General features: G+C 42.1%; 1 protein-coding gene across 4 annotated transcripts; it reads right to left on the reverse strand.

The window, feature by feature from the left end:
* Positions 1 to 19,860: 19,860 nt before the first annotated feature.
* PJA2 (praja ring finger ubiquitin ligase 2) lies at positions 19,861 to 46,807 on the reverse strand. 4 transcript variants are annotated; one of them, XM_069964683.1, is made up of 9 exons: positions 46,683 to 46,804; positions 41,931 to 42,131; positions 36,204 to 37,242; positions 34,064 to 34,240; positions 27,776 to 27,961; positions 26,612 to 26,723; positions 23,657 to 23,771; positions 21,463 to 21,584; positions 19,861 to 20,547 (listed from the first exon to the last, which is right to left on the reverse strand). In XM_069964683.1, the coding sequence occupies exons 2-9, from the start codon at positions 42,127 to 42,129 to the stop codon at positions 20,422 to 20,424; spliced, it is 2,076 nt and encodes a 691-aa protein (XP_069820784.1). In that variant the 5' UTR covers positions 42,130 to 42,131; positions 46,683 to 46,804; the 3' UTR covers positions 19,861 to 20,421. The 4 variants fall into 4 exon arrangements, with proteins under 4 accessions (XP_069820784.1, XP_069820785.1, XP_069820787.1 ...); XM_069964684.1 differs by having other exon boundaries at positions 46,621 to 46,804; XM_069964686.1 differs by lacking the exon at positions 41,931 to 42,131 and having other exon boundaries at positions 46,683 to 46,803.
* Positions 46,808 to 72,089: the final 25,282 nt, after the last annotated feature.

The following is a 72,089-nucleotide window of genomic DNA, read 5'->3' on the forward strand; positions in this document are numbered from 1 at the left end:
TGCCTCCTTAGGCCATATTCGCACGCTGTCTTTTTTAGTAAAATAACGGCCATTATTTTCAGCCTTCATGATTTTAATTCAAGTCTATGGAAACAGCGTCCGTTAGTTCACATAGAATAATGGCCGATGTTCACAGTCATTCTTTAGCTATGTTCACATGTCAATCTGCGAATCTGATGAAGAGGCTGTGCCTTGAAACGTGTAATTCCTGCAATAAAACTTGTAATTTTACATCAAGCTTTGATTTTACATAAAGTACTACTACTCCCATCATTGAAGGAGTGATGTTTATCTGATGCCACCAGTGCCACTAAAAGTCCCGGATCTTCCTGTACGGTTGTACCTCCAGCTGGCATAACCTTCCATTGATTCTCCACCGGGATCTCCTGGCCCGCGGACTGGCTGCAAGAGGCTCGTTATTTGATTATGCGATCGGCGGTGTCAGGCTCGTAGCACGACCACCCCAGGTGAGCAGCTCCAAAGCCACCATTTCTATTTGAATGTCCAGTTTGCAGTAACACACTATGTGTGCCCCCGGTGTTTTTTAATCTCTCCAGTATCCTGTAACATCTGCACATCCTCTATAGACTGTACTGTACTACAAAGCTTGGTGTCATCTGCAAAAATAAAAACATTGCTGTTACCTTCATCCTTAACCCTTAGGCGACCCTGGAAGTACCCGTACGTCCAGGGCCACCTCCACGCGTTCAGAGTGGTGCTGCGCGGCGGCCAGGCTCTGAACCGCCGCGGTCCCGGGTGCCGCTCGTAGCCCAGGACCGCGGCTATTAGCGGGCACGGTCCGATCGCCATGCCCGCTAATATAGTAATAGGATGCAGCTGTAAAAGTTGACAGCTGCATCTGATTACTGAATGCAGCCGTTCCCTGGTGTCTAGTGGGGAGGACGTTGTCCCAGAGGAGCGATCCACACATCTTACCCCTTCGGCACTCGATTGCTTCCGGCTGCAATCGATGTGCCTATCTCATGGATCTGTGCTGCATATCTATGCAGCACAGATCTCAATGAGAGATCAGTGCACTTATACTAGAAGTCCCCCAGGGGGGCTTCTAGTATAAGTGTAAAAGTTAAAATAAAAGTGTTATTATAAGTAAAAAGCCCCCTCCCCTAATAAAAGTCAGAATCACCCCCCTTTTCCCATGTTATAAATAAAAATAAACAAATAAATAAATAAACAAACATGTTTGGTATCGCCGTGTGCGTAATTGCCTGAACTATTAATTTATCCCATTCCCGAACTCGCACGGTAAATGGCGTAAGCGCCCAAAAATCCCAAAGTGCAAAATTGCGCATTTTTGGTCGCATCAAATCCAGAAAAATTTTAATAAAAAGCGTTCAAAAAGTCACATATGCGCAATCAAGGTACCGATAGAAAGAACATATCATCGCACAAAAAATGACACCTGACACAGCCCCATAGACCAAAGGATAAAAGCGCTATAAGCCAGGGAATGGAGCGGTTTTAAGAAACATATTTATGTTAACAATGGTTTGAATTTTTTAACGGTCATCAGATACAATGAAAGTTATATATGTTACATATCGTCGTAATCGTAACAACTTGAGGAACATATATAACAAGTCAGTTTTACCCTAGGGTGAATTGCGTAAAAACGAAAAAACCCCAAATAAAAGAAATGCAGGGTTTTTTTTCAATTTCACCACACTTTGAATTTTTTTCTGGTTTCGCAGTGTACTTTATGAGAAAATTCAGCCTGTCATTGCAAAGTACAATTAGTACTTAATTAATTAGCGCAAAAAATAAGGGCTCATGTGGGTCTCTAGGTGGAAAAATGCAAGTGCTATGGCCTTTTAAGCACAAGGAGGAAAAAACGAAAACACAAACATTGAAATTGACCGGGTCCTCTAAGGGTTAATATCATTAATAAACAAGTTAAACAGAAGTGGGCCCAGTACTGACCCTTGGGGTACACCACTCTCTGGGTATTAAAGGAAAACTCCACATGAGGAAAAATTATTTTCAATTAAAAGTACATTAAAAGTTATATACATGTGTCTATAAATTGTATTACCATATCTGTGCGGTTCTGCCACACTGGTAGCTGATAGAAATCCAGGAAGTGAAGAATAATGGCCTCTGTGCCAATCCACATTGTCTCCTGCTTCTTCTGCTATCCCTTCTTAGGAAACAAATATTCCATGCCTCTGTCTCACATTGTGTGTGTTTGCTGAGCACAGGCTGATGATGCAGACAGGGGGCAGGGCGTGATGTCACAGGAGGCGCAGCTGGATCCCCCAATCCCCTAAGTGATTCACCATCTCTGAATGGTCAGAAGCAGGTGCAGCAAGGACTGTGGACTGTGATGAACAGATGAGGGAAAGCAGTTCATTCTGGGAACTGCTCAACCATGAAGTACAGAAACACAATATAGAACAAACCCCCCCAAAACAAATGGATTTTTGGTAGTTTCAAAACTGGGATAGATATGTAAGTAATGCTATATGCTTCTGCAGAAGTTTCATTTTTTTAACCTCTACTTGGAGTTCCCCTTTAAGCCAGTTTTCAATCCAGTTACAGACTAAGGCTATGTTCACACTACGTATATTTCTGGCCACATATTTTCACGGCCGGACATATACGTGTTAAACTCCGGCTGGGAATTTATGCAAGTTGCGGCCGGCTACGTACGGACCGCGAACTTACGCCCATAGTCTACTTACGCTTCCCGAGGGCCCTACGTATCGATCTGACAGCGGTCTTTTACTTGGAAATCTTCGCCTAGCCCCGGACACCCCACAGAACCTTTTGGATCGGCACAAAAAGCTTGCAAAATGAAGAAATCACCACTACGTACGGGACCGCATGTTACGCTACGGGCGTAAATTACGGCATTTTCGTCCTCAAACAATGGTCTGGTTAATTTTTTACGGCGCCTCGTACGATCCGGGCATAAGTTCATACGTAGTGTGAATTGTGCAGCCGTACATCGTATACTTTCCATTGTACGCAAACTACGTAAGTCTCCGGCCGCTTATTCACGGAACGAGCTACGTCCGGAGACTTACGTAGTGTGAACATAGCCTAATTAACGTTCCAAACCCACAGACTTTAACTTACCCATCAGACACCCATGAAGGACTGTTCAAACGCTTTTGCAAAATCCAGGTACACTATATCCACAGCCGCCCCCCCATCCAGGCTTCTACTCTTTATAAAAACATATTAGGTTGGTTTGACAGCTTCTATCCTTAGTAAAACCATGCTGGTTATCACTTATAATACTATTAGCCACTACATATTCCTGGATGTAGTCCCTTATAAGCCCCTTAAATAGTTTCCCCACAATGGACGTAAATACATGTCCGTTTTACAATTATATACCCCCACACACACACATACAAACACACACTTATAGGCAGATACATTTCCCCTTGTGTGGCAGGGAAAAATGTGTCCTTTACACATTTATTCATTTATGAATATAGATGTATGTTAATTAGTTTGCACCCTATAAATATGGACCATTGACCATCATTCATTGCTTGAAAATGGCTGAAATGTTGTTTCCTTTGGATGGAATAAATCACTTGGGGGAAATTTATCCTCCAGTCTTACAGTAGGAATGTCCTTTGTTGCCCATAGCAACCAATCACATCTGAGCACAAATGTCCTTTGTTGCCCATAGCAACCAATCACAGCTGAGCACTAATGTCCTTTGTTGCCCATAGCAACCAATCACAGCTGAGCACTAAAGTCCTTTGTTGCCCATAGCAACCAATCACAGCTGAGCACTTATCACTGACTGTAAGCTTGGTACATAAACAACAGCGGCAGTTATGATGACATCACAAGCACACGGCTCATGATGTCACACATGGTGCGGAGTATACAGTTGTAGCTGAGGCTTCTGCTGTTAGTTACAGGTTGGCAGCTTGAAGACGACACGTCCAGGTAGGGAGCTCTTCACTTAGGCCTTGTTCACACATGGAGCTAAAATGAGTTTAGTAACATATCTGGGCACATGTGTGAACATGGCCTTAAAGGGGTTTTCCAGGGAAAGATGAGTTATGGTCTATACACAGCATTGGCCATCATTCCTTGGAAAACCCTTTTATAATGTCTGTTCTTCTGTAGACAGCCGCCTCTCTGTTGTATATCTCCTGTGTGGCAGAATGTAGGTTGTATATTAGATTGTAAGCTCCTGCGGGGAGCAGGGCCTCTACACATGTAGCTTGTGTTACCATGAAATGCTTTGTCGTGTTCATGTTAACACTGGAGACATTTGTAACGTACATTGCAGTGCAAGCTCTTAGGAGTGGGGTATTGTAGTGTACATTAGATTGTAAGCTCCTCGGGGCAGACATGTAGTCATGTATTATATATTAGCCTGTAAGCTCTGTATTAGTAGATTGTATGATATATTAGAGTGTAAGCTCTGTGAGTAGGGCATGTATTGTGAATAATAGCTTGTAAACTGTTAAAGGGGTAGTGCGGCGCTAAGAAATTATTCACAAAATAACACACATTACAAAGTTATACGACTTTGTAATGTATGTTATGTATGGGAATGGCCCCCTTCCCGTGTCCCACCATCCCCACCCGTGTACCCGGAAGTGTGGTGCAGTATACATACCTGATCCGTGTCGACCGACCCTGTCTGAAATCTTGTCAGGCCGGAGGCCGGCCGACCCCCCCCCCTCTGCCGCGTCATAACTGTGCTCAGCCGCAATTGGCTGAGCACAGTTATGCACAGCCAATCGCGTCTGAGAAGCTGATGACGCGGCAGAGGGGGGCCGGCATGAGGGACGGCAGGAGAGGGTCGGCCGGCCTCCCGAAGATGACGTCTTTGACAAGATTTCAGACGGGGTCGGTCGACACGGATCAGGTATGTATACTGCACTACACTTCCGGGTACAAGGGCGGGGGTCGGGGAACACGGGAAAGGGGCCATTCACGTACATAACATACACTACAAAGTTGTATAACTTTGTAATGTGTGTTATTTTGTGAATAATTTCTTAGCGCCGCACTACCCCTTTAAGGGCAGGTCTCCTGATAGATTGTAAGCTCTTAGGAGCAGGGAATGTATTGTATATAAGATGGATGTATATATAATAATAATAATAATAATAATAATAATAGTTATTTCTATATGGACAGCATATTGTGCAGCAGTACTGTCTCTCTTTTTTGTTACAGAATGAAGTCTCCTGATCCTATTTGATCTATACAGCTATATGCAGCAGGCTAGTTGTGATCCAGGGAGATCAGATCCGATCGCCACTTGTGGGGTCAGGAAGGAATTTTTTCCCCCCCCTGAGGTAGAAGTCTCCGGGGGGTTTCTTCGCCTTCCTCTGGATCTTTAGGTCCGTTGACTCTCAGACCAGGATAATAGAGGACAGGTGGGAATGACTGCGGCACGTTCTGCGGTCTCCACCAGGCCTGACCTGGGAGTCACCGGATCAACTGGTTATTAAAGGGCCGGTAATATTTAATTACAATGTTGCATATTGCTTTCTTTCAATAAAGAATTTAAATTGATGTTTGTGTTGCTTCATTTTTGTCTCCATTTCTATTCATTATACTGACCATGATCAGAGTGATAGCTGCCTCTTGGCTTAAGAAGAAGTACAATGAACTGGATTTAGATTATTATTATTATTATTAATAATAACAATTATAATAAAATAAGGAATATTTTTAAAGTTTTTAAGTTTTTTTAAATATTCTCATGTACAGATTAATACTATAAAAAAAAAAAACACCTATAATATGAGAAAACCATCACACACACAGGTGGATCAAGATTTCTTCAGAGGTGCACGTCTTTCAGGCGCACATATGGTGATCAGGGTGCACATCGGCAAAAAAGTCTCAGATTTTTGTGCAAACTGACAGTTTTTTACATAAATCTGCTACTTTCTGCCGCTTTAGGCCAGCCTTGTTGTAGTACACTGGACACACACACACAAAGGATGGAGAGGGTGACAAATATAAACATTGTACAACGCTTTTGGGAACACTTAGGGTACTATTACACGGAACGATAATCGGCCTGATTCGGCCGATTGTCGCTCCGTGTAATAAATACAACAATCAGCCGATGACAACGATCATCGGCTGATCGTTGATATATATTACCTATCCACGCCCCAGGGCTGCTCCTGTGGTCTTCTCCCGGGGTCCCGCGCGCTCTAGCTTCAGAGCGGCCGGTCAGCTGACAGGCTGCTCAGCCAATCACAGGCCATGGCGGTCCCGGCCTGTGATTGGCTGAGCGGCCTGTCAGCTGACAGGCCGCTCTGAAGCTAGAGCGCGCGGGACCCCGGGAGAAGACCACAGGAGCAGCCCTGGAGCGTGGATAGGTAAAGTATATAGTTTAAGCAAGGGCTGCAAGAACATCGGTAACGATGTCCTTGCAGCCCTTGTTAAATGATTATCGGGCCGTGTAATAGGCTCAGTAAAGATCTAGCAGATCGGCGCTCGTTTACTGGTATTATCGGACCCCATCGGTCCTTTTAATACCACCCTTACATTGGTGGAGGGCTGGGCTTGCCTGAACTGGTGGTGCATGTCCCCTTGTAGGTAGATACATGTCCCCTTGCAGTCAGGGTTGTGCAACAGGAGGAAGGATGAGGCTGGTGGGAGGAGCTGGGGAGGGCGGGCTTAGAGCAGTCATTGATGACCAATCAGTGGTCCTTCCATTCCCAGCAGCATCACCAAGCCCCACTCCCTGTACAGAATGCTGGGGAAAGGAAAGTGGGTGATTACCATCAGGACATTGGGACAGTGGGTGATTACCATCAGGACATTGCTGAATGATAGCAATGTTCCCGGCGCCAAAAGAAAAAGTTTTTTTTTACTCCTCCCATGTACCCCCTCAGCCTGCCCTGCATACCCCCTAAGATAAGCAGGTTGAGAAACACTGCTCTGGGGGACCTATACACTACACTAAAACACTGCCTAGTGACATTAGGGCAGTGGCACCTGTCAAATAACTATTGAAATGACCGACATCAGACTGATCTGGCTGCAGATTGCGGCTGGCAGCTGCTTTGCATGGATCAGTTCAGGAATTTAGGCAGCAGTTTTAGCCAAAACCAAGAATGGGTCCAAAACACAGAAACAGATGTAAACCTTTCCATTATTGTCTTCCTCTTATTGTCTTCCTCTGACACGGCTCCACTCCCAGTTTTGGCTCAAAATACTGATTAAGTACTAAGAAAAAACTAAGCCTAAGGATATGTTCACACTGAGTAAATTAGGTGGAATTCTGCCTTTCTCAGTGTGTCATTGAACGTCTATGGAAGAGTGCATGCTCCTCCGCTGCTGCCGCTCACCGCTCGAAGAAGTGACATGTCACTTCTGTGAGTGGAGGCAGTGGAGGAGTGTGCGCTCTCCCATAGACAGGCTATGGCACACTGAGACAGGTGGGACCATTCCGCCGCGGAATTCCACCTAATTTACTCAGTGTAAACACATCCTTACACAGTAAAGAAATCAATGCACAGATGTGCTGGGTCCTCTAGAGACGATCTTTGTTAGTTTGTGACTAATGGAAGCGGGTTGTGAATATACAACTAAGAGTTACCTAATAAGGTATTTAGAAGCTTCTTTTAGTAGGTAACTGGAGGGATATTGTTTGCTGTTGTACAATGACACAGAATATTGAGAATATAGTTAGAGGTTAAAAAAAAAAAACACAACAAAAAATAGTGAACAGCACAAATAATTTATGATCTGTTTTTCGCTATTATTCTTCAATAGTATGATGCCCCTCCAGTTGGTACAGAGGACCGCAGCCCTGGTAATAAAGCTAACGTGTATCATATGTCATCATTATTTTGGAACAAAAGGCTAGTAGGGAATGTATTGAGTGAACACAAAAGGCAATTCATATTGGAAATAAGCTCCTGTCCCTTCAATGACAAGCAAGGGCTGAATGTAGGAAAGGTCAGTGTGGGAACTGATTGAAGATCAATGCTCGGCAGAAAAAGAAATAATCATTCAGACTAATCAGTTTCATTACACTCCCCAATAGAGTATCATGTCTACAGAATGCAAAACCAGAGGAGAGATTGTATTATTGTACATGGGATAGGTCTGCCCTAAAATGAAGTTAGCGACGGGACTGTGTCTAAATGTAGTCATGACAAATATAGGTATGACAATGTTTTCAAATTCTTAAAGGGGAACTCCAGGTAGAAGATAAAAAAAAAAAATTTAACTTCTGCAGAAGCATAACGTATTACTTACCTGTCTATCCCAGTTTTTAAACTACCAAAAATCCATTTGTTTGGGTTTTTTTTTGTTCTGTATTGTGTTTCTGTACTTCCTGGTTGAGCAGTTCCCAAAATGCAGTACTGGTTCCAGAATGCATTGCTTTCCCTCAGCTGTTCATCACAGTCCACAGTCCTTGCAGCAGCTGCTTCTGGCCGGTCAGAGATGGTGACACACGATAAAACCCTGATCTATAGATATTAAAAAATGTGTGACCAGAGGCATTGGGGTGCTGCCGATTTTTGCTTTTTCCATTGATACACTGACCCTGAAAATTTTTTAAATATGCAAAGAAATAGGATCTGTGGAGCCTCAGTCTTGAGTCTTAAAACATGGGAATAGATAGATATTCCTTACTGGGTACCTCCCAGTGAGAAGATCACTAGACCACCCTGATAGGTAGCCCCTTAGGTCCCACTCGGTTGTGAGTATTGAGAAACAAATAGGAAAATGTAAGGGTGGCCCTTCAGCGCCAAAGTCTAACTCATTTGCGAGTATTGCGACATGACGTAACAAAGGCATCCTGTACTCTTTGATCAGAATTAAATATGCTAGTACAGAAAGTGGTGTTGACTATATACATGGTGTGGCAGGATGGCGGTAAAAAGGGGATAGGGGGAAAGTTTGGGCTACAGCCCAGGGACTATGGCCTACCTAATCTGTGACTGATATATCAAAAATAATAAATAAACCTCCAGCTATTCGACCCACTTTAGGAGTTATCATTCAAAAAATGAAAAGAAGCTAGGAAGGAAGTAATAGATTGTAGAAAAGTGAGATCAGTCAGTCATTTGGAAATTATTACTTATTACTTATTGGAAATTATTACAAAAAACAGAAACACCCAGGTCTAGGGGAGCACAGCTTTGCTTGTCATTCTCCATTGAGCTGTAAAGGGTAAATCTCATAACTGTGTATTGTAGAGACTGGGCAATCCTTCCAACAAACTAACAATGACATGTCCTATGCTTCTTCTTACACACTCGAATTAGTCGTGAGAAGATGGTAATCTTCAGACAACAATGATTGGCAGACTGCTATAAGACTTTGTCTTAATATTCTAGATTCTTAATTACATTTGGGTACTTATTCATCCTCAGGAAGTATTATACAACTGCAGGAGGTATTTAGGTTTTGGTTAAACGTTGCAGATTTTACCTCGGCTTAATAAAACTTATCAGTATTTTTGTAAAGGTCATCTTCCAGATTAGCTGGTCACCGCAGAATGCTGTTAACCAATTTGCAAGACAAAATACTCCATTTATTGTCATTTTTTCTACTCAGCGGGTTTCCCATTTCATAGACGCTAAGCAATCATATGCTCCTTGTGGTTATTAATCAGACTTGGCATCTGTTTCAAGCTAACAATTTCATAGGTACCTGTGTTTTCATAAGATCCACAATATCCATTATGAGGAAAAACCAATTCAAAAGGCTTTTATTTCATCTGCAATACCCAGAGCTTAATCTACTTGAAGGAACATGAAATTACAAAATGCATTTATATTAGCCATAGCATTAATTTTAAGACTTTCATATAAAGGGTATCGAAAAGAAATCCGGCTAACTGTAGTTTTCATCTAAGGAAAATGAGAGTTTCACAAGGTGGACTGAACATGTGGGGGCTGAAACATTGAAACCTAGTAAAAGTGAGCTAGTAATTATAATACAGGACTTGGATTTCCACAAAAACTAATAATTAGTATTTAAAATATATAAATAATTATTTTTTGTGGAAATCCAAGAGCTTTATTTTGATATATTATCTCAAAATACAGCTCTTGGATTTCCACTAATAATAATATTATTAATAATAATAATAAAAATATTTATTATTATTATTATTATTATTATTATTATTATTATAGGGTTTCATTTGTGGAAATCCAAGAGCTTTATCTTGATATATGTATTTATAAAAAAAAAAAAAAAAAAATTATATATATATATATATATATATATATATATATATATATATAATTTTAACAAAGCAATGTGTTAAATAAAACTTTTCTCCTCATTACAAACCACTAAACTACCTTAGTATTATGCTGTATAGGAGACAGAACTAAGTGGTCAACTAATAACGGAGAAAAAATTCTAAATGTTGAAGTTACATTTAAAGGCGTTGTTCACCCAAAATGTTTTTCTTTCAAATCAACTAGGGCCAGAAAGTGCCACAGATTTGTAATTTACTTCTATTAAAAAATCTCAAGCCTTCCAGTACTTATCAGCTGCTGTATGTCATACAGGAAGTGGTGTATTCTTTCTAGTCTGACACAGTGCTCTCTACTGCCACCTCTGTCCATGTCAAGAACTATCCACTGCAGTAACAAATCCCCATAGAAAACCCTCTCTTGCTCTCCAGACTTGAAAGAATGCCACTTCCTGCAGGACATATAGCAGCTGGTAAGTACTGAAAGAATTGAGATTTTTTTTTTTTTTTTATAGAAGTAAATTATAAATCCCTGGCACCACTTGATTTGAAATAAATATTTCTTTGTGAACAACCCCTTTAAGAAATTGATGGAAAATTGGCATGCCATGTCTTTGAGCACTATGTTTTCCACAGGCTATTGTTATGCTAAGTGATTTTCATAAAAGGCAAGGGGGGGGGGGGGCAACAGTTTAATCTCTACAATATACAGGGAAAGACCCAATCAGATGTCACAGTCCACCTATAATGAACCATCTTTTCTAAACAGTTGGGTGAGTGCCGGGAATTTTTTGGGGGAGTAAACACATTCATAGGCTTTCTTCATGAATCATGGAATCTGTTAAGATAACATAGTAATATAAACATGGATGGTGCAAACACAGGAAAACGGTTCAATGTTGACAAAGCTGCCATGTTTGGTGTGCATAAAAGCATGTGTCTGACATACAGCTGAACTACAGTGCCGCATAAATATTCTCAAGTCGTTCTGTCAGAATACTTGAAAGCATCAGGTTGTTATTATAGTCTATGTGTTGCTTCCACAATAGTGTTTGTCAGCACATATTCAAAGCGATTCACTGTGCAGCTGGGTTATACAAGAAGGAATAATGTACCTAAGCAGATGAAGCGATATATTATTCTCCGTCTCATGTTACCAATGCTTTGCTTATTATCACGTTCTTTAATGTGATACTTTGAAAAATATCCCTTACATCCACAGATTCTATTGAACGTCATGATAATTATTACTGTGAGAAGGAACAGCTGAATAAAAAGTTGGGTCTCATAAACAAGGATTTGTTCTGAATGACACCATCAGGAACAGCACTGGCCCCGGATTTCATTTCAAACAGAATGGTACTTAATGAAGATTGCTATTATGTTACAATGATATAAATCGCACAAGTATGAGACCACAACATATTCAAATAGAAAGCTGAAAAATGACCAAAGAGTAAAAGCTAGAAAAAAAATATTGTTTACTTAAAAGGGTTGTCTATAGACAACAAAGTCTAAGACACCGGATTACCATAAAGTGTAACTTTTATCATTTTATTTATATACCGCCAACACATTCAGCAGCATTTTATTAGCAATTCTAATACTTTTATTCTATACTAAATAGGCATATAGTAGCAATCTTTTGGCCATAAGATGGCCTTTTTTAAGCGACCCTAAACAGACTAGTTAATTAGAGGAAGATAAGTCAGTCAAATGGACTTTCTGTAATAGGAGGGAGGAGAGCACATCAGCTCAGGTGTTTTAATTTGTTCCTCAATCCAAAAAAAAGGACCTGACCTAGTGCGGATTGTGACTGCGGTACGGATTACCAATAGAAGTCTATAAGATCAGTGTTTTTACAGAGGTCACATTTAAACACGGATTAAATCTATGCAAACTAGTGCTATTCACATTTTACGGAAACAAATGCAATTATAGAAGCAAATACGGATTAATTTATACGGACCGAGAAGTAAAAATAGCGGGAGTTTTGTGGTCCAGAAAAATTACGCTCAACTTATCATTTGAGACGTCTTAAAAAGTTGCACAAACTGGTGCAGGCCACTATTTGCGCAATGTTTTGTGAATATTCTGAGAATTCTCTATTCACAAAATTATGAAGAGTTTGCTAAATCAGTCCTATTCGGCTGGGTTAAAAAAAAAACAAAAAAAAAAAACCAGACAACTATAAAATGTGACATTTAGAATTGTGTATCTCAGCCCTTAATTTGCATAATAAAACAAATCTAATTGTAATGTGACCCTTATTATTACACGCACAGCCTTGATTACATGCTTATAATCTCATGGTAGAAAAACACATTTATTGTTTACGTGAAATGCTAGACAATCAATAGGGCCTAGATCAGTGCTTCTCAATTCCAGTCCTCAGGCCTCACCAACAGGTCATGTTTTGTGGATCTCCTTAGTATTTCACAGGTGATATAATTATACTCAGTGTATCAGGTATTATCAGAGGTGTGCTTTGTATGGGATATCCTCAAAACATGACCTGTTGGTGAGGCCTGAGGACTGGAATTGAGAAGCACTGGTATAGATCATCGGGCCTTTATACAGTCAAGCAAAAAAAATCCTTATACTGTTAGAATTTATGGAATAATCCTTGTGTGTATGCAGGCAATGATCAACCAATGAACAAAAATTTGTTCATATGTCCTTAACCGCTTGCCAATCTTTTGATGTACACTACCGTTCAAAAGTTTGGGGTCACATTGAAATGTCCTTATTTTTGAAGGAAAAGCACTGTACTTTTCAATAAAGATAACTTTAAACTAGTCCTAACAAATACACTCTATACATTGCTAATGTGGTAAATGACTATTCTAGCTGCAAATGTGTTTTTTGGTGCAATATTGTAACGCCTGGAGTAGTGGATCCACTGGACCGTCACTAGTGATAGCACTAACCTCACCAGGGAGCGGAGTCTAAGGGGCCGCTGGTTTTCACCAGAGCCCGCCGCAAGGCGGGATGGACTTGCTGCGGCAGGCGACCCCCAGGTCGCTACCCCTGGCTTGGTTGCTAGTGACGGCAGGCGAGGCGTGGCAGGAGCAGGAGATAGTGCAGGCAGAGGACTGTAGACGTGATCGCAGGTGGCGGACAGGGCTCAGGAACAATGGGAAGGCAGGTGGCAAGGACTAGGGACAAGGACTGAAGACAGGAACAAGGGACAAGGACTAAGGTCAGGAACAACAGGGAGCTGGGCCAAACGCTATGGGAAGCATGTAGAGGCTCCAACACCTGTAGTGGGGCAGGGCTGGAATTTATAGGGAGTGATTGTGTGCATACACCAATTAGGGGCGGACTGGCCCTTTAAATCTGAGACAGCCGGCGGGGACGCGCGAGCCGGCCGGCACAGTAAGAGACAGGAGCAGAGGAAGGTGAGGCGCCCCCAGGGGCCGAACTAGCAGCAGCGCCGGGTCCCTGCTCAAGGACCCCGGCGGCTGCATGGGGCAGGAGGAGGTTGCGGCGGCGGCCCGGAACACGGGATGCCGCCGAGGCCGTGACAAATATCTACATAGGTGTATAGAGGCCCATTTCCAGCAACTATCACTCCAGTGTTCTAATGGTACAATGTATTTGCTCATTAGCTCAGAAGGCTAATTGATGATTAGAAAACCCTTGTGCAATCAATGATTAAACATCTGAAAACAGTCTAGCTCGTTACAGAAGCTACAAAACGGACCTTCCTTTGAGCAGATTGTGTTTCTGGAGCATCACATTTGTGGGGTCAATTAAACGCTCAAAATGGCCAGAAAAAGAGAACTTTCATCTGAAACTCGTCAGTCTATTCTTGTTCTTAGAAATGAAGGCTATTCCATGAGAGAAATTGCTAAGAAATTGAAGATTTCCTACAACGATGTGTACTACTCCTTTCAGAGGACAGCACAAACAGGCTCTAACCAGAGTAGAAAAAGAAGTGGGAAGCCGCGTTGCACAACTAAGCAAGACGATAAGCACATTAGAGTCTCTAGTTTGAGAAACAGACGGCTCACAGGTCCCCAACTGGCATCTTCATTAAATAGTACCCGCAAAACACCAGTGTCAACATCTACAGTGAAGAGGCGGCTGCGGGATTTTGGGCTTCAGGGCAGAGTGGCAAAGAAAAGCCATATCTGAGACTGGCTAATAAAAGAAAAAGATTAAGATGGGCAAAAGAACACAGACATTGGACAGAGGAAGACTGGAAAAAAGTGTTGTGGACGGATGAATCCAAGTTTGAGGTGTTTGGATCACAAAGGAGAACGTTTGTGAGACGCAGAACAAATGAAAAGAGGCTGGAAGAATGCCTGAGGCCATCTGTTAAGCATGGCGGAGATAATGTGATGGTCTGGGGTTGCTTTGGTGCTGGTAAGGTGGGAGATTTGTACAGGGTAAAAGGGATTCTGAATAAGGAAGGCTATCACTCAATTTTGCAGCACCATGCCATACCCAGTGGACAGCGCTTGATTGGAGCCAATTTCATCCTACAACAGGACAATGACCCTAAACACACCTCCAAATTGTGCAAGAACTATTTACAGCAGAAGCAGGCAGCTGGGATTCTATCGGTAATGGAGTGGCCAGCGCAGTCACCAGATCTGAACCCCATTGAGCTTGACCGTATGGTACGCCAGAAGTGCCCATCCAACCAATCCAACTTGTGGGAGCCGCTTCTAGAAGCGTGGGGTGCAATTTCTCCAGCTTACCTCAACAGATTAATAGCTAGAATGCCAAAGGTGTGCAATGCTGTAATTGCTGAAAAAGGATGATTCTTTGACGAAAGCAAAGTCTGATGTAAAAACAATGTTATTTCAAATACAAATCATTATTTCTAACCTTGTCAATGTCTTGACTATTTTCTATTCATTTCACAACGTATGGTGGTGAAGAAGTGCAACTTTTCATGGAAAACACAAAATTGTTTGGGTGACCCCAAACTTTGGAACGGTAGTGTATGTACACATCATTCATAATTACAATTGTAACTAACGATTATCTTTTCCGGTATTATGGTGAATGCTTATAGGTTGTTGCCAAAGGCTATCACTTGCAATTGAATTAAATTTGTGGAAACAAACAAACCTAGGATCCTAAGAGTATAGGGTAATATTTTATTTGGTAGGTATATAAGTACGATATATAAGTGTACGATTGGATGTCTGCACACATATTCCCTCTTAGTGTCATGGGTAAAAGGGGCGATTTTTCAGGGTTACAAAAACGGTGCAGTTTGGTAACTGTACACATGTTGTTGTGGTGAAAGTGTATCATGGGTAAACAAATGGCACTCTTATGAATAAGTGACATGGAAACTACAAAGCACCATAGGTCACTGATGTGAGGGGTGAAAGCAGTACAGAAAAACAGTATAGTGAATTCTACTATATGAGCTCCAAAGCCAATGGATGTTCACTGCACAAAGTTGCATTATTAGAAAAGGTTTCAATTTCCTCAGCAGTATCAGAATCGGATTGCCACTTATTGGCAACACATTGCCTTCTCAACTCGCGTTTTCTGTTTCATTCAATGGATAGACAATGGTTTATCAGGTGTGAAACATCAGAGAATCTGTATATACCAAAAAGGGAGGAAATGGGCACCACCTGTATCATCAGTACTGTTCAAAACCCAAAAATCCAAGAGAAAGAAGCTGTGCATCATATCAAGACCGCATAGCCAAACAACCAAATGTAAAAATATTCATACTTTCTCAATGAACAAGACTAACATACAGACACCTGCACAAGTACACAGGTTTTTTCAAAAGATAAAAAGAGTGAAGACATGTTATAAACCAGTTTAAAAACATTTAAAAGCAAGACAAGACCCATAAGCTAGATCCCATGTTGAGGAATCTCATTGGGCATTTTGTTAGGTGTACACATTTGCCCACTGAAAGAGGATCGAGTCTGTAACATAGGATCTAGCCTGTGGGTCTTTTCTTGCTTTTTAATGTTTTTAAACTGGTATATAGCATGTCTTCACTATTTGTGATATGACTCTGTACTTGTACTGGGGTCTATATTTTGGTCTTTTTCGCTTATAAAGTATACATATTTTTATACTTTGTAAAATTGGATGTGCGCTCTTGGTATGACAACTTCTTTTCTTTGGATTTTAAACATCAGCAAATAGACATTCTTCAAATATTGCTAGAAAAATGACTTGTGTGGCATTAACATTATGGTCTGCGGAATTTTTTTGTGGCATTCAATGGGCCCATTAACCCCTTAGCGACCCATGACATATCAGATACGTCATGGTGCCGCAGGGGGTGTTCAGAGCGGGGTCCCGCCGGGACCCCGCTCTGAACGGCACCGATCCCGGCTGCAATCTGCAGCCGGGCAGTGCCTCTATTAGCCGGCGCGGGTCCCGTTGCCGCACCGGCTAATTAAGCCCTTCAATGCAGCTGTCAAACCTGACAGCTGCATTGAAGTGCTTTCCTCCGTGCATCCCTGGTGTCTAGTGGCACGGATCTGTTCCGTTCTTCTGCCCGTGCCGTGCCGGGCCGGGCCTCAGCGCCGGAATGACGCTGATCCCGGCTCGGCAATAGATTGCTGTGGCCTGCAGCAGGCCATAGCAATCTATGACCGATCTAATGGATCTTTGCTGTGTATATACACAGCATTGATCTCTATGAGAGATCAGTGCTATGTATATACAAGCCCCCCCAGGGGGGCTTCTAGTGTATGTAAAAAAAAAAAAAGTAAAAAAAAGTGTTATTAATAAAAAATCCCCTCCCCTAATAAAAGTCCAAATCACCCCCCTTTTCCCATTTTATAAATATAAATTAATAAATAAATAAACATATTTAGTATCACCGCACACGTAATCGCCCGAACTATTAATTAACCACATTCCTGATCTCGCACGGTAAACGGCGTAAGCGCAAAAAAAAAATCCCAAAGTGCAAAATTGCGCATTTTTGGTCGCATCAAATCCAGAAAAAATGTAATAAAAAGCGATCAAAAAGTCGTATATGCGCAATCAAGGTACCGGTAGAAAGAACGCATCATGGCGCAAAAAATGACACCTGACACAGCCCCATAGACCAAAGGATAAAAGCGCTATAAGCCTGGGAATGGAGCGATTTTAAGGAACGTATATTTGTTAACAATGGTTTGAATTTTTTACAGGCCATCAGATACAATATAAGTTATACATGTTATATATCATAGTAATCGTAACGACTTGAGGAACATGCATAACAAGTCAGTTTTACCATAGGGCGAACGGCGTAAATGCAAAACTCCCCGAAATCAAAACAAATTCGTTTTTTTTTTCAATTTGACAGCGCAAATGATTTTTTTTCGGTTTCACAACTTATTTTATGGCAAAATTATGCCTGTAATTGCAAAGTACAATTGGTTTCGCAAAAAATAAGCACTCATATAAGTCTCTGGGTGAAAAAATGCAAGCGCTATGGACTTTTAAACATAAAATGGAAAAAGCAAAAGCGCAAAAACGAAAATTGGCTTTGACCTTAAGGGGTTAATCCATGTGGCACTCTACCAACTTGGGTGTGAATCCATCCTTCCACATGACATACACCTACATATGCTGATTGTCTTCCCTGAAGCAAATTTTTAAAATTTAAATTACATTTTCTTTTTTAAATCCACTGCAGTCGCCATTCTCACATCTTCTAATCCCTGATCACTACAGATACTTCCTGCGACACATCATACCTGTGCCTTTACACAGAGATTTATCTGACAGATTTTTGAAGCCAAAGCTAGGAAGAGACTATAAACAGAGAGCAGGTCATAAATCAAAGACTGAGATTTCTACTCTTTTCAAATCCATTCCTGGCTTTGGCTTCAATAATCTGCCAGATAAATCTCTCTGTGTAAAGGCACCATAAGGCGGAACAATGCTACAGCCAGTGATGGGCTAAGCAGACATTTCCTGCAGGGATGACATGTCAACAGGAACCAGTGGTGATGAGCAGGGACCTAAAGACAAGAGAATGGCAGCTGCAGGCAATTGGGGTAGGAGAGTATAGCTTTTTATATTTAAAGTGCTCACAGCCAAATGGAAACAATGTTTTGTCCCTTGATAGCCCCTTTAAAATGCTACAAGAAACTTTGGCCACACAAACAAGCTTTAACCTCTTGAGGACGTATGCCGTAAGGGTACGTCATACGTCCGCAAGGGGGGGGGGGCTCTGAACTGCCGCAATCCAGAATGCTATCTGTAACACGGGACCGCAGCTATTAGCGGGAGCAGGCCAATAGCCACTCCCGCTAATTAAGACCATTAAATGCAGCTGTTAAACATGACAGCTGCATCTAATGCTGCGTTTACACGGAACGATTATCGTTCGAATTTTCGCAATAACGATCGCATCTGAGCGATAATCGTACCGTGTAAACACAGCAAACGATCAAACGAGCGAGAAATCGTTCATTTTGATCTTTCAACATTTTCTTAAATCGTCGTGTATCTTTGTGTAAATTTCACCGATTTTCCCTATGTAAAACATGAGCTTAAGCGATCTCACAAACGATCGCAATAACGATTTTTCTTACAAATTTTCAAACAATTTTTCTAGCGATTTATTCGTCTAAACGCTGATCGTTATAAAAACCAAAACGCTGCTTCAAAATCGTTAATCAATTGGGCAAATTATCGCTCTGTGTAAACGGAGCATAACTGTCTTATATGCAGCCTTCCCTAGGGTCTAGTAGAGCTGATCCTGGCTCAGTATTCTATTGCAATGGTCTGCAGCAGGCCGCAGGCCAAAGCAATAGAGCACCGATCTCATGGATCGGTGCTGTGTAATACAACTACACTGATCTCTATGGGAGATCAGTGTAGTTGTATTAGAAGTCCCCCAATGTATAAGAAAAAAGAAAAAAAAAAAAGAAATATATGTTTTCATTATTACAAACCCCCTCCCCTAATAAAAGTATAACTCACCCTCCTTTTCCCATTTTATAAATAAAAATAATCAAAACAAACATGTTTGTAATCGTGCGAACTATTGATTTATCACATTCCTGATCTTGTGCATTTTTTGGACGCAAATAAAAAAAATTATAAGAAAAAGTCATCAAAAAGTTGCATATACGCAATCAAGGTACCGATAGAAAGTACATATCATGGCGCAAAAAAACTACACCTCAATCAGACCCATAGACCAAAGGATAAAAAAATTATAAGCATGGTAATAAAGCAATTTAAAGGAATGTTTTTTTTTTCTGTAAAAAAGGTTTTATTTTTTTTAAAAGCCTTTAAATAAAAGTAAATGCAAGTTGCTTATTGTTTTAATCGTAAAGACTTGACGAACATATATAACATGTCAGTTTTTCCATAGGAACGGTGTAAAAACGACCCCCCCCCCCCCCAAGAGAAAAAGAATTGCGTTGTTGTTTTTTTTTTCAATTTCACAGTGCATATAATTTTTTCCTGGTTTCGCAGCATATTTTATGCAAAATTTAAGTCTGCCATTGCAAAGTACAATTAGTGACGTAAAAAATAAGGGCTCGTATGGGTCTGTAGAGGGAAAATACAAGTGTTATGGCCTTTTAAACACGAGGAAAAAACACGAGGTTAAACCATGTCTGCATACTTTTATATACCAGAATTGTTACCACCTGACGAATGCTTACATAGATATACACGCCTATCATCGCTGTATGAGAAGAAATGACACTTCTAGAATGTTTTAATATGCCTTTTATTTTTAGTGGAACCAATTATTTAAACTATTGTTGTAGTCACAGAACTTCTTCACATTTGATGCAAACATGAGAGATCAGTTACAAAAGTGGTGGCACAGCTGCAACCTTTTCACTATTGGGAGGGCGCAGAACACTAAATGCTTCGCAAAGAGTCTATGGCCCCTTGTGTGGAAAGGATGTAAACATAATATTTAAGATTTAGTAGCTTCATTCAGTAAAGCTCTAACTGCACTGCAGTCGTGAAAACACAAAAATGTGTTGTGCCACAGAAAAAACAAAACAAAAAAAAAACTAAATGCTTTGAACACAAACTTAAGCAGCATTTAACAATATCTTGCAATTCTTCCAACTCAACAATCTTTCAGAACTAAAGCTATATACATAAATGTTGCATACAAAGCCTTCTAGCTGAACTAACAAACATTGGGCTTTATGCTTTGAAATTTGAGTGTAAGTGGGTGAGTGTATGTAAACTAGCATGTTCTTACAATAGAATTTACAAGAAAAACACACTAGAGCATTTGGTTAGTATATGACTTTTTATCGGGTTCCTGCTGCATTATGAATTGATGGGGGGCTGTCATGGTCCGACAGGAAGGAAGTGGCTGCGGCAGCCTCAGGAAGCAGAGATGTCAGGACGTGACGGCACACAGGGCATGTTCCAGACTGGAAAAAGTAAGGAAATACAGAGTTATTTTTAAGGGAATAGTTTTTTTTTTATGCATTTTAAAAGGGAACTCCAGCATTTTTTTTTTAAAATCAACTGGTGCTAAAAAGTTCCAGGGATTTGTAATTTACTTCTATTAAAAAAATCTTCAGTCTTCAAGTACTTATCAGCTGCTGTATGTCCTATATATCTATGTCTGTGTCTATGACATACAGCCGCTGATAAGTACTGGAAGACTGGAGATTTTTTTAATAGAAGTAAATTACAAATCTCTGCCACTTTCTGACATCAGTTAATTTTAAAGGAAAAAAAAAATTTAACTTATTTAACTAATTTAACTAATTTAAGTTGTTTATGTAGTGTGAATACTGCTTTTGGCTAAACACAAATTAATTTAAAAGCAAATGCATCATTGAAATTACTAAACTAACTGAAAAAAAAAAATTTAAGTTATATGCTTCCAGTAATTTATTTCCTTAAAAAAAAAAAAAAAAAAAAAAAAATGCTTTTATGAGAGCAGCCATTTGTGATAGAGCTGTTGTTCTGAACTGAAAGATACTGTTCTATAAACTGCAGTATAGCATGTAAAAGGCATAAAGAGAATATGGAGGAGACCCGAATCTCTTCCCACTGCAATAAACATGCCAACAAGGATTTGAACTGTGCATCGCCTACATTATGCACACATCACTATATATTGCTGAAGAAGTGTATTCTGCCTATTGTCTGGAGGCTCACAGGCTGACATTTATGAGAAGTAGAGAGAACCATAACTAGCAAGGGTGGGGGCACCTAATGCCTTCCGTTTTTGAATCCAACCTGGTTGTTGTATACGAGTCAAAAAACAAAAAAACACAAATCAAGCAACATACACAGATTAATATACGCAAGATGTTAATACATAAGATACTTACCTTTTGTAACCACAATACCACACATGGTTTATGGAAGAGGTGATGACAAGGGAGCTCTGTTAATATTTCATCTTTGATATACTCGCTACAGCATATGGCACAGCACTGCTCTTGACCTACAACTATAAAAAAACAAACAAAAAAAAAAAAAAACAACACACAATGAAAACGCTCTTCCAAAGCAGGAGCTATTTTATACCAAACCTGACAACATTAACCAAGTCTCGATTTGCTTTCAATAAGAGTAACAGCCATATGTACGTAGGAGAATAGATGAGAAAGATAAATGGTTTCATTAGAATCTTTTTAACTAACTATTCTATCAAAACATATTTACAACCTTGCACAGGTTAAAACACACTGGCTTCATTTCTGAAAGAGAAGTGGGTGGGTGGAAGGAAGAGTGTTAGACGTATGACCAATGTCCATGTGTTATACCATTATACCATAACATTTCCTTTCAAAAATTTATCAGAAGAGTAAATGTCATGATCTATACAGATTGAGACGTGCTCCACTAGATGGCTTAGCTGTTTCATTCAGGCCCTGTTCATGTCAAACGAAGCATGACACTGGTATAATCCCTGTTTGCCCATCACTGTGAATACTCAGATGTGTGTATAAGGTGGAGAGAAGTGTCAAAATAGGAGATTTTTGCAATTATAGCAATACTCCCAACCCAAACACGCAGCATTTAACTGCCGGCGGATGTCATCCTAGGGCTACCAGGAAAACATGGTTTTCAGGACTCCCTAGGGCAGCATCCAACGTAGTGTTCGCTTAACACTAGCAAGGAAACCTCATTAATGTGTACAGAATAGGACAGATCAAAGTTTATATTTGATAAAATACATTTTTTTTTAAATCTAGCAGACTATACAAGGCTTGGTTCACAGTGCTGTTTTGCTTTCTGACCCTTTTTTAAAAATGTGTGGCTCTTCCTGCTACATAATCTTTCTTCTCTTCCTTGCCCTCCCCACCTCTGCAGCTCTCTTTCACCCCCCCCCCCCCCCCCACACCTCCCCCTCTCTAAAAACAAAAAGCTCACACTACTATCCTGGAATGTACATAGTTTTTATTTTTGGTTAGTTTGTTTATTTTACTAGGCTTCTCAAAACATGCTTTTACGAATTGTATCCTAGTTTTATCCGGTTTATCATATTTGTAATATCTAACATGACTGTAAGGGCCTGCGCGCCTGCTTGAATACTCTGTCATTCATTATCCTTTTGTTATTTGCTGGATACAATTCTGTCAATTTTTTCTCTTTGTATAGAAAAAAAAAATGATAAAATAAAATAAATAAAAAGAAATTTGCAAGAAAAATAAAAAAAAAATATACAGAAAAACATGCCCAACCACGTTTTTGTGCATGTTATTTTTTATTTTTTTTAACAAAGTCAGTCAATGGAAAATGGATCCTAATGGATGGCATACAACTTCATCTATTTTTTTCCACCCCCATAAAATGGGTATGTTAAACAGACAGGCAAAATGCACTGTCAACCTAGCTTTATAGTTTGTTAGATTTTAATTCTTACAACAAAAAAAAATGTATTTTATTAGATCTAAACACTTGATCTGTCCTATACTGAAAACATAATGAAATTCCCTAACTAGTGTTAAATTGGACTTGCTGAGCTGTTTGGGATCGGCACCGTTCTCCTGGAAACTAAGTTTTCCAAGCAGCCCTAGGGTGGCATTCAACTTCTCCACCAACTGGGAGTCAAATGCTGAGTGTTTGGGTTTACAGAAAGTTTGTAAGTTCGCTCAACAATATCCCTAACATATCAAAGTGGCTCCAAAAGGTTAAAGGGAAACGGTCAGGTACATAATAGGCACAGAGTTGCAGACACAGGCAGATCGGTGATATGGAGACAAGAGATGATGCCTTTGTCTTTGCTGATGACCACTTGTAGAGCCTACATGCCTCTTCCCTCATCTTAACATTCTTTGACTAACTAATGTACTGGGCTGGAGGGTTAGTCCTGTACACCACTTTTACAACTCTACAAATGGTTATCAGAAAAGACAAAAGGCATCATTTGTTTCATCTCCCTATGACCCATCTGCAGCTCTGTACCTAGTACGGGCCTAAAAGATCTCTGTAAGTCTTGCTTTTTAGGTAATGCAATATCCCCCTTTCCTTGCTCACACCAGTCCCAAAGTTATAATTTAAAGTCTTATATCTTACTGTTGTGATCATCTGTGACAATGATCTGTGGGAGACATTCAATGCTTTCCTTTGTAGCTGGAGGGTGGGCCTGTTCAACATCTACTGCTAGAGACTCCAAATGTGCCAAAGCAGTCTATGGAGACAAAGACAGTCAAATCAGTAACAAAAAAAAAGTGGGCTTCAGGTCAAATTGATCATCACATTGTACGTAGTCTGCCTTTCCATTCATGGATTCTGAAAGCTCAAGTAAAAAAACATCTGCCTCTGATCACCTTTGTTATGAAGTAGGTACTATGTAGTAGGGCTGGGCGATATGGCCAAAAAATAAAATCTCGATTTTTTTTTTTAGAAATCTGGGGACTGGGGAAGCTGGAGATGACTGGGGGGGATTGGTGCAACTGGGGGTGACTGGAAGGGGACCGAGGGGGGGGGGGGGGGGGCTGGGGGGTGACTGGAGCAGGAGTGCACATAGCCCTCCTTCTCTCACCCCGGCACACAGCATCCCGCTCCCCTGTCAGCCAGTTACAGCTCCCCGGTCTCTGGAGAAGGCAGCAGGGACTGCAGGGTGATAGTGTGATTCCTGAAGCTGTACAGCGGGATCTGACCCCGCTGTACAGCTCCAGGACCCGCAGTGACACTATCACCCCGCACCCTGCTGCCTTCTCCAGAGACTGGGGAGCTGTAACTGGCTGACAGGGGAGCGGGACGCTGTGCTGGAGGACGCCCGCGCTGCATAACTCCGGACTGCCCGTCCCTCGACTCACTCCAGCGCTCGCCGGCCCCAGACTGCCGGCCCGATCCGCCCTTCTCGGCCCCCGCACCGCCCCTCTCCGGACTGCCGGCCCGCCCTGCACCTCACAGCAGCGCTCGCCAGCCCCATACTGCCCGTCTCCGGACTGTCCGCCCGCCCGCGTTCCGCACCGTCCGGCCGGCAATGATTTTTTGTGAAAATCAAATTTACGATTTTCACAAAAAAATCAATTCGATTCAAACACTCTGGGCGAATTAATCAAATTAATTCGATTAATCGCCCAGCCCTACTATGTAGGGTCCTACTTGTACTGCCAAAACAGCTGTGACCCAACAAGACATGACCTCTAGAACCTCTAAGCAGCAGACCCATTAGGTTGTACAGGTTCTAAGTTGTGGACTCTATGGATTGGACTTGTCATATTCCTCAAATAAATTCATGAACAACGTGTGCAGTGTTGCAGGGCACATTATCCTAATAGAGGCTACAGTCATTAGATAGTATGCAAGGGACCTTCTGCAACCCTGGTACAGAAGACACTGATGCTACACTGCCGCTGTAAAAAGGACCAATTTGTGACCACCGTAAACACCATGTACTGCTGGTCACAAGGGGGTTAATAAATCACTGGTGCCATTGTCGTAAGGAGTGAATACAGAAGAGAGGAGAATTATCAGTCTTTACTTTGTCTCAAATCCACTACTGGCTTTGGCTTCAGACTGCATGTGTAATCCCATCTTTATATTTTTGGTAAATTTCTATTTATTATATTTTTTAATTTTTGACAGGAAAAGAATATAGCATAAAAAACACAACGCTGAAAACACAAAAACAGGTTACATCACTTACGCGGAAGAAAAAATGAAAAGTAGAAACGTTCCATAAGAACCATGCAAAACAATATCATTCAGTGGGTGAAGCTCAATAAAAGGGTGAGGCTAAATATTCTAAGAAGCAGAAATTAAAGTATGCATGCAGTATACTGCTAGAGACTCCAAATGTGCCAAAGCAGTCTATGGAGACAAAGACAGTCAATAATAAAGTATGCATGCACAATGTACAGGAATCAGACTTCCTATCGAGTAGTTCGCTAGGCCTCTCCAACCTGAAAGGCATCCCATGATATATTTAATGCAATAGTAATAAGTGCAAAGACGTAACCAGGGTGTCAGCAAGACACCAAACATCCTCATGCTGACGGGTAAGAAAAAGAACAAGAAAAAGTCAAGAAAGAGTGGAAGTAGTAGATAGAAAGGAATAAAAAGAAGAGGAAAGGTAAAGGAGCAGGAAGCAGTAGACCTGAGAGGGCCACGATATACGGGTTATAGTAGGCTTCCGGGAGATAGAACATCGGGCTGGGGGACCAATGCCTACACAGTCAGCCAGCGAGCAAAAAGTGACCATCTTTGTAAGTGGTCCAGGGTAGCCACAGGCGATCCACTTTAGTTCCTTGAGCATGTTCCTCTGCCGTCAGGGACATGCGGTGAAGAAAATCCATCTCGGCAACCCATTCAGAAATGGAAGGAGGAGAGGTCGATTTTCAATGTCTGGGTATGACAGTGCGAGCGGCCGTGAGAAAATGACAGAGCAATTTCTTCCTGACGACAGAGGAAGGGCCCGGAATCAAGGATAACAAAGCCAGATTAGGTGTAGGCGTGACGGTTTTCTCAGTGGCTTGAGTGTAGATGTCAAAGATGGCATCCCAAAACTGTTTCAGGACTGGGCAGCTTCATCAGATGTGCACCATTAAACCCACCTCTCTCTCGCACCTCCAACAGGTATCAGGAACTTCAGGGTAGCATTGGCGCAGTAACTGCCCAGCTTTAGGGTATTCAAACGGGCGGATCCGCCGGGAGTCTCCGCACAAAATCCGCAGCTAATCCGCAATACACGTATTAATAATAGGAATAATACGTGTATTGCGGATTAGCTGCGGATTTCGTGGGTGAGACTCCCGGCGGATCCGCCCGTGTGAATTTACACTTATATTTATTATTATGCAGGCGTATGTAGACAGGAACTTCTATAGCTCATATCTATATGTTGGTGGTCTTAGGATAAGCAGTTATACTCAGATTACTAAGACAGCATGTTATTGATGAGCACACAAGAGTGTTCACAACATCAAATCACATACACAGTTGGAACTAAAATCTCACTTCTGTTTTCTACAAAAATCTAACTTTATAACATTTACAGGATAAGAATAAAATAAAAAGTACCTCCATAGCCTGTGCAAGCCTCTCTTCAAGAGCCATATAGGTAAGAAACTGAGAATCCATGTAAGACATAGCCTGAGCTACACCAATACCATCTCCAAAGTCATCCAGCAACCTGAAGAACAAAACAAATACCAAAAAGTTATAGTTGAAACTCTGCATTATTCTGTACACCCAACTAATAAAAGGGGGGAAATTTACTAAGATCAGCATCTCACACACCGGTCCCAGCCAGCCCACTGCTTTTAGTGGTGGTTCGGTTACCTAAATAACAAGCTTCTAACAAGGGGATGAAAAGAGAAGCAGATCAGGAAAAGGTTTACTAAATAAATATATATTTTTTAATATGTTTACGATTCTCCATTCTGAGGGTTTGGAACTAATCAACTACATGGTGCAGCGTTACGTTCTCAATACATTTCAAGGCTGTGTTCACACATAGGGTTTTTGTTGGCCTTTTGTTGAGATTTTTTTCACTATTTTGCCATGAATGGCAGTAAAATAGGGCGATTTTTTAAAGAGATTTCCCAAATTGATGGCAAAAATTCTGCTACTTTACCGTAATTGCACAATCTTCAGCAAAAACACCACGTGAGAACACCGCCCAATGTTTATGAGATGCATCTAGGTTTTTATTGCTTGTTCCAGTGTTTTTAGCTGAAGGGCTATGTTCACACAACATACACTCCTGTTTTCAATTTTAAAAAAAACAACCATTCTTTACACAATGAAATGTGTTGCATTGAAGTCAATGCAAACAACGGTCGCTGATCACACAATGTATTCAAAGCCCAAATAAGATCTCAATTCTTTCTGGCCATCGTGCATCGATTTCAATGGAATTTTTAATGCAACCCCCATTGCTTGACACTCAATACAAGACCATTGTATTTGAGTGCCAAACAACGGCAGTTGTCAGAATCTTGTGTGAACATACCCCAATGAACAATCTGCAGAGTTGTTCCTGCCTCAAAAATACAAGGACCCCAATGGAAAAAACAGGGGAAACCCATAATTCAGTCAATGGGGTCAGTATGAACTCATTCGTATACATCTGCAAAGAGACCGGGCATAATTGTCATTGCTCTCTTCCAATTGAGCTCTATCATGCAAAGTGTAAACATTACATTACATTACACCTCTGACTGTGTGGCACATTTGGCCTACCTCCATTCAACCTCCAAGTCTTCACTCATACTCGAATCATCTTCCAAATTATTATTCCCATCCAAAATAAAAAAGCCTGGAGGTAAATAATGGGGCCCAATCTCATTCTCCTCATCTGTGCTGCTTTCAATGTCCTCACGATACTGTAACCAAGGGATTTCACCTTCTTCCAAAGAGTTTTGCTCCCTATAAAAAAAGCATATTTTAAATAAGGCAATGGGCAAAACTACCAATTCATATTCATTAGAGTTAAAAAAAATAAAAATAAAAAAAATTATGCAAAATGTGTATATAGTCTCTATAGTATGTTGGCTTCTTTTCAGGTGTTGCCAGAGAAAGTTTCTCAGATTACAGCGTAAGATACTGCAGAATACATTGCACAAAACCTAAAAAGTGAAGTGTGTGATTTGTTTCAAGAATCATTTTACAGCATAAACATAAATCACTATATTGCATTCTCTGCTCCAATGAATACTTATTCTTTGTATGATTGTCCTTCAATATTCAAAAGTCCTTGAGAAGCTATGAAGAATGAGGGATGGGTAATACTGGGGAATATTTGGGATTTTCTAGTTGCAACTAATGTGACCCACAGACAGAAGTCTATTGTGCACGCTAAACACGGCACAAGAAAGCACAAGCGTATAGTCTGCTCTTGGTTGGATGTCAGACTTTGGAATAGGATACTCCACTTCATGTCAGCACATGGGTACAAGGGAATACATTTACAGGCAGATTGGGGGTTGGGGAGGTGGGAGGTAAAACAAAAAAATATTTCGGTATTTGCGCTCTAATTACCACCCTTCGCAATTCCACTCTGAACCCAAGCACTGGTGCTGTCCACTAAGTATACAGTGGTTCTCCAAAAATGAGACAGGATGTTTTTTTTTCCCTTTTAAATAAAGGACTAGGGCTTGTTTTCGGAAGAGCATATGCCCTACCGTGTGACTTTGTAGATTGCCTTCAAAAGGCACGATTAATTGTGTGGCTGGACCACACAGACCATTACTATATCATTATTGGTGCGGCCATATAAATATATTGCCATCAGCCGAACATCCCCTATTTACACAGGGAGATGCACAAACAATAGCGATAAATTTTGAAGCCAGACAAAAGAAGCGATTAGCCAAGTAGCAGGTTTTTTTCTTCCTCTATAGTACGGGCGATTTTAAGAAACTTTGTAATTGGGTTTATTAGCCGAAAAATGAATTTTTATCATGAAAAAGCAGTTTGAAGCTCTCCCCCTGGTCTTCATGGTTGTCTATGGAGAGGGCAGGGGTGGAGAGAGATGAGGCACCAAAACAGGACAACAAAGAATTAATTTACAGCTACATTACCGGGCTATCTACTCTGAGTCAGCACTGACCTCTTTGACTTCTGAATACCGGCTTTCATGCAGCTCCCGCTGTGTAATACTTTGTTTTCTGCTCTCTGCTAATCTACTAATCTCCCTCCTCCCTCCTCTCCAAAAAATAGACAGGGGCATGGCTGATGCAACAAGACACAATTTCCTGATAATGAGCAGTGGATGAGAGAGAGAGGGGCGGCAAGACCTGGGGAAAGTCTTTTTGAATGCAGATAATGGCATATTTGCCTAATAAACTCGATTACAAAGTTTCTTAAAACCGCCTTGATTTTGATTTCTGCAAAAAAAAAAAAAAAAAAAAATACAACAATGGCTCTTTAAATCAACTGGTGTCAGAAAGTTATATAGATTTGTGATTTACTTCTATTTTAAAATCTCAAGTCTTCCTGTACTCATCAGCTGCTGTATGTCCTGAAGAAAGAGTTGTTTTATTTTTAGCCTGACAGTGCTCTCTGCTGACATCTCTGTCCGAGACAGGAACTCTCTAGAGTATGGAAATCCCCATAGAAAACTTCTCCTGCTCTGGACAGTTCCTGTCTCAGCCAGAGATGTCAGCAGAGAGCACTGTGTCAGGCTGAAAATAAAAAAAACACACTTCCTGTAGGACATACAGCAGCTGATAAATACAGGAAGGCTTGAGATTTTAAAATAGAAGTAAATTACAAATCTATATAACTTTCTGACACCCGTTGATTTGATGAAAGAAAAGGATTTTCGCTGGACAATCCCGTTAACACTGCATTAAAAACAATACTGTGAAATATGTTGGTGCCATGTAAGCAGCATTATTGAAGGAATAATTAGGTGTAATGTGTATATATTTGTACATTCACATCTATAAAAGAAGCATATATTTGGGGTATACGTCAGTATACTGGATTAATTGCTGTGTACACATGCCGGGTTTAATCGAATGTTTAGTGTTGACTACCGTTCAATCCGTTTTAAGACATACACAGCTTTTTGTAACCACCTGTGATTGGAAGTCCTTTAAATAAGAAATGGACTGAATGTATCACCAGTAGACTAGCTTACTTTTACCAAACCAATATCAATAGACCTGGCAGGGGTACGCCATGGTACATCCATATACAGTTATGCCAAAGTATAGCTCCTTTATAGCTACTCCTTTATAGTCATGAATGAAGCCTTAGTATATAATATATCCCGAGTGCAGTCTACTTTTTATTTCGTCCAGTTCTGTGTGAAAAATCATGTCTCTGCTAAACTCCATAGAAGATTTAGAGCTGGAAATGAGCATGCAGAGACTCACAAGCTCATTGTCTGACAAAGAAAATTGTAAATTGGCTTTAAAATGTTCCCAGTTCATTGCAGCGACAAATCATTGCAGGGTAGAATGCCATCAATCTTATCCAAGTACATAGGGGTCCGACACCTGAAATAAGAATCCATTCTTCCCATCGATAATACAAGGAACCTCTCTCAATAGCGTCGCTTGATCAGTTACAGGAACAAACAATACAACAATGAGAATGTATTAATGTTTGGGTATGTTCTAGGGTAAAACTATAGGCTGCACACCCACTGCTTTTTATCCCCTCATGTATGACAGTGTGCCTGTCATGTAAACCATGCCCCCCCCCCCTTAATTTTACCAGGAAATTAGGATGACATGCGATTTTAGGGTCGTATTGGGCAAAGATTTTTCATTTCCGCAGACAATAGCAAACGATCGTCTTTGGGAACAACCTGAAATCATTCACCATAATACACGGAACCAGTGTCGTTAGTTATGATCACGATTACCATTGCTTGTATACGAACAATCGTAATTGTGATTGAAAGATGTGTACGTACAGACAAAACGATTAGCGATGATTTTATGGTGAGATTTGGACAATTTTCTGGAAGTCGTTTAATCGTTGCCTGTATACATACAGGAGGATTATTGCTTATATTAGAACTATCTAATGATTTTTCGCACAATAATCGTCCCACGTAATAGGGCCCTTACTCTTAGATAAGGGGCTACTCACAATGAGAGATAAGATACAAAAGTATTGCCTTGGGGAAACCAAGTATTTATTACTGGACTACATTACGCCCATTAAAATAAATAGTCACTGTATACCTTGGCAGAACTTTTAGACAGGTTGCTGATGTACTGTATATCTGCCTTGTGTGAGCAAACACCGCAGCCCTTGGATTATGTTACCCGTCTGCGGCCCCTGGTGTCCCGCTCAGCCAATCAGTGGCCGCAGCATAACAGTGCACTGATTGGCTGAGTGAGACACCAGGGAGAAGGGAGCCACAGAAGCAGGCTGGGTAAAGTATTCACCAGGCCACAGTAGGTTAAGGGGGATCTCCCACCCATGCTCCTCTCCCTATACAAACTGACAGTAACGGGAATAGCAGCAAATTCCGGTACGTGTGAACCAACCCTTAAAGGGGTATACCGGCTCAATTGCTGACCGGCCAACAGTTTGCTGTACAAGTCAAGAAAAAGTTTAGATACTTTGGGGGAGATTTATCAAACATGGTGTAAAGTGACACTGGCTCAGTTGCCCCTAGCAACCAATCAGATTCCATTTTTCATTCATCACAGACTCTTGAATATGAAAGGTTGAATCTGATTGGTTGCTAGGGGCAACTGAGCCAGTGTCACTTTACACCATGTTTGATAAATCTCCCCCTTTGTCTTTTGCAGTTTTTTAGATCTTTATTTATTTGCTATGTTGGCAGCCTGACCAGACCCCTCCAATCCAGTATTATTTCATAAAAACATTCTCAATGTTTAGGCTGTGTTCACACGTCCTTTATCTACGGTCCGTAAGCTGGATGTATATCACAGACTGAACCCTTCACCTCTAACCGACTGTCTGCATAAAAATTCATTATGACGCAATGAGCTTTGGGATGACTAGAGCTGTATGCTACTAAATGTTCAATAGAGTAGGGTTTAACTGTTCTGGAGTTCACTGTATTATAAGTTATGATACAGGGAGTCCTGTAGAGTTCAATGAGCATAAGCACCGTATATCATCCGCATATTACAGACATGTGAATGCAGCCTTAATGGAGAACTACCCAACTACTTAAAGTAAAAGTAGTAAGGTAAAGTTCTCATGTACACTAAAAGGGCTTTTTCCATAAAAAAACAAAAACAAAATGTATCTATAGATAGATATCTATACTGAATTGGATTGAAGTCATGTTGTCTATAATCACAATTATTCTTGTAACAAGCGGCTACTACAATTCGCTCAGACAAGATTGATTCTACAGCAGAGCACAGTGATAATCCAAAAAGTCTGATAACTCAGCAGTTGTTTTCAGCAGAGAACGGCTTTATAATGTGGAATTTCACAAAGGCAGAACAGCACGGATCAGAGACAACCAGATAGGAAATCCCCCTGATCATGTACTATTACTTTCCTGAAGGTACTCTAAATAGTTATATACTGTTTAATGGCTTTCTGATAATCCAGAATAGCTGATAATCTGGCATTAGGTCTCTTTAATCCTGATCCACCTTGATCATATTTTGAATGTCTTTACCATGCACTTAACATTTACTTCATTCACTTGCTACAGCAAACAAAGTGTCCCGGTCGTTATAACTTTCAAAATCTAAATCAACAGTAGATGTGATATAAAGCAAGTTTGTAATATACATTCATTATTTTTGTTGTTGTTATCCTGCTGTAAAACAAAAGCTGAACTTACCAGAAATCCAGGTCTAGTCTCCTGACGGCAGATTTTCTGACTTGTGCCGGTTGAAAAAAAAAAAAATTCCGGCCAGTACAGAGAGTCACCGCTCAATGTGTCTATCAATCACATGACTGCCTTCTCTCTGTGAGCGCTCAGATAGCCTGGGATACACAGGACTTCCTGTTTTCTGACAGGAAACAAGTCAAAAAACAGGAAGTGCTGTGTTCTCCATGACAACTATAAAAAAAAAAAATAATAATAATAATAATAATGAAAGCAAACTGCAAAACTTGCTTTATATCACATCTACCTTTGGTTTAAAATTTGAAAGTTATAACCACAGGTTCACTTTAAGATAGCCGATACAGTGCTCAGCTAACTTCTTTTGCTGTCCCATACAGAGTTGATGTAGCGGCAACACACAGGCTCAGCTCTTGTGTTCTAACTCTCACAATCTGATACCTATGACCTATTCTGTGGATAGGTGATATGCTATAACATTATAAGAACCTGTTTACATACTGTATATGGTCAACCGTAAGAAGGCTGTGCAGAAGGAGAAAGCATGTAATTAGCTCTATCAAAAGCTTTTATAAAATGGTGCCTCCTCAACAACTAGGGGGGGGGGGGAGAGAATGTCTCTGTAGACTGAGAAGCACTGCTGTATATAGTGAAAGACATATAAACATACCAGACAAGATTAAGCACCTGACACCGACCTTCACATTTATTTGACAATAAAACATTTTTCAAGCCAAAGTTGTTAATAATAGCATGGTGTTATGATGAAGAACATATGCCCAAAAGCCAATGACTGGAAATCATATTTTTTTTCTTATTTTCATCTATACTAAATAAGACAGCAAGATTTTCACAAGCTCCATGTCAGGCATTGGGTCTCACACAGCGGTGCACAAGATGGGTGGTAGTACGTTACACGAATGGTGATCAGACAACTCATTTCTCATCATCCTTCCGCAACTCTAACCTCTGGTTTACAAATACTTTGACATTCGGTTCCAAATGGAAATAAAGCTGAATTTTTGAATTTTGCTCTACTGAAGCACAAATCTGTCCAACAGCAAAGAATTATGATGACACGCGTCTGAAATCTGATTCAGATTACCGCAAGAAGTGCCAGTCTATGAAATATGATAAGGGAGCGAACAAATTAAAAATAAAGATGCAACCTTACAAAGCATAGCAGCTCTTAGCAGAAGCCAGAGGGAAATGGAAGGAATACTTACTCAACCTGGAAGCAAAACTCTGAGTTCTCATCTTCTAGACTGCTGCTATTGCTCTGAACCTCATGCTCTTCTTTTCCAGGCAGAGTCTCCCAGCTCTCATCACTGGAAGAATGGTCTTTGTCGCGAGAGAAATATGAAGGTAAACACGTAGACCACTCTCCATCGCTGCAATAGGAGCTGGAACAAAGTTTTATACATGGGGTTTAATGTTTTACAAGCCAATGATTTGGTCACATATTTCTTGTTTACTAATTTTTATGTATACACAAGAACCAGCTAAGAGTGGAAGGAGTTGGAGATGAAACAGACAAATGTTAGAACATATTAGAAGGGGATTTTTCTTGGCAAAAATTATTGGTAGTCTATTCACTGAAGCAATACTAAAAAAAAATACAACGTATGGGAGCCGGAAGCCTCAAGACCCTCACGATTAGATATTGATGGCTGCACCCTGAAGGCACCAACCACTCACCCACCACTTGAATGAAGCAATGTCTTCTAAGCAAAACAGGGGTATGTGGGACCATGGGATGGGTTGCATGTCATTAACATGACTACATCTTAAAGGAGAAGTCCGGATTTTTTGTTGTTTTATTACAGTATTGTATTGCCCCCCAAAAGCATGTTATGTGCATTTCCAGTAATACGTGTATATTGGTGATTTGTATAATTTTTTTTTTTTTGGGGGGGGGGGGGATATACAATAATTTAATAAAAAAATTTTGACGGACTTCTCCTTTAACCCCTTAAGGTCAAAGCTAATTTTCATTTTTGCACTTTTGCTTTTTCCACTTTATGTTTTAAAGTCCATAGCGCTTGCATTTTTTTCACCTAGAGACCTATATGAGCCCTTAATTTTTGCGAAACCAATTGTACTTTGCAATGACAGGCTTTAATTTTCCATTAAATATGCTGCGAAACCGGAATAATTTGCGCTGTCAAATTGAAATAAAAAAGGAATTTGTTTTGATTTCGGGGAGTTTTGCATTTAGGTCGTTCGCCCTATGGTAAAACTGACTTGTTATGCATGTTCCTCAAGTCGTTACGATTACAATGATATGTAAGATGTATAACATTTATATCTGATGGCTTGTAAAAAATTCAAACCCTTGTTAACAAATATATATTCCTTAAAATCGCTCCATTCCCAGGCTTATAGCGCTTTTATCCTTTGGTCTATGGGGCTGATTGAGATGTCATCTCTCATAGAGATCAATGCTGTGTATATACACGGCAATGATCCATCATATCGGTGATCCATTGCTATGGCCTGCTGCAGGCCATAGCAATGTATTGCCGAGCCGGGATCAGAGTCATTGCGACGCTGAGGCCCGTCACGGGCAGAAGAACGGATCTCCCCCCCCCGCGATCGCATCGTGGGGGGACGTCCCACTAGACACCAGGGACAGCACAGCATCTAAGTGCAGCTGTCAGGTTTGACAGCTGCATTTAGAGGCTAATTAGCCGGCGCGGCAACGGGACCCGCGCCGGCTAATAGAGGTGCTCCCCGGCTGCACATATTAGCCGGGAGCGGTGCCGTTCAGAGCGGGGTCCCGGCGGGACCACTCTCTGAACACCCCCCGCAGCACCATGACGTATCAGATACATCATGGGTCGCTAAGGGGTAAAAAACTTTTATAGCCCCCCCGGGTAGCCGCTGGCACATATACTCACCACAGCTTATCGGGGTCCAGCGGCGCGGCTTTGTTCTGGTCCTGTGGCGCTGTTCAAATCCGGCGCGCACTCACATCCGCCTCTGCTGTGACTCCTCTTCTCTGTCCTGTCATTATATGCCTGATTTCACACACTTCCATGCATTCTCTATGGAAGCGCGTGACTTTGGCATTCAATTACAAGGCAGAGAAGAGGAGTTACTGCAGAGGCGGATGTGAGTGCGCACTGGATTGAACAGCGCCGCGGGACGGGAACGAAGCTGCGTTGCTGGTACCCGATCAGCTGTGGTGAGTATATCTGCCAGCGGCTACCCAGGGAGGCAATAAGAATTTTTTGTGAACTGCTTCTTTCAGCTGTTAGGTGTGGAGTCAATCTGCATAGTTATAGCTTTCACCCACTTTATTGCAAACATAAAATAAATTTTAGTCTTAACGTTGTAGCATATATAGGTTGGCATTAAACATACCTGTCATCATCTTTTGGACAATCAGGAAGCTTCATCCCATAGAACTCAAAGTCATCCCAGAATGTATCATCCACCAATGTTTTCTCTTCTTGGAGAGTTACACAATCCTTAGTATCTCCTTTCTTCTGGGCACCTTCCACACTTGTGGGGTTAGATTCTTTATTGCTGTTAGTCTTTGCATCCTTGCCACTTCTGACTTGTGTTTCGCGGATTGCTTTTCTGGAGCTTTTGGCTTCCTTTCTAGCTGAACTTTCTTCTGACGTCAACTGGTCTTTCTTCGCAGAACTAGCAGAAACCGGTTTTCGAATTTTCGGTCTGACAACGGGCTCATGTGTGAGGTCTGACTTACTGCTGTCGGTACTCGTTTCATTAATATCTTCTATAGTACTTGTAATGGCCGACTCAGGACCCTCCTGCTTTTGCTGCATATCACACAGATTTACACCATTAACCCCTGTGGCGCTGTCCTCAGGCACACAGCTTGCTGACAAACTCCAAGGCGTTGTGCACATATCTATATTGGCATATTTGGCTAAGGAAGTAGACGCTACCTGAGATAAACTATCTTTTGGGCATTTAGGATCTAGGCTATAAATGTCTGACACACCACTATAACGTTCTTTGGGGAATTCTGGAAGCATGCAATTTACAGTTTTTCTATGTTTCCCAGTATCCAGATTTACATATTCATCATCACCTAAGCCAACACATTCTTCCCCTTCACTGCTGTCTGGCTCGAAAGAGTCAATATTCACAAATGAAATAGCGTTTTGGGGGGAGTGATGTGGATGATCCACCGAAGCATGCTTGACAAAGGTTCTTCTGCTTTTCCCGCAGTCAGTGGTTTTATTTGTATTATTTAAAGTCTGACATCTTAGTACATGCTCCGACATTGGAAAAGGGGAAATGGCATTTTGCTCCGCTTCAGTAAACACAGGCAAACTATCATTAGCATCCACTGTTCTGCTCTCCTCCTTCAAATTAGCGGATACAGCACTAGCAATGCTGAAGAGTGAGGAGTCATGGCTTTCCTTGGAAACTAAAGAAAGATAAATAAATTGGTGAAATTAGACGGGGAATTTGCACAAAGACAACATAAACTCACAGACAGACAATCGCCATATGGTTTACTATGTCACAGTCATAATGTAGTAGACAACCCACTTAGCTTGAAGGGAAAAAAAAAAAAAAAAACCCTGAAATAAACCTATTAAATATATAAATATAAAATACAAATAAAGCACATTTAAAGGGCAGATACATGCAGAATGTTCCAAGGGATAAAAAAAAAAATAATAATAATAATAATATCTGACTATTTTATTGGATGGCCCTAAAGAAGAACTCCGGCCAAAATCTATTTTTTATATGTTATTTCATAAGCAAAGTTAGACAAATTCCTAATGTACATTAATTATAGGAAATGCACATATACTGCTATTTCCCTCAATTTAGTAGATCAGGCAGGCTTCAATTTCTCTAAAAAGAGTGACGTCACGACGTGGTCTATACCTCAAGGGTCCAGCAGGGGGGGCAGTATATGTAAAAAATACATGAATAAAACAGGGCCCTTCCTGTGCTTTGGGCACAAAATTTAGCAACCCGCCCTCCACCAGCTCGCTCCCCAACCTCTCCCCCGCTGTGACAGGAGCCGTAGTGCGACCATCCCCAAAGCCCCCCAGCCCCTCGCCCACCTGATCACACCAGAAGTTTTAGTCCCGTCCTGTGCAGCGTATGGACAACCCCACCCAAACTGGTAACACCCACTTTGTTATTCATGCTAGAAATGTATGACTAAATATCCAAGGAACAGCAAGACACATAGGTATAAAACATGACAGAATTATTTTATAGGGAATGCAAGTATATGCTAAATGCATAGGTCAGAAAAGGCCATTAAAAGCCACTTCCATCTCTTGCAGGTTTGATAAAAAATAAACCACTGGCCAGGATGGATTTGGGCTGCTAAGCAGTGCACTGGGTAAGGGCTGGAGATTCCGCATAATCCTATGTGTTATGCAGTCACACAAACTCCTGTTATACAGTCATCTTTCTGCATTGGCCGCTCTTTATACTTGGCATTAGACACGCTGCACAGGGTGCCACATCTTATTTGTTGTGCTTTACATCTGCATCTGGGGCTCACCAATATACTACTTGATATTCGGAATAATTATATATATTTGTACTATATATCCTACAAAGGTTCCTCTCTCTGGCACTAATAGTCCTTTTTATGCTTCAGAAATGTTGCTAGTTACCTTGATGCAAAATAAAACCTATACGCATAATATAAGATTATAGCAATGTGTGCCACTGAATTCTAAATGTAAATGCATTAAATAGAAAAATCAGCCAATGAACTTACAAGATAAAAGCCAGCAGAGTGGTGAAAAGGTCACATTTCACTATAAAAATTTAAAACTTCCTCACATAAAACACTTTCGTGTGGGAGGAAAAGGCTGACTTTCCCGATACATGTGGCCTTACAACAAGCAGAGTTCATTATAATGCTCTTGAAGCCTTTAGAATTGTAAGCGCCTATTCCCGGGTGGACAAGGGTCAATAAAGGTAAGTCATGGTCATCTGTACATGCACAGTCCTGTCACTCTCAGCAAGAGAACAAAATCTAATATTCAAACAAAGGCACATTACCAAGTGTTACTTCTCCTTTGAAATGTATCAGATAATAAAAAAGTCGAGCACAGCTTTTTTTCTTTTTTGGGAAAGCTTGCATTGCATGAAATGGATTGACAATACTTATGAGCTTTCACTCTGAAGAGTACTAATCTGGTTGATGGCAGAGAGCAGGGAGTTGTGCCGCTATTGAGGACTCTCAGGGAGAAATCATCTAAGCCACTAGTCTTTCATCTGGATGGAAACATGAATCCAATCTTCTACATGTTCGCTTTCATCATAAACCAGCTGTGAAAAATGAATTAAAAGGGGATATAGAATTTTTTTAAAAAAAAATTCCAGTAACTAAATAGTCTAATTAAAGGGGTAGCCCGGAAAGGACATGTGCCAGAAGCTAAGGAAAGTTTGAACCGTATGGGGGCGCGTGTGTATTATATCTATCCACTTTTTATTCAGTTTTTTCCCCCCCTTTAACTAGAAAACCTATACTTTGGCGCAGTAATTTAGTAAGACATAAATGCAGCCACAGTTCTATTATTGTTACAACCATGTGGATAATAAACAACCAAGGAAAAGGTCAGATTTTACAGAGCGATCATTAACCACAAATATTGCTGCTTAGAGATCTCTTATACTCATTACAAGGTCTATATATTGGAAATAGAGGGGGCTCCTCACTAAGACAGGAAACGCAGCACATTGAGATGTTTACCGTGGGGATTGCAGCAAGGTCTCACCAAGTCCACTTCAGGTTATTAATGGCATCTTGGTATCTCTCACGTGTGGTATTAGGCTGGGTTCACACTACGTTTTTGTAACCCTTTTTTTTCATCCGGATGGGGGAAGAAAAAAAAATGGATGCGTGTGTGTGCATCCGTTTTGATCCATTTATCCTTTGAATTACATAAAAAAAAAAAAAAAAAAAAAAAGGATCCGATTTTTTTTTTTAACGGACACAAAAATGATCTGTTTTTTTAATAATGGAATACAAAGGAAAAACTGATCAAAACGGATGCACACACACACGCAACCATTTTTCCCATCCATTTTTTTGAAAAAAAAAAAAAAAAAAAAACGGATTGCAAAAACGGAGTGTAAACCCAGCCTTATCTGGTCACTTTATATGGTCGTCTTTGTTATCTCTGACAAACGTACTATTTAGCTTGAGGATACAGATATGGTTATTAGGTCAATTTAAAGGAGAAGCCGGGCCTCAGGGGTTGTTTTTTTTTTTTTTTTTTTTTTTTTTTAAGGGCAGGGCACAGGGGCAAAGCAACAAACAGCAGTAACTTACCTCTCCCCATGCCTGCGATCCACCATCTGACCAGCCAAGGGACCCCCTGCCAGAGGGCATTTTCCCTGGGTTGTGATGATGTCACCACTCGGAAGAAAATGCCGCCCCAGTCACTGACGGGTTGAGCGGCCAGTCCATCAGCTGAGTCTTGACGTCAGGAACACAGAAGATCCCAGAGCCCATCGCTATTCCATGCGGCAGCAGCGAGCAGGTGAGTCCGGGGGGGCTGCCTGGGTGATCGCTAGATCATACGGGCAGCCCATAGCATACAGCAGCGGTCTGCTGCATTAGTCGTTTGTCTTTCAACATGTTTGAAAGACAAACGACGTAACGATCAGCCGACTGTCGGCTGATCGTTGCCTTCTATTCTATGGGATGATTATCGTTCTGTAAAATAGGGCCTTTAGGCAAGTCACCATCACAATCGACAACTCTCAGAGCAGGCATTTCCTCTGTGATGAGATGAGTCCAGGAGGTAGAGACCAGCAGGGACCAGGCACAGTTGAAATGGCAGCATGGAGAATGGTAAGGAGAGTACGGTTCTGTTCTACCCTCTTCTGCTCCTTTTCATGAAGGGTACAAACTTACTGGGTGGATCCGCAGTGAGTTTCCTGCTCCGAATTCACAGCGAGACCCGCTGCGGATCCGTGACCTGTACACATGTGGGCAGACAAACTCACAGCAGGATGCACATCCCACCGGCTGGGGCGTATACATCACCGGGTCCCCGCTCCGGCTTGCTTCGGGGGTTCCAGGCACGTCCCGGTCGGCCAATCAGTGCGCTGCCCCGCCACAGCACACTGATTGGCCGAGCGGGACGTGAAGAAACCAAGAGCCCCGAAGCAAGCCGGAGCGGGGAGCAGGTGAAGTATACGTTCCAGCCAGCGGGGGGTTAACGGGGCAGGCTGCTGACAAACTTGCAGCAGGATGTGAATTCTGCTGTACGTTTGTCTGCCCATATGTGTATAGGGCACGGATTTGCAGCGGGTCTCGGGTCTACCCTAAAGGGGTATCCCAGAGAAAAACAAACACTGGTGGTACATTAAGAATGTTTACAATGGCTCTGTATGTTTTTTTTTTTTTTTTTTTTTTTTAAACCCAAGCACATCTTAAAGGGAACCAATCATGCCTTAAAAAAAACACGTCTCTAACGCTCAGAAAACGTGCTCGTACATCACCCATCACGCTTCCCAAACATACCCGTGTAACCTGCGTCCCATGTGTATATAAACTGCAATCTTACTTTTATAGTCTGCAGTGCTGTATGTAAATTCCTGTGACATCACCTTGGGGTCGGCAACTTTACTACGGTGCACATGCGCAGTACAGTGGTAGAAGACGTCACAGGAGAACAGCACTTTCAGTCACGCCCTCGGGGGCATAATTACAGCGTTGAAACCCGCCCAGGACTGTGACTAGATGGAGGAGCCACACACCCAGATGACTACTTGCCCGGAATTTACATACAGTGCAGGAGATTATAACAGTTTGCAGTTTATATACATGGGACGCAGGCTACAAGGGTACGTTTGGGAAGCGTGCTGGTTGATGTTAGGGCTGTTTTGGGCGTGATTGGTTCCCTTTAAGACTGTCTAGTTCAATTTTATGTGCATTTAAGCCACACCCCCTCCCAGAAACACCATGCCTTCTTGTCGATTAAGGCACAAAATAATCTAAAACACATTAAAAATGTGATGCAAGTCTCTGGCACAGGCAGTTTTGATTATTTCCCGCAGCGTGTACAGTCCATAATCTCATGACAATACATGGACAACAAAGAATAACATATCACACACTTAAATCCTTCTCCATCTGCACACTGTCCAGCTCCAGCCCTTCACTTTCTCTCCCCTGGCGTGCTGAAGTCCGATGTGGACTTTCCAAAGCCGGTCGAAAGCTGATGTATGCATGTCTTCTTCCATATCTCCTCCCTGTGATTGTCTGATAGCCCCCTGATGGTTTAGGCCAGGCAGATTTACACGACTCCTGACCCATTCCTGCAAAGAAATCACTAAATTACCAAACAGATCTGGATGACAAACAAATGTACACGTTCTTCTTTACAAAGAGCGGCGTGCTCACGTGGACCATCTGGTTCAAAGAGTAGAGCATGGAAATGGCATAGTCACCTTCCAGACAATATCCACATTGTAAACTTTTAAGCCCTTTTCCTCGGTTTCAAAAATTATTATAATTTTTTTTTTAACATTTACATTCACCAGTAATGGAGTTACAGCCGCCATGACACCACACACAGAGGAAGAGTCACTTATCCAGAATGAAGGGAACCATAATAGATGAATTCATCCACTGTCCCATTACAACCATGTATACTATTACATATTTATTACAAAGCAGGGTGAATAAGAAAAGAATGTTCCTGTAGGTTACTTAGTGCTAGTCTGACGGCATAGAGCTATAGAAAAGACAGTTCTAAGACTTCACAGCTAAATAAGTCATTGGGCCACTTATTTCCCAGAACAATCCATTTGATGAACAGTCGATCCCCTATGATCCTATTCACAAAATGGTTCTTGAGTCACAATCTAATGAAAAGGTTAAAGGTCTAGGGTTCTTTGACACACTTTTTTTTATACATTTGTTGTCCGGTTGCCTCCAGAGGGTTTGCTGCTACGATGCCATTCACTTGGCTGGCACTTAAAGGGAAACCCGCTGACAGCTCCCTGCAGACACGTACCTCATCTTTTGAGCACAGTCTTCATTCCTTAGTCAGTTCCACTGCTTTCAAGTACTTTAATCATATAGAAATATGTAAATTAGCACATTAGGAGCACTGGTGGCGTTTTGCGGCCTCCAGAGCATCGTTGGTCCCACTCCGCTGCCTGCTTTGGTTATGCCTACCAATGCATATTCAATGATGCATATGGGGCGGTAGGTGGTCCAAACTATGCTATTGGGGGCTATGAACACCGCCGGTGCTCCTAACACACTAATTTACATACAGTAGTTCTAGTCAAATAAAGTACTCAAAAACGGCAGGACTAATGCCTTATTCACACGTCAGTATATTTTTCCAATCCGCAAATTTCAGTCAGTAATAATCCGCAAATTCAGTCCATATTGCATCCGTAAAAAAATACGGACCCCATAGAGTTGTATTGGGTGTGTCAGTTACTGTCCGTACTAGGGCCTGTCCTTTTTTGCGGAACGGATTGCAGCCCAGTACACAACACGGATGTGTGTATGGGTCCATTGAAATACATTGGTCCTATTTTTCTGCAGATCCGCAATTGCGGACAGAAACAGGATGTGTGAATAGGGCGTAACTAAGGAAAGAACACTGTGCCGGAAAGAGGAGGCATGGACCTGCTGATTTTCCCTGTTATTATTTTATAATAGTTATAACTTTTAAAATCTAAATCAGCAGGGGATGTGATATAAAGAAAGTTTGTAATTTGGCAGCTTTTTAGTCGTGGCTGGTTGGAAAAAAAAAAAAAAGACAGCCATCAGTCAATCACATGACTGCCTTCTCTGTGAGTGCAGATGACCTGGAAAACACTGGACTTCCTGCGTTTAGTATTTTTTTTTCCAAACAGCACAAGATCAAAAAGCTGCCTTCAGGAGACTGGACCTGGATACAAGTAAGTATAGCTTTGTTATAAAGCATGATAATTTAAAAAAGAAAAAAAAAAAAAAAAAAACACTTAGTGTGGCAAATCTGACAAAACACAAAAAAACTAAAGTAACACAATTTTAAATAATGCCACATATACCCTATAGCATCCGATAAGAGCTCAGATTTCATTTACTTGAAGAACTGAAAGCTGAGCTTTGCTTCCTATGGGTTTGTATTTTAAATTGTGTGGATTATCTCCCTCAATCATTTTTAAATATAAAGTTTGGGACAGTTAAAGTGGCAGTAGGGTGCAGAGAAGTATAAGCTAGAGCACTGGCATAAAACAATTTTGTGCTCAAATAGTCACTATGCACTCCGTCCCCCAAACCTTACAGCTCTTGGGTCGGGTTGCAGAAGAAATATCCTACAGCTGCCAAGTTTTGTACATGAACCCTATTAACTATAACAGACCTTGTGCACAGAACTCACCAGGCATAGAACACAAGATTAATCAAGACTGGCATCTCCTATATGAGTCTTATGAATCCCCCCACCAGGGTATGGGCATAAAGGATTTATGTAAAGCAGCACTCCTCTCCATCAGAGCTCCCTGTGCTTAGGCAGTGAACTCTACATCATGGGTCTCCAAACTGCGGCCCTCCAGCTGTTGCGAAACCACAACTCCCATCATGCCTGGACAGCTAAAGCTTTGGATTTGGCTGTCCAGACATGATGGGAAATGTAGTTTTGCAACAGCTGGAGGGCTGCAGTTTGGAGACCCATGCTCTACATCAACGAAGAAAGGTGTGCGCTGCGGCCATGCCACCCCCCTGGGTGCGGCCATGTCCACTGCCATTCCGTCTCCCTGCCTATCTGGTTTTTGTGCAACACAAGCGGCTGAGCATAAAATATGTGAATATTTGCCCTCTGCGCCACTTGAGCTCCATGTCATACGTCCCCTCCAAGAACTTATACAAACAAAGAGCTTTCTTACAAATTTCCCACAAGCATCAAAAATTGGGTACAGCAGTCAGCTACACATCCCTTTAAGAGGATCTGACGCATCTGTTTCAGTAAATACCTGTATATATCCATAAAAATCTGAGGTGCATTCCCAGAGAATTCTTCTGCCCTGGAGGTTACTTATGTGATGATATATGTTATTTTATGGATAACACAAGCATTTCCTAATAGACTGCTCCTCTTTCCTGCAGTTACAGGTCTAAGAAGATGGGCACCTGACAAAAAGACACCCAAGATGTAGAGTAAGGTTTCATGGACTGGACAGCTTAAACGCAAGATCTCAAGAGGCGAAGGAATGACTCTCTGAACCATGTCTACAACTATTATCAGGCCGTGATAACAACGGCCATGATTTATGCAAAAGATGTCAGTTTTGTGCGGCCGCTATTCACTGAATAGCGGCCACACAGACATGTCAGTTCACACAATGGAGAGTGCGGCTCTGGCCACACTCTATTATTTGCAATGGTGAATTGAGATGCGGCTGCATTCAAATTCAACTTAAAGGGAACCGGTCACCCCCGATGCCGGGGTGACAGGCTCCCGCCCCTGCTAGAGCACCTTATACGTACCTGCTCGCGCCGGGTCCCGCTTCTTGAGACGGTTGGGTGACGGAGATTTCAGCGCCCGAAGCCCGGCGCGCACGCTCCTGAGATGAGTCCAACGCTCAAAGAATGACGGAGCGTCGGACTCACCAGTCATTCTCTATGAGAGTTGGACCCATCTCAGGAGCGCTCGCGCCGGGTGCTGAAATCTCTGTCACCCGACTGTCTCAAGAAGCGGGACCCGGTGCGATCAGGTACGTATAAGGTGCTCTAGCGGGGGTCGGGAGCCTGTCACCACGGCACGGGGGGGGGGGGGGGGGGGTTTACAGATCCTCTTTAAGGGTGTGTTCACACCTACAGGATCTGCAGCAGATTTGATGCTGTGTTCAGTTATTTAAATAAAATCTGCTGCAAAAAATCAGCTGCAGATCCTGTAGGTGTGAACGCACCAGTAATAAAGACCATCCGGCCAGTACTGCAGTACCAACCGGGATGATTTTCACTAACATCTACGGTTATGTAACACGGCCGGTGTCATACCACATGTGAACGTGGCCTATAGCTGTATCCATGTTTTCCCAGACAGCACAATCACATTTGCGGACGTTACAGACGGGGTAGAAATGTAATGGATTAGATCAGGTTCAGATAGAAGCCAAGCATACCCGAGCTGCGCTCATCTCTGACCATTACTCAAGCACAGAAGAAGATCAGAGTAAATTTAGAGGAGATATTGAACATTTAGAGCCAATTTGCTTTTAAATTACATTATAGGGGAACTCCGGTTAAACTTTTTAAGCCACTGGAATCAGAACATTATATAGCTTTGTAAACTCCTCCAGTACTTATCAGCTGCTGCATGCTGAGATTCCTAGTACACACCACAGCGCTCTTCTATAACCACTGGCTGTCCAGCTGCTGCAAACTACAACTCCCAGCATGCAGCAGAGCCTGAGAGTGCTGGACATTGTAGTTTCTCAGCAGCTGCAGAGCCCCAGGCATACAGAGGCCTCCAGAACAACAGAATGGCTGCAGCCTCTCATCATACACGTCACATAGGCCGAGGAGACTGCACACATCCGGCTCTGCTACATCTAGGAGCAGCCAGCAACTTTCCAGGCCCGGAGGACTACAAGTCCCAGCAGGCCCCGCGCAGTCCAGTGCCCCCAGCTCTGTAATACAGATAGCGTCCCTAGTGGGGCTCCATGTACTTAGCGTCCTGCAGCGCGCACTGTTTATACCGTGTCAGCGCAGTGATGCTGCACCTGTGGCTCCGCCCCCCTCTCTGCAGGCCTCAGCTGCGTCCTCCGCACACTCCTCAGCACAAGGCTACATACACACCGGCACAGTATGCCCGAGGCTGCTCGTCCTCCCGGCCCCCGCCTCCCGCAGCGCTCCTGTACCTGCTGCTTGATATCCCGGCACAACCGGAGCCTCCAACACCGCTGCCTGCACGGCTCCGTCCCTCTCACGGCGCGGCGTCACCGGACAGCTAGCGTCAGAACGTCAACCAATCGCCATCCAGAGTCTTCATATAGCTGACCAATAGGTGAGTAACGAGAGGCGGGAGCTAGAAGTGCTGCAGCCAATCACAACTTGTCTGCTCACAGGTAAAGGGCAGAACGTGGGCATGAATGGTGATGTGTGCGCCTGTCAACAAAACATTGCAGCCAGTGACAACGTGACTGATAGCATGGCTGGAGCTGATAGGCAGGGCCGAATTTACCACTAGGCACCCGTGGTCCGGTGCCTGGGGCAGCACCAGGGAGCAGGGGGAAAGAAAAAACTTAAAAAATGTTTTAGTCTCCCACCTCCCATTCAGACTTGCCAGTAAATCTGGTCTTTTTGAGGAGGGGGTATGGTAGTATTGATCCGGTCTGGTATGGCGGGTGTTATCTGGTGTGGCAATGTTATCTACTCACAGTATGTATGTATTGGTCAGGTCTGGTATGGCGGTATTGGTCAGGTCTGGTGTGGCAGTGTTATCCAGTCACAGTATGGCGGTATTGGTCAGGCCTGGTGTGGCGGTGTTATCCAGTCAGAGTATGATGGTATTGGTCAGGTCTGGTATGGCAGTGTTATCCAGTCACAGTATGGCGGTATTGGTCAGGTCTGGTGTGGCAGTGTTATCCAGTCACAGTATGGCGGTATTGGTCAGGTCTGGTATGGCAGTGTTATCTAGTCACAGTATGGCGGTATTGGTCAGGTCTGGTGTGGCAGTGTTATCCAGTCACAGTATGGCGGTATTGGTCAGGTCTGGTATGGCAGTGTTATCCAGTCACAATATGGCGGTATTGGTCAGGTCTGGTATGGCAGTGTTATCTAGTCACAGTGGTGCGGTATTGGTCAGGTCTGGTCTAGCAGTGTTATCCAGTCACAGTATGGCGGTATTGGTCAGGTCTGGTGTGGCAGTGTTATCCAGTCACAATATGGCGGTATTGGTCAGGTCTGGTGTGGCGGTATTATCCAGTCACAATATGGCGGTATTGGTCAGGTCTGGTATGGCAGTGTTATCTAGTCACAGTGTGGCGGTATTGGTCAGGTCTGGTGCGGCAGTGTTATCCAGTCACAATATGGCGGTATTGGTCAGGTCTGGTATGGCAGTGTTATCTAGTCACAGTGTGGCGGTATTGATCAGGTCTGGTATGGCGGTGTTATCCAGTCACAGTATGGCGGTATTGGTCAGGTCTGCTATGGCGGTCTTATCCAGTCACAGTATGGGGGTATTGGTCAGGTCTGGTATGACAGCGTTATCCAGTCACAGTGTGGCGGTATTGGTCATGTCTGGTATGGCAGTGTTATCCAGTCACAGTATGGCGGTGTTGATCAGGTCTGGTATAACGGTGTTTTCCAGTCACAGTATGGCGGTATTAGTCAGGTCTGGCGTGGCGGTGGTAAATGTGACGTCTGGTGCTATTAGCTAACAATCTACCAATCCTGTGGTGAGAATTCCTTCAGGCAATATGCAGGCTGCTCCAAACATTAATTCAATGTGGAAATTTGTTTATGTTTTAAGCTGTTAAAAACCATAAAAACTAGAGATGAGCTAACTGTTTTGACTTTTGGGCCGATGGCATCGGCGCTCTCTCGTCATGCCTGTGATTCCGGCCGCATAGTTGCGATCCCGCGAATATGCGGCCAGGATATTCCAGGGATTTCAACATCGTTTCCTTGGAATATCCTGGCCGCATATTCCCAGGAGCGCAACTATGCAGTCGGGATCACAGGCATGACGAGAGAGCGAACTGCTTTCAGACCAAAAGTCCGAACAGTTCGCTCATCTCTAATGAAAACCGCGATTCAGACAATGTTTCTACATGTAGAGAAATGCATGTGGCCGAAACCAGGCTCCTATTTCTTCCCCAGTAGTCATGTGCTGTTACCGGGATTATTGGCCATACGGCTATTGGTTACCGCATGAGGGTCTGGCATCTGCTGCATGTGGTGTCGTACAGTAAATGTGGGAACGCAGCCTACGTATATTTCAGTCAGTATATGTATATTTCAGTCAGTATATTTCAGTCAGTATTGCAACCAAAACCAGGAGTGGATTAAAAACACAGAAAGGATCTGTTCACACAATGTTGAAATTGAGTGGATGGCCGTCATTTAATGGCAAATATTTGCTGTTATTTTAAAACAACGGCTGTTGTATTGAAATAATGGCCGTTATTTACTGTTATATGGCGGCCATCCACTCAATTTCACCATTGTGTGAACAGATCCTTTCTGTGTTTTTAATCCACTCCTGGTTTTGGTTGCAATACTGACTGAAATATACTGACTGAAATATACGTAGTGTGAACGCAGCCGGGAGACTGATCAGATATCAATACAATGCATAGAAACTAGAAAATCCTCATGCTAATTAGTGATTGAAGATGGGGCGTCTTCAGGTGTAGTGCCGGGGGCAGCAGCAGCTGCTAATACAGCCCTGCTGATAGGAGGACACTGCCACCACTGGTACTGGCATCAAGTTACTGCCACCACTAGTGACACTGTTACTGACACCAAGACACTGCCACCCTTGGTACTAATACCAAGACACCAAGGTCTACCTGTGTACAGTTGGGTCTACCGCTATGGTCACTGCTTAGGGAGAATATTGGTGTAATGGATTTTATTCAGTGACAATTTAGCGGTATTAGCCAGTCACTGTATGGTGAGGGTAGTGCTCATGGTGTGACGGTACTATTAAAAAACACACTGTGTGAACATAGTCTAAAAGAGATAAACATAGTACTAAAAGCAATGACACCATCAACTCATTCTATACATAGTTGAAAGTATAATATACATGACTATACGTATATACTATTGCTGTAAATGCACAATTAATAATGAAAAAGCAATTCACATTTAACATTGAGATTAAGGGTGCCTTTACACTGAGAGATTTATCTGACAGATTTTTGAAGCCAAAGCCGGGAACAGACTATACACACAGAACAAGTCATAAAGGGAAAAACAGATTTCTCCACTCTTTAAATCCATTCCTGGCTTTGGCTTAAACATCTGTCAAATAAATCTCTCTTTGTAAAGACACCCTTAGGGTCCCTTTACACAGAAAGATTATCTGCCAAAGATTTGAAGCCAAAGCCAGGAATGGATTTGAAAAGAGGAGAAATCTCAGTCTTTCCTTTATGACCTGATCTCTGTTTATAGTCTGTTTCTGGCTTTGGCTTCAAATCTTTGGCATATAATCTGTCAAATAATCTTTCTGTGTAAATGGACCCTTAGTATTTAATTTAAATTGCCAAAATGCTTCCCTATGCAAAAGTATCCGGTAAATATCACAGTCTCTAGAAAATGTTCACACAACGTGCTTTTTATGAAAAGAATGGCCGTTGTTTTCAACTTAAACAACAGACATTCCTTTCATGCTGCAATAATTTGCATTGAAGTCAATGCAAACAATGGCCGTTGTTTCACACAATGTATTGAATAATGGCTGTTGAAATAATGATTCATGAATCATTTATTTAAGGCCGTTGTCCATAGACTTCAATGCAGTTTTTATTCAAAACAATGGCCGTTGTTTTGAGTGCCAAATAATGACTGTTGTTTATACGTTGTGTGAGCCTAAGCCTAAGGGTGCATAAATATCTTTATACCAAAAATACGGCAATGATCCAGCTGTCCATTGTGTTTCTGTAGAAAGTGCAAAGACGCACCTGACCTATTCCTGTCTGCACTGTTACTACCTCATTCAGATGTGCCAAGATGCCTGTTTTCAGTCTACGAATTGTGCACCACACATATTTTTTTGCAACATTTTATGCACTCTATAATGCACACTATAGGGGAGACATGGTGTAAAGTGACCCTGGCTCAGTTGCCCCTAGCAACCAATCAGATTCCACCTTTCATTTTCCAAAGAGTCTGTGGGGAATGAAAGGTGGAATCTAATTGGTTGCTAGGGGCAACTGAGCCAGTTTCACTTTACACCAGTTTGATAAATCTCTCCTTATATTCCTAGAAGTGCCATTAATAAAATATTTAATGTTGTTTTATTTCCTGTGGTATCTGTAAGCCGTTTCTTGTGTATAACTGCATATGTACAAGTTCTACAGGGATTTCTTCCACTTGTAAAAAAGCTATGTTTGAGAACGTTTGGTTTTGATATGCTTGAGAAAAGTCTTATAGTTAGGCCCGCTTCACACTGAGCAAAACTAGCAGAAATTCGCGGCGGAATGCCATTAGCCTCCCTCTCATAATGGGAGTCTATGGGAGGCGGGCGCTCCTTCTCTGTCCGCGCTGAAGAATGAACATGTTCATTCTTTAGCGTGGAGAGACGCTGTGAGAACAGCAGCACGCGCCTCCCATAGACTTCCATTATGAGAGGGAGGCTAACTGCATTGTCCGCCGCGGAATTCTGCTAGTTTTGCTCAGTGTGAACCCGGCCTAAGACTGAAACGTTGCATACCCTGTACATGAATTGAATAAACCCTTACATTTTTCACTTGAATTGGAGTACCGCAGTAATAATTTTTTGGGGTTTTGACATTAACCCCTTCAAGACAGAGCCCTTTGATGCACAAAAGTCCAGGTCAGTTAAATGCAATTTTCCTTTCCCGCCTTCTAAGAGCCATAGCGCTTTTATTTTTCCACTTACAGGGCTGTTTGGGGTGTCATTTTTTTGCGCCATGATCTCTAGTTTTTATTAATATCATATTGGTGTAACAGAAACATTTTGATTGCTTTTTATAATTTTTTTTGTGATATATAGTTTAATAAAATCAGCAATCCCGGTGTGTTTTTTTCCTCTTTTACGCCGATCACCGTGCGGGAACAATAATGTTATATTTTAATAGATCGGACAATTACGCACACTACGATATGTAATATGTTTATTTATTTTTTTATATTTTTATTTTTATAATGGGCAAGGGGGTCTTTTAAACTTTTATTGGGGGGGGGGGGGGGGTATAAGGTTTTTTATTTTATTTAAACTTTTACTTTTAAAAATGTTTTTTATTACACTTTTTTTTAACACTTTCATTTACTGTAAAATATGCAATCATTAGATTGCATATACTGATCTATGCTATGCCATAGCATAGCATAGATCAGTGTGATCGGCGATCTATGTATAGAGCTTGCCTGAGAGCAGACTGTACATAAAGATCGCCGATCCAACAGGACGAAGGTAATTAGCTTACCCCTGCCTGTTGGCAAATGCGATCGGGACCCGATCACTCAGTGACAGATGCTTGATCTGTCATTGAGCACCTTAAACGCTGCAATCGCTGTAGATAACGGTGTTTAAGGGGTTAATGAGAGTCAGCTGCGGAATCACAGCTGAGTCTCATTGCCTCCGGCTCCGAACACTGATGTGAGCGGGATCGCTCTCACTGCAGCGACCCCGCTCACATCAGGAAGCCCTGTCAGTGTCAGGAACGTATATATACATTCCTACTGCACGGGGTATGTGCAGTAGAAACGTATATATATATATATGTATATACAGATTGCTGACAGGAAGGGGTTAACCGGACTGGGAGATAGTTTATCACCCACTGTGGGAGCCCTTTTTGCTACTATAGTACAGCCTTCCTTTGATGTTTCCGCTATTTTTTTATCTTTTTTTCAAGATATGGATGTGTTTTTATACAATAGTTTTAATTTTTTTTATATTGTGGAGAGTAGACTAATGATAACTGGTTTATGATTTCCTAAATTCCTTTTTTCTTGTTTTTGGGGTTAATAAAAGGAGAAGTCCGGCCAGACCCATTTTTTTTAGCAAGTGCTGGGGAGCATAAAAGAAGTAACATGCTTTTACCTCCCCCACTCCAGCATTGGTGGCTGCATACCGCCACTCCGGTCCCCGGCTCCCCAGCCGCCTCCTGGACTGTGCGGGGACCGGGTCGTGACATGTGAGGTCCGCTCTGCCAGTCAGTGGCTGTATTGGGCCGTAGTGGTGTAGTGAGGTAACAGCGTGTTTTTTCTTTTATTCTCCCCCTCCCCAGCACTGGCTAAAAAAATGGGTCTGGAGAGTAACTTTCTTTAAGAGCGTTTTGGTTTAAGAGCTCACAGTTTTTCAAAATTGTAACTTGGTTTAAGAGCATTGCTTTGGTTTAAGAGCTCCCTGTACTGGGTGGGAGGGGGAGTGGGGGAGGGGCATGGCCTGCATAGCGGGGTCTACAGCCCTGTACTCTGACCCAGGAAGTCTCCCTCACCTTCCAAATCATAGCAGATCCACTTCAGGCTGGGTCTTGCACCAGGGGACAGGACTGTGGAGGTAATCTCTCCATAGCTGCTATACTGTGCCCACATATACCCTGCTCATTCCTTCATGCCCCCTGCAGTCTCTGTCAGTCCTTGTGTTTCCCATCCTCTCCATTACTGTACAGTAACTTATAATATCACATATTCTGCTGTTTCTGAATGTTTGTTTCATTTGTTTTACATGTTATTCAGAATAATAAATCAATATTTTTGGGGTGTGGAACCAATTGTCTGCATTTCTAAGATTTCTTATAGGAAAATTTGCTTTGGTTTAAGAGGGATTTGGATTACAAGCACGGTCCTGGAATGAATTATGCTTTTAATTCAAGGCACCACTGTAATTACAAATCTAAAAAAGAATTTTCTTTTAGGATGACTGGTAAATTTCAAGTTGAGGGCATTATTATTTAAGTAATCAACAGTGGTATGAAGGAGATACCTCCCTCCCAAATCAAGAGGAGATCATTGATGAATCTTCCATAATACTGTATAGGTGAGAAGGGATTATCTGCTACCTGCTATGTTTGACAGCCAGCTCCCTCTGCTGATCAAGTGATCTCTTCTTCTGAGCCCATCCGATCCTCCAAATGATGTCTGGAGCATTAACTAGGGGAGTACTGATGTGCCCCGGAGTGGGAAGGGGTTAAGGCCCTATTCCATGGAACGATTATCGGCCGTATTCGGCTGATAATCGTCCCGTGGAATAGAAGGCAACGATCAGCCAACATCAATCATCAATCAATCAGATTTAGAAAAAAAAAATTACCGGAATTACCGATGATAAATGTAAATTGAACACAAGGTAATTTATATGTGTTACCAGCTGAAAGTGAGAATAAGATAAGTCTTGGTTTTACCAAATATTAGTTCATCTTGATTTTGCATGTACATTTCAGATCTGGGCACCGGTTCACAAAAACAATGCCCTAGAGTTCGGGAAACAAATCTGATATGAAGGATGGAGAACCTTGGTTATAAAAAAAGATTAACAGAGTTAAATTTATTCAGCCTTGAGAAGAAGCTGAATAAATGATTGGAGACATCTGGAAGGGGTTAGATACTTTTTCACAGCCTTGTAACTATGTCATTTTAATTTGAGTTAATTCTGGTTTAGATGCCAGTGTTTTACTATGGATTTCAAAACTGGAGGTGTTTTTTTTATATTCTTTAAATACAAATGTGAAATTACATCAGTACCACCATCTGCACTGTTTGCATCATCGTCTGTTTTCATAATAGAAAAAAAAATGCCGGAATAGATAATGTATTACTTAGTTTTTAGAGATCATCATATTAAATTTTACAAGTCACTGCTTTTCTTTCCCCTTACAGTTAACATCTTTCCTGGGGCTAAAATGAACACTTCAGTAGTCGCCCTTTAGCAAGAACTGTGCTACAGACTTTGTTATAATTAAAAAACTAGTATCCCTATTGTCTCTGGCTTCTTCCTTGAGGTACTATACCATAATGTCAGCCTCTTTAACAAGGAGTAACTTTATTAGTATTCCTTTGTAAAATTTTATTATGTGAACGTTGTACACAGGGATATTGAATTTCTAGTATAATGTGCAAGAGGTGTACCTTTTCTTTTAATCCTTTATCTATAAGATGCTTACATTTGCAAATATTGGGATAAAATGGAAATGCAAACAAATGATATACCTTTCTTTATGTAACATAAACATACTATGCGGTTTCGTATCTTAAAGGAGAAGTCCAGCTTTTCTAAAATCTGGCAGCTGGCCGGGGCAGGAAGGAATTTGATCAGGAGTAGGAACTTACCTCTCATTGTGTTCGCAGTGAGTGGTGGGACCGGCTTTGGAACCCCCACTGGAAGCATTTCATCCTGTCCCGGCAGTTTTCCAAAATGGACTGCCATGTGTGATTCCATACTGTCTAAACTTTTTGCAAAATGCCAAAAAACAAAAAAAAAAAAAACAGTAGCCAGTTGTTAGATTTGAGTGAACAGAATTTTATGAAATGTCATACTTACTTAGCTTTTTTTGTGGCCTCGCTGGTGTTTTTTTGGGCTTTGAGGCTGGCTTCATACTGCCTTAAAATGTCGGATAAACGCCAACAAAAATGCCATGGCGCTTTGTTTTGTTTGTTTTTTTGCAAAAACGCCACAGCTTTTTTTTTTGTTTGCAAAAACACCAGCGGCCAGATGTTAGCTGGAAGTCAATGGAAGTTTATAAAATGCCTTATACACATAGCGTTTTTTGGGGGTCGTGGTTTTTCTCTCTTTTCTGGCGTTTTTGACGCTCTGTGGCAGAAAAAAACACAAATGCATGAAAAAAAAAATGCTGTGGGCCACATTGGCATTATTTTCTGGTGTTTTTTTGGCCTGAAAAATGCCAGACAGAAAGTGTGTGTGAGAGGGCATATACAGACATACAACCTGCTTGATGAACAGGTGTCTTTTCTTGTGTGAGCACATGAAGCACTGGGACTTCCTGTGTTTAATCTCTTTTTTTGAACAGAGAAAAGGCTAAAATTAACTCCTTTAAGTGTAAATGACAGGGAGAGTGTGATTGCGGGGGTCCCGATGGTTAAAACGGACCACCTGCCTCCGTGCGGTCCGATCGGCGCTCTGGTCACTGAGCCTGCACATGCAGGCTCAATGAGCAGAGCGCCGATAACACTGATCAATGCTATGCCTATGGTGAACAGCGTAGACGAAAAGAGGGAAAAAAGTGCGTGGATTACCGATTTTATGTTACATTATATATATAAAAAATTTATAAAAAGTGATCAAAACGTCCGATCTTCACAAATATGGTATTATTAAAAACTAGAGATCATGGCGGAAAAAATGACACCCCATACAGCCCTGTAGGTGAAAAAATAAAACTGTTATAAGCGTCACAATAGTCCCATTTTATTAATAATTAATTGCCAAAAAAAAGGATTTTATTAAAAAATATATATAACATTAGAGAATCTGTGTAAACCTGCATATGGTTTTGTGTTCGGACTGACCTATAGAATAATAGTATCATGTGGCTTTTACCATATAGTTTGGCCGAATCATTGATTTAAACAGAAAATGAACCCCCCAAACGTTACCATATTGCATTCTTTTTTACGATTTCACCTATTTTATATCTTAATAAATAATATATTTGGGATTCCGTCATACATGTTATGGTAAAATGAAAGACGCCATTACAAAGTACAAATATTCCTGTAAAAAAAAAAAAGCCATAACATGGCCTTGTAGATAGAAAGCTGAAAGTGCTAGAGCTCTTAGAAGGGGAGGAGGGAAAAACGAAAGCGCAAACATCACAATTTGCACAGTCCACTGGGTCATTTTGGGCCTGGTCCTCAAAGGGTTAAAGTAAATTTGTCACCTGGGAATTGAGTACCAAAGTTCTGACAGTGTTAGGGTGGTATTACACGGGCCGAGCAGGGCCCGATAATACCTGTAAACGAGCGCCGATCTGCTAGATCGTTGCTCGTTTACTGGCTTTATTACACCGCTCGATAATCGTTTGACAAGAGCTGTAAGGACATCGTTACCGATGTCCTTGCAGCCCTTGTTAAACTGGCATACATTACCCATCCACGTTCCAGGGCTGCTCCTGCCTTCCGCTTCTCCCGGGGTCCCGTGCGCGCTCTAGCTTCACAGCGGCCTGTCAGCTGGTAGGCCGCTCAGCCAATCACAGGTTGGGACCGCTGCGGCCTGTGATTGGCTGAGCGGCCTATCTGCTGACAGGCCTCTGTGAAGCTAGAGCGCGCACGGGACCCCGGGAGAAGCGGACGGCAGGAGCAGCCCTGGAACGTGGATGGGTAATGTATATCGTTAGTCGCCGGCCACGCACCGCTATCACACGTAGCGGTGCGCGGTCGGCGCCCGACAAAAATAGGGTCTAACCTATATCAACGATCAGCCGATGTCATTGGATTTAACTGTATTTAACTGTATTGTGTTTACTCATAAGGTCTGTAGAGCAGCACAGTAGAACTGAGAACTGTCTGGTGGTAATATAGGTCATTGTATTGTACTCTATTTGGTAACAGTATTATAACTATGTAGTCACTATGTCGTGGTAGTGGTCATGGCATGGTGGTATCATTAAAGGAGAAGCAATTTTTTAACAAGTGCTGGGGAGGGGGAAGATAAAAGAAATAACATCCATGCTACGGTCGCTGACATGCTAAGTGGACCGCACACGTGATGACCCGGGGACCGGAGTGGCAGTATGCGGCCACCAGAGCTGGAGCAGGGGAGGTAAGAACATGTTATTACTTTTATCCTCCCCTACCCCGCACTTGTTAAAAAAATAGCTTTGCCCAGACTTCTCCTTTAAGGCCTCGCATAGTGTTTGATAATAATGCCTTTTATATCACTGATAATATTGTATATTCCTGTTATCATGAATCTTGACGTGGTGTGTGGGCTTATGTACTTTGATCTAAATGTAACTAGCTCCTGATGTCAGTAGTATAGTGCTGAGAAGAAGATGGGCTATCATAAGTTTATGGGATGCCTTGTCTTCTTTCCCCCCCCATAGAATTACTTTGTATATTTGTTCATTAACCATTAACAGTATGAAGGTAATATTTACCTACTGTATGGTAGTAATATTTGGTCTTGGTTTAATGGTATTGTATGATAACTATATATAGTTGAAGGCGTACATTTACATACACACTAAGGTGCCCATACTCATACTACAGACGATCGAACCCACTGCTGGCAGTATAAGGTGTATAGGGGCCTCCCGAGTATCCTGAGATAAAACAGTAACTCTACTCATCATCTCACCAGAATAACCTATATTCCAGATGGAAAACATGAATGTGCCGGACAGAGTATTTCTCCACTAGAAGGTGAAAGGCCATGTTTTTTTTTACACAATATTGTATTGCTATAAAGAGATATTGCTAAAACATATTTTGCATTATGAGTGATAGATGGAGAATTTCAGCTTTCAGATTTCTTTTGGAAGTAATGAGAACTCGACCAAATATTTACATACAAAGATGTAAAAGTATCTTTGCAATGTGACGACAGCACCTACTGATTTTATTATGTAATATTTATGTAAATGGAGACAAATAATCTTTATTATGCTTGGTGTTTGTGCATTCACATATGAGTTCCCGAATTCATTATACCTTGAAATATTTGTACAGACACCGGAAGAAATATTGCGGCGCTGGCTGGTCTTTTAGGAGTACATGTGCTGTACATGAATTTATTTACTCCTTATCAGAAGAGGACAAGAGTCTGAACCTTAGATATCATATATAATGTATAATGAGGAGCTTTGCTTTAATTGCTACTACAGGCAAACACTATAAATGCAGGGAATCCTAAAACATACCAAACTTTTTTTTTATCACTAAAGGGAAATTAACAGCAAGTTAGATACATCTAACCTGCTGTTATGTCCCAATAGCCCACGGGGTGCTGAGGATGAAGGTAGTTTCCTTACCATCATCCTCAGCTCCGTTTTCGTTAAAAGGGAAGTTCAGGGGATTATAAAATCCAGCAGGGGGGAAATCGATTACAAATGCCAACTTACCTTCCCCATACGGTGAGCGGTGGGGCCAGCATCGTGACCTCCACCGGACGTAACAACTCGGGGGGGAAGGCCTGTTATGACTGGATGCTCAGCCAATGAGTGACTGGAGTGGCATCCCACCCCAGTCCCTGACGGCCAGTCCATCAGCCGGGTCGTGACATGTCAGCTTTCGAGATCCCGGAGCCCTCCCGTGGCAGGCCCCACCGCTCACCGTGGGAACGGGGAGAAGTGAGTCAGTATTTGTAATGAGTTTCCCCCCTACCTGCTGCAGAATTTTATAATCTGCTGATTATAAGTTTGTAGTTTAATCCATTGGTGTCCTAAGGGCAGTAGCCCCACCTGCAGTGTACCAGACCGCATCATTAATAAAAAAAAAAGGGCTAAGGATCAAGGAAAGGAAAGTGCCTTCATCCTCAGCACCCAAGGACATAACAGAAGGTTAAATGCGTATAACCTGCTGTTAGTTGCCCTTTAAGTTTGCCTGCAAAGATCTTTCCATGACATTTACAGATATGATACACATATTGTCTCCTCAGACAAGGCATGTGTGTCATGTGTTTGGTTTATGTAAGTAAATCCATCATGACCTATAGCTATATCTGAAATAAAGCCATGCTATAGTCATCTTCACTATTCGAATGCACCACCAGTGTAAAGCCTTTAAAAAAAAAAAAAACATTTCAAATTTGCTACTGGGAGTCTCAGATCTTAGATATTAGTCGCTCTAGACGACTAGCTTGGCTATATTTTCGGAATTATTGATCGTTAAGTGGCAGGTAAATCTTAGCTGCCTTTGATTACTCATACTTACAGTATGTAGTGCAGTGTATTATGCCTTCACATTTTGATAGATCTTCCTTCTGGCAGGGCCTAATAGGAATACAGACATGACTGACCTGGGGATGATGGGGAGCCATGAAATGTGAGGACGGGGGAAGGTTGGTGGTTGGATAGAGGGGACCACTTCCCTCTGAATCCATTTAGATGACATGAGGTTTCACAAGCCAGATACACGAGCCAGTTGGCTATTTTAATGTTGGGCAAGTGACAAAGAAACATGCTACTCTGCCCAGGAATAGGGATGCTGCAGTTGACAGATGGAGTTGTAATACTGCTATCCCAGGGGAGGTCACAGTATACCTGGTTATACTTTAATGAAAAGTGGCATGTTAATTAGGATGTGAATAGGCAGTGCAGTGAGGGGAGATGGTTCAGCAATCTTCTTAAAACTGAAGCACCTTTCTAGGTATTGTAACAAAGACTGCTCAGTATATTGCCTCATTCTACAGCCATGAACTCCAACATTCTTTTTCACAATGAAATACATGGTAGGAGAATACTTTTTGTACAGGTACAGACTAAGGCTATGTTCACACAACGTTGTATGTGAAAGCATAGCATCCCAGCCGGAGTGTATGCACATGGTATACACTCCAGCCGGGATCCCTAGCGGTGCTGCAAAAAACTTTATCTATTTGAATGGAAGGGCTCACGCGCCTCCGCTCTCCGCACTTCTCCAGGTGCGGGCCCGTAATGTGGTTGCAACCAAAGCAGGACTTGTGGTTTTGACAAACCGTGTAAAATTTTGGACAATAATACTATCCCCAAGGAATTTAGTATAAGGCAAGGCACGGTCCGCAATTCCACTAATATTGTGTACTTCATTGAACGTATCCAGTACACGTACAAGAAGTGCACAACTAGAAAGTTAGAAAACTGAGCTTTGGAACATATTAATGACATCACAAACCAGGTCAACCAGCGTCCTTTTGCATGCACTTACTAGACATTGCTCCCACTAGCTAGCCAGAATCCTACTCCACACTGATGAGGGGCAAATACCCTGAAACAGCTGTCTGTGGATGGATACCTTGCTTGGATGGTTTCCTTGATTGGAGACATTCCTTGGCTTGGTTGTTCCTTCCCAGAGGAAGGTCTGGCTAGTTCACTGACGTTTATAGACACGTGATGGTGTCTCTGCAGTGTTATTTTGCATATCACAAAAATCAGGGGCATCATTGCATTTCCTATAACATTTATTGAGTAACTATGTAACAATTTGTGGTGGTTTAAATGTAGTATACGCATTTGTATACGCACACTATTCTGCATCATCGGAAGTTGGTCTTGAGCACTAAGGTGTATTGTCTGTAATTTTAACTGGATTTGGAATAAATATTTGACTTTCTCTGAAACGTTGGATCACCTGCTTTTCATTGTGGATATGCCGTAGTATAGCTGTCGAAAAGCCATTACTGTGAAAAGGAAATAGACAATGAAAAGAATTTGTTCTGGATCACTGAAACCGTGCCTCTATAATGTGGTATAAGGTTCTGTAGACTAATGAGAGTAAATGTGAGATCTTTGTGAGTAACAGAAAGCAGTAGCACGACGCAGAGGTAATGAAAGACCTTTCCTAACAACAAGCTTCCAGAACTATACAGGTTTGGGAATGTGAAACATTTTGGTGATTTCTTTTTTGATACAAAAGCATTATGTTACTAAATACAAACTAATAAAACATGTCATAAAATGTCAGAAATGTTTAATTGAGAAAAAAAAATCTCTACAATGAAAGCCCAGACCGGAATGCTGTGACGGTAAGATGGATTTATTGAACAAAGAAGCTGCTTGTATTCTCCTAACAATAGATCATCCATCCCACAGCAGCGACTTCAGAACCATTACAGGTGAATACCAGGAAAACTGTCGTAGTTGCCATGAAGTCTGTGCCAACACTTGGAATATCACTTAGGTAGACAGTTTTGGGTAGAAACAATTAAACTTTTAATTAAAATATTGAACTCCCCATTGATTATTTGCCACAACTATCCTTGGATGGAAGATTGTCATCCCTGTGTCCTCTAGGATGTCCATGCTAGAAGTTATTGTCCTGGAATACATACTGTACATACTATGGATGGCAGGTAACCTTTACTAACAGGGTTGAGATCACTTGTTAATAGGGATGCACGATGCACCGAAATATCGATACTACTATCGATATTTCGGGCTAAAAAATGGTTCGGTACCAGGATTTCCTGGTATCGATACTTTATGTTAAAGCTGCACTATTAGGCAACTTAACATAAAGTATAACGCAGAGAACACGGCCGGCGGCTAGCTGAGCGCTGGCCGTGTTCTCTATGTGCCTCTCACTGCCCCTGCAGTCTCCTCCTCTGTACTCTCTCCTTCCACTCCCGGCGGCGCCAATTTTAAATAGCCGGCACTTTGCGATCGCTAGTGCAGGCTATGTAACTGTGTAGATGCCGCTGTCACACTGACAGCGGCACCTGACCCCTCCTAAGCCCGCTCCATATGCAGCAGGGGTCAGCTACTGTGTGTAGCAGACCCCCGCTGAAATGATTTATGCAGAGGAGCCGGAGCTGCACGGAGGTCTCCGCGGCTGGAGAGGGAGAGGAGGACGGAGAGGGAGAGAGGAGGAAGGAGGAGAAGGCTGGAGAGGGAGAGCGGGAGGTCCGAGAGAGAGGACACATGTGAGGATCCAGCCGTCTGGCAGGTGGGGGAGGTGCAGGGGCTGTGAGGTGCCGACATCAGCATAAGTATGTGTATAGTAGAGCCGAGTGAGCAGTGTATAGCAGAGCCGAGTGAGCAGTGTATAGCAGAGCCGAGTGAGCAGTGTATAGCAGAGCCGGCTAAGTAGTGTATAGCAAAGCCGAGTGAGCAGTGTATAGCGGAGCCGAGTGAGCAGTGTATAGCGGAGCCGAGTGAGCAGTGTATAGCGGAGTCGGCTAAGTAGTGTATAGCGGAGCCGAGTGAGCAGTGTATAGCGGAGCCGAGTGAGCAGTGTATAGCAGAGCCGAGTGAGCAGTGTATAGCGGAGTTGTCTGAGTGATCGCTGTACTCTACACAGTTATGTAAAAAACGCAAACCTTTACTTTTAACGTAATAAAATTAAAAAAAGCTCCATAAATTGGTATCTCTGTAATAGTGCAGGCCTGAAGAGTTTAGAAAACATTTCAGGTTTATTATATTTGCTGTCTAGGGAGTATTATATTTCTATTGTTGTGTTTTTTTAAAATATTTTAGTAAGTATCGAACTGGTATTGACTATCGAAATAAAAATGTTAGTATCGGTATCGAACTGAAAATTCTGGTATCGTGACATCACTACTTGTTAATAGTCTCAGGGGTGGAGTTTATGGGTCAGGGTTTCAGCAATCTCAGGGTGGGGCTCAATGACCCGAGATTCTGTTGTAAGTTTACCTTAATGTCATATTTCTCTGAAAATAAGACTTATAAGTGTTCATTTTTTTTCTTTGTAAAAAGGGTTAGGGCTTATTTTCGGAGTAGGGCTTAGTTTCAGAGAAACACAATGTGCCCCTACACTGTTGCCCCACTCTATACTATACTGTATGTCCCACTGTTGTTACACTCCTAGGCTGGGTTCACACTATGTATATTTGAGGCTGTATAGCAACCAAAACCAGGAGTGGATTGAAAACACAGAAAGGCTATGTTCACATAATGTTGTAATTGAGTGGATGGCCGTCATTTAATGGCAAATTTTTGCTGTTATTTTAAAACAACGGCTGTTATATTGAAATAATGGCAGTTATTTACCGTTATATGACGGCCATCCACTCAATTTCAACATTGTGTGAACAGAGCCTTTCTGTGTTTTCAATCCACTCCTGGTTTTGGTTGCTATGAGGACCTGACTTGAGGACCAAATACTGCCTGAAGTATACAGTGTGTGAACCCAGCCTTATACTGCAAGATTTCCCGGAAATTAGGCTCCTATACTGTATATACCCCTTTATGTAGTTCTTCCCCCATACAGTATATCTACCTCTTCCTATGTAGTTCTTTCCCCATAATGTGTTAATTCCCCCTCTGCGTTAAGGCTCCCCAGGGCCGGCCTTAGGAAAGATGGCGCCCTGTGCGAAACTATCTTCTGGCCCCCCCCCCCCATATATATAGACAATATGTAGCAATTTGTTGTTTCTGCAACAAAATAGCTGTTGTTTTCCAATTTTAGACAACCCTATTAAAAGGAGTTATCTAGGATTCAAAAAGACATGGCTACTTTCTTTCATAAACAGCTCCATCCTAGTCCTTAGGTTGTGTGTGATATTACAACCCAGTTCTATTGATGTGAATAGAGACAAACTGTAATACCACATACAACAAAAAAATAATACATTAACATACGACAATACTTAACACTAGACTCACAGGGGGAGTCTTCTCTGCATGAATTGCAGGTGACGTTTTTTGCAGGAAGTTTTTCTTTTATTCTGGTTTAGACCATCATGGAGACTTCTCCTGGTGATGCCTCGGCTACACAGAATCTGCCAGACAAACATATTAGGCTCCTCTGTGCTGCAGCACCATCCTCATCTCTATACAAATCCTCATCTGTATCACTTCACACAATAACAGAGACCCCTCTGTGCCCCATATAAGCAGTATGCCCAATACATGCCTCCAAATAGTAGTCAGGCCCCCTCTGTGCCCCTATATAAGCAGTATGCCCAATACATGCCTCCAAATAGTAGTCAGGCCCCCTCTGTGCCCCTATATAAGCAGTATGCCCAATACATGCCTCCAAATAGTAGCCAGGCCCCCTCTGTACCCCTATATAAGCAGTATGCCCAATACATGCCTCCAAATAGTAGTCAGGCCCCCTCTGTGCCCCTATATAAGCAGTATGCCCAATACATGCCTCCAAATAGTAGTCAGGCCCCCTCTGTCCCCCATATAATGGACAAGCCCACTTATACGTCCCTTGAGCGCTAGAACATTAGAGCGAGAGTGGCCGATTGAGGGAATTGGCAGTATAAGAAACAGGGAGAAGGAAATAAGGGAAAATTGAGGGAGAGATGTAAAATGGGGGTTAGCCACTAAAAACAATAGGAGAGGTATAGGACGATATAAATAATAAGGGGTGATGGGTAGCAGAGAGCTGAGAGGAGAGAGTGGATGGGGGAAACTGCAGAAACATTGAGCCTTCCGTACATCTATATTCCTTTTACACATGAAAATTATTGTTGAAGCCAAGTGAAAGTCCCTGTGCCGGGTAGGTAGCTGTATGTAGGTAGTTGTAGGCAGGTAGCTAGCTGTTGGTAGTTAGCTGTATGTAAGTAGCTATAGGTGGGTATCTGTAGGTAAGTAGGTATCTGTAGGTAAGTAAGCAGCTGTAGGTAAGTAACTGTAGGTAGCTTGCTGTAGGTGGGTAGGTAGCTGTAGGGGGTAGGTAGCTGTAGGGGGTAGGTAGGTGGGTAGGTAGCTGTAGGTAAGTAGCTGTAGGTCGGTAGGTAGCTTGCTGTAGGTAGTTAGGTAGCTGTAGGTGGGTAGGTAGCTGTAGGTAGTTAGCTGTAGGTGGGTAGGTAGCTGTAGGTGGGTAGCTGTAGGTAGTTAGCTGTAGTTGGGTAGGTAGCTGTAGGTGGGTAGCTAGCTGTAGGTGGGTAGCTAGCTGTAGGTAGTTAGCTGTAGGTGGGTAGGTAGCTGTAGGTACAGTAGTTAGCTGTAAGTGGGTAGGTAGCTGTAGGTGGGTAGGTAGTTAGCTGTAGGTGGGTAGATAGTTAGCTGTAGGTGTGTAGGTAGCTGTAGGTAGTTAGCTGTAGGTGGGTAGGTAGCTGTAGGTGGGTAGGTAGTTAGCTGTAGGTGGGTAGGTAGCTGTAGGTAGTTAGCTGTAGGTAGGTAGGTAGTTAGCTGTAGGTGGGTAGGTAGCTGTAGGTAGTTAGTTAGCTGTAGGTAGGTAGTTAGCTGTAGGTGGGTAGGTAGCTGTAAATGGGGAGCTAGCTGTAGTTTGGTAGCTGTAGGTAGTAAGCAGTAGGTAGGTAGCTGTTGTTTCCCCCCTCCCTGGCACACACACAGAAAAACATACAGTCAAACTCACCTGGATCAGGCCGCGCCTCTCTTCTTCCCTGCTCAGTGGGCGGCGCTGGAGTGACGTCACTAGGACATCGGGACGTCGGTGAGAGCGGCCTCTTGTGACCGCAGGCAAAACACTGCCTGTGGTTACAAGAGTGACTGACAGGGTGGGAGCCAATGGCTCCCGCTCTGTCAGTGAGGGGGCGCCACGTCAGTTAACTGTAAGCGCTCATTATGAGCCTCACAGTAATAGGACCAGAGCAAGTCTTGGGGCGCCAGGCAGCGGCCCTCTGTGGTGGCTAAGTGAATAGTCGGGCGGCTGTCCACACTGTTCATTTAGCAACTGCAGGGGGCCGGGCACCCCCCAACTTGCTGTCCGCCCCAATCGCTCCTCCAGCTGGCCACTCAGCACCCTGCTCCCTGGTCTCTTCCGGCGCTCCTGCTGCAGACAACAGCGCACCTTTCTATATCTTGGATAAGTATTGCAGAGCTGCCTCTCTCTGCCCCGGCGCTCCCATAACTGATTGCTCTGCGCGATCCTCCTACAGTTGTTCCGGCGCTCCTGCAGACACAAACAGCACACATTTCTATAGTTAAATGTGCAGCCGTCACTCTCTCTCCTGCCCGTGCGCCCCCCTGCTGGCCGGGAGTGATGCGCCCTGTGCAAGCGCACAGGTCGCACACCCCAAAGGCCGGCCCTGAGGCTCCCCATACTCTATATCTCCCTCCCCCCTCTGTAATTGTGCTCCCAGATTGTATACATCCTCCCTCTGCATTAATGGGAACCAATCAGCCCAAGTGGGCTGATATGGTTCTCTGGAGCGCTGTATATAGTTCCTGCAGCAGCCGCAACATGTACCGGCCGCAGCTGCTGCAGAAGCTTTATACCGGAGAAAAAAGAGTTTAATCACTTGAGAGCGTGACAGGCAGTGGCGGGGAGGTAGTCATCTGGGTGGCTCCCTGCCCGTGTCTAGTCACAGCTCTCTGCCTGTCAGTGCACTCGGAGGGGATGATTGACAGGCAGAGAGGCCAGTAATAGACCTCTCTGCCTGTTGTGTCCTAAGTGATTAAACTCTATGTGCCGCGGCTGCTGCAGGAGCTTTATACAGCGCTCCAGGGAACCATATCAGCCCAACTGGGCTGATTGGTTCCCTTTAAGGCCCCCATACTATATATCGCCCTCTCCCTCTGTAGTTGTTACCCCATCCTGTACTCATCTTCTTTCTGCAGTCAGTTCCCATACTTTTTGCCTTTCCCCCCCTAATATTGTCCCCCATATTCAATGTACCTTACTGTGCAATGAATTATTGGGGACAAGGGGGGTGCTGTTTTTGCAGTTTTTTTCCCCCCTAATTCTGGATATCCCCTTTATCCAGAAGTAGGAAATGAGGACTATTGCTTTAATGTTATTTGTTAAAGGCATTGTCTATCAACCATGATAAATCGTTCTGATTCTGATCTAATGATCTGATTCTCTCTCATATAGGTGGTATGGGCATCTCATATGTACTGACAACCATTTTTTGCTTTCCTATGTGTCAGTTTATTACTAGTATTTTTTCAGCACTGTAACGCTGTGTTATGAGCATTATTTATTATTGTTTGTGCTCTTTGTGTTGTTATGTTCTTCAATACAACTTGTTACAACCAGATCCACTGTTATAAATCTATAATTATTAAGTTGCAGGTAAAGTCATGTCTCTGATATCAGCTAGGCTGTTATATCCCTGGAAGCAATAGCTCTGGCATTATAAGTTACCACAGAGAGAAAAACAAAAAGGAATTGCAACAGGAGCTATAGAATTGCTAGAATGAATTCCCATCATGAATGTATGATGAAGCGCTGCTTCTTCTCATGTTGTGCTTGTGACTCTATTAGGAACTAATATTGTTCTTGAATACAGGCCAACATCTGGATTACAAACATTATGGGCCATATGCATGAAGCAATGTTATACCATTGCACAATGTCCAAGACTGAAATAGATCTGGCAGGCAATTCTAATTTGTTCATTTCCTTCCAATTTGTAAGTCCAGAATTATTTAAGATTAATAATAATCCTTCTTGTCAGTGAATAGCACCCAGCTGTTAGCACATTCTGTATACTGGCACAGTTCCTGAAATTTCATTGCTTTCTGATATCATGTCGTGAATTTAAACATTCCATTGAAAATGTTCTCAAAGTTAAAATAATTCAGATTAAACATTATTAACAACTATAAATTAAAAAAAAATGACGAACAATTGTTCTTCGTTTTTAACTATAAACTGAGCCTATTACCTATTAAACTTTCTATTTATTTTTTTCAAACATTTTATTAAAATTTTATAGCATCTTGACAGAGATAAATATAATGTACAAGAATACATACAATGCCAGAAAGTCATAAGATTATCAGCGCCAGTTCAGCATAAGTTCACAATAAGTAAGATTGTCCTCAAATTCAGACAAGAAAGTCCAATTAAGATGACCAACGTCGGAAGACCTAGAATACCGCAGATTATGACAAGAAAGGCACAAATAATACTCTATATACAATAATAAAAGATTAAAAACTATAAGACAAAAACAAAATAAAAAACACCACACATAGTAGACCCCCCCCCCCCAAAAAAAAAAAAAAACTAAACCAATCGACCAGCCCACCACCCCCTATTAAACTCTTTACAACTGCCCACTGTATATCTACCTCAGCGGTCATAAGGAGATGTATAAAGCCAGCTTGGGAGCTACTAATGACTGACATTAGTGATTCCCCTGATGACAGTCATCACAGTATATAAAGTATATACAGTAAAATCCACTCTATATATATATATATATATATATATATATATATATATATATATATATGTCCAAATGACAGGTGCTGCATCTGTAGGGTGCCCCAGCAACATTATTCCAGAGGGAGGAGGGGGCAATCAGTTATAGCTGCAGCCAGAGGCCTTTACTTACCCTCCGTACCTGCTAAAGTGGCTCTGCTAATAGGGTCTGTCTCAGGCCGACCATACAGCATACTATAGCATTGCATGAATCAGTATTAGCAATCTAATGATTGCTTATAAAAGTTACTTTGGGTGTAAAAAAAAAAAACATGATAAAATTCAAAACAGAACGTATTCCAATCTATGAAATAATAAAAATGTAAACAATGAAAATGCACATATTTGATATAGCCACATGCACAATTGTCCAAACAGAATCCAATGTTATAAATTCTGCACAGTAAACTATGTGGAATTGCTGGCTTTTTGCCTTATCATATATAAAGATAAAATTTATTTAAAAAAAATCCCAGTCTCATCTAAACCATTATACAAAGAAAAATGAAAAAGCTATAAGGATCAGAACAGAGCTACCAAAACTAGAGCTATAAGGTATGTTCCTGTGGCCTCACCTGCCTAAACCAGTAGACTTTCTATGTCTGGAAGAGAGCTCTCAGCTTATTAATCAAAGAATGTGCCAAGGATAGAGGTGAGAGATGAACTTTTTAAAAATTCATTTCGGCAGGTTTGCTGAACTTTGAAGCAAACTTCAGGTTAGTCCAAACCGAACCTTAAAACAAATTGCACTAAAACAGCTAAACAGTTGCAGGCATTTAGCTGTTTTAGTGCAGTTTTGCAAGTTCGCTCATCACTACTTACCTGTCTGCGCTCCCCTGGTGTCCTCCTACAGGATTCCGTGATCACAGCCACCTCCCCTTCCATGGAAAACTCGTCTCAGGAGTGACAGCCCGCTCAGCCAATTACTGGCCGCGGCGCTGTTCTCTCTTAGTTAGTGATAGGCTCAACAGACTGTCACTTCCTTGACGAGTTTATCTCGGATATGGAGACAGCTGCCATCAGTGGGGGGCACCAGAGACCCCTAGGAGGACACTGGCGGAGCGTGGACAGGTAAGCAGCAACAGGCAACAGCAGCAGTATATGAAAATGTGCAGCCGCCCATCTTGGACTGGATTCTGTTTGTAAAATATAACCATAGGCTGTACCAACATGAACATTTTGACAGGTTCGTTCAACACCCTCTTCGCTTTTAGTCCATGCAAATATGTATAGACTTTTCTGGTACATTCAGAGTGGTATCTGATTGACAGCAGGAGATAGAAAATGTTTTCATAAAGAATTATAGTTGGGGATAAGTTGACCAGATGCTGACATTAGAGCTATATGTGATCATTACTATTGGTAACAACGGTAAAGTCTTAAAGGAGAAGTCTGGTAAAAAAAAATGTATTAAACTATTGTATTGCCCCCCAAAAGTTATACAAATCACCAATATACATGTTATGAACATACCTGCTGATGCCTCCACTGCTCTCTCAGCACACCAGCTGGAAAGGGGGGAGGCGTCTGGACTGTCTGACAGGCATGCTGTTCAGCCTGTCAGAGTACAGAGACGCCGGTCCAATCAGAGCTGATGCTCCCTCCTTACTCCCTCCCTGCTCTGATTTAAACAGGTGGAGGCTTCCATGCCTCGCCCGTGATCAAGTCTTTTGGCTGGCTCGTGCGTTTATTGTGTGCTCCTTTCTGTGTTTGACCTCTTCATCTATATTGTGGACTTTGCCTTTTGGATTCTGATTTGGATTTGACGTGACCTCCTGGTTCTGACTCGGCTTGTTTGGTTTGTTCTTTGTTTCCCTGGACTGCTTTCTCTGTTTGACTTCTGGCTTGGACTTGTGGTACTTCTGGATTGTGATTCTGTGTATGACGTGACTTCCTGGTTTGACCTGGCTTGTTGGTATTTGGTTTATCTTTCTCCTTTGTCTAGCCTTAACGGTTAGGTCTGCTGGGACTTGTAGTTCTCCTGTTTTTGTTGTTGCCCTTGCTTCCTCCAGACTTGTACTGTTTCATCTCCCCTCCTGCACTTAGCCAGTGTAGGGAACGCCGCCCAGTTGGGGACTGCTGTTTAGGGCAGGTCGTCCAAGCAGGTAGGGATAGGGGTCTGGGTTCAGAATGGGGCTCACTCTTCCCTGCCCCGGACGTGACAATACACTTATTATAGGAAATGCTTATAAAGTGCTTTTTTCCCTGCATTTACTACTGCATCAAGGCTTCACTTCCTGGGTAACATGGTGATGTCACGACCCGACTCCCAGAGCTGTGCGGGCTGTGGCTGCTGGAGAGGATGATGGCAGGGGGACACTGAGGGACACAGGGCACTGGAGGGACACTGAGCATCCCTCTGCCATCATCCTCTCCAGCAGCCACAGCCCGCACAGCTCTGGGAGTCGGGTCGTGACATCACCATGTTATCCAGGAAGTGACATCACCATGTTATCCAGGAAGTGACATCACCATGTTATCCAGGAAGTGAAGACTTGATGCAGTAGTAAGTGCAGGGAAAAAAAGCACTTTATGGGCATTTTCCATAATAATTGTATATTGCTGATTTGTATAACTTTTGGGGGCAATACAATACTTTAATAAAAATTTTAGCCAGACTTTAGTGACCATTACATTAATTTTTAAATTTTCCTCATTTTGTTATTATGGGGTATTGAGTATAGATGGATGGGAGAAACTTTTTTTTATTTTAGCTCAAGGCTGCTCACAAAATGTGAAAAATGTGAAAGGGTCAAAAGGCTTCCTGCACAATAAAGCTCAGACAAGGAGTGCTTCAGCTGAGCGGATTAAACCGAATACCTGATGATGATGATCCATTGTCTCCTCTCCAGCTACTAAAGCCCTGGGACCTATACTGGATGTAGGGGCTGTAGAAGACAGGCTGCCTGATGATGTCATCCATCACTTTCCAAGGAAGATAATGGTGGGACTCACAACAGCATCTACTGCAGACTCTGGAGCATAAAGCAAGGAGTACCAGCAAGGAATTCTTCATCAATAATTCCTCAGGATTTGAAAGTACAGCTACACTTTATTGTAGTTTTGTGTTTTTGTGTCACATCTGTGATTTGTGTTTCAAAGTAAAAAAAAAAAGCAGGATGACCATCATTTTAAATGGATTGTACCCTGAAGAAAAGAAGGCAAAATCAGATGTGTACTGTTTACATATATGTAAGGGAGAACAAATGTGCTGTTTTTAGTAAAGTAACTTATAACACTGTACTCTTTTTCTCCCATGGATCTGTTCACTTCCTGGTTTCTTCTTTAAGGGTATGTTCACACTGAGTTATATAGGCGTAATTCTGCCTGCCTCAGTGTCTCAGAATTCCCTGCCTGCCTCAGTGTCTCTATGGGATGGCTTGCTTGCCTTTGCTCCCGCCGCTTTCCGCTCAAAAAGTTGACATGTCAATTATTTGATCTGAGAGCGACGGAAGCAGAGGCGCACAAGCCCTCCCATAGAGACACTGTGTGACTGTGAGGCATATGGAATTCGCCTATATTACTCAGTGTGAGCATACCCTAAACCCTGACCCTACTGTTGTCAGGCAGTATTGCAGGCAGTTTCCCTTGATTGCATGTAAAGTGGAAACCAACTGCCAGTACTAATGGGACAGATCAGGAAACTGCAAGTGAACTGAGCATGAGTGACCCAACCTAGTGGATGCCATATGAAAAACAAAACCAAATTCCTTTAGCTCTTTAAAAATTTCATACTTTATTGTTGCATCTCTTAAAACCAACTGACGCCCTTCGAACCTACCAGGTTCTTATTCATGATATCTGAATCTAGAGGGGTACAGACAAAGTGAACATCTCTACGGTCACCATTTTTCCAGGAGAAGGGTGCAGTACACAGGACGCCATAA

Source organism: Dendropsophus ebraccatus, chromosome 3 (assembly GCF_027789765.1).
Source record: "Dendropsophus ebraccatus isolate aDenEbr1 chromosome 3, aDenEbr1.pat, whole genome shotgun sequence".
In the NCBI taxonomy this organism is placed as follows: domain Eukaryota; kingdom Metazoa; phylum Chordata; class Amphibia; order Anura; family Hylidae; genus Dendropsophus; species Dendropsophus ebraccatus.

Excerpts from the sequence above, each read along its gene's own strand:
- PJA2 (XM_069964683.1), bottom strand. The coding sequence starts at position 42,129 with ATGGGTCAGGAGTCGTGTAAATCTGCCTGGCCTAAACCATCAGGGGGC. Across the intron at positions 23,772-26,611 it reads GGCTTGCACAGGCTATGGAG|ACTGCTTTGGCACATTTGGA; the intron begins GTACTTTTTATT and ends TTGTCTCCATAG. Across the intron at positions 21,585-23,656 it reads TGTCACAGATGATCACAACA|TTGTAGGTCAAGAGCAGTGC; the intron begins GTAAGATATAAG and ends GTTTTTTTATAG.